Source organism: Schistocerca cancellata, chromosome 3, assembly GCF_023864275.1.
Source record: "Schistocerca cancellata isolate TAMUIC-IGC-003103 chromosome 3, iqSchCanc2.1, whole genome shotgun sequence".
Lineage (NCBI taxonomy): Eukaryota > Metazoa > Arthropoda > Insecta > Orthoptera > Acrididae > Schistocerca > Schistocerca cancellata.
In genome coordinates, this window is record NC_064628.1 from 829,271,667 (window position 1) to 829,343,755 (window position 72,089).

The 72,089-nt window shown below is 44.6% G+C and overlaps 2 pseudogenes; both read left to right on the top strand.

Annotated features, from left to right (window-relative positions):
• Positions 1 to 9,446: 9,446 nt before the first annotated feature.
• Positions 9,447 to 9,565, top strand: LOC126177402 (5S ribosomal RNA; annotated as a pseudogene).
• Positions 9,566 to 33,812: 24,247 nt separating this feature from the next.
• On the top strand, positions 33,813 to 33,930 carry LOC126177681 (5S ribosomal RNA; annotated as a pseudogene).
• Positions 33,931 to 72,089: the final 38,159 nt, after the last annotated feature.

Consider the following 72,089-nt stretch of genomic DNA (forward strand, 5'->3'; position numbering starts at 1 on the left):
GACCTCTGGGATGAAGAAGAATTTCCTAGCTCGACAATCTTAGATCTTGGTTTAATATTAGCTCTGAAGAACTGTTTCGCGTTGTAACTGATGAAGACAGAATGGTCATAGTGATCGCCAACGTCCGAAGCGGACAGGCACGCTAAGAGGAAGAAGAATTATGAATATATGTTTGCATGAAAATACGTGTTATTACTAACTGCACAATTACCTAATAGTTAATCCAATCGCCGCCATTATCGATTATAGCTTCGCGTCCTAGCCAACTTCTAAATACCATTTGATCCACTTCGCAACGAATGTCTTTGACTCTCTAAGAATTTTAGCAGCAATTCCATATGAAAGCTTTGGTGCCTTTGGATGATTCACAAGGAACACTGTCTCGTGATACTGCAGATATTTGGCACTCATTTTAAATTGCAGCCGGCCGGCATGGCCGAGCGGATCTAGGCGCTACAGTCTGGAACCGCGCGACCGCTACGTTCACAGGTTCGAATCCTGCCTCAGGCATGGATGTGTGCGATGTCCTTAGGTTAGTTAGGTCTAAGTAGTTCTAAGTTATAGATGACTGATGACCTCAGAAGTTATGTCCCATGGTGCTCAGAGCCATTTGAACCATTTTTTTTATTGCAACCGAGAAAACAAAACGTACAACTCTTACGCTGCTTATCTATACACTGTGCACAAGCGCACTGATTACAGATTCGAGACCACTGACAGAGACGTTGGTGCGGACGTTGCATTTAAGATTATGCCATGCACTTTCTTGTGCAACTGACTGTATATTAAAGGTTTCTCCCAACACAATCTAACATCTCACATCCCAATTAGACTCTTTTTTTATATATAATCTTGTCTCCTCTACATGCCAGGATCCGAAAATTGCCTGCAAATTCTACATTTATCCCCACTGTACTTAACGTTCCTGACGCTCTCTGACGCAGACGGCTATATTCGTCAACACCTCTCTATACTCATGGTCCCACTGCTTACTGATGTGGATAATCTGTCATGTCCCTAACCTCCACATATTTAGATTCTGCTAACAATTCCCTCACGATACCTTGCATTCAATCAAATTAAGCTCACTGAGTCTATGTTCATCTTCAGGGACAGTATACCTACAAATTCTTCCTCCAAGTGATTCCCCATCTCTGCATTTGCTTATTCACACATCTTTCCTGATTACTGGGCTATGTCCTCACATAGCCTCTTCTCTTGACTTGACTGTACTTACACACTTCATAAAGCCCGATTCCTCTGGTGTCTCACCCTCAACTACTTTCCTCAACATAGTATTTCCTTCAATCGTCATCATCACAACTTCATATCATCGTCGCTGTTCCAAACACCTTTTAACAAATCATCACCCAACCAAACTATTGAACTGTAAAATGACAAATCATCCCAAACAAGAGCCACCAGTAATTCCGAAACTGGAAATATCCATTGAATCGAAACTAAATTACTTATCAATCCTAATACTTCCCTGATAACATACACAATCACTGCTTCAAGCAATTCTTTTTATCTAAATCATCTCAGATTATCCAGTCAGTTTATTCAGCTAAATTTGCAAAATTTGCCTTGAGCTAGTGAATACTCCTCAGAGGTGTCTATCTATTGATTCATACAAATCTCAGTCATTCAATTTATGCCTTTATGTTCACCACATGGTGTATTCCATATGACTTTCCCGTCGTACTGGATTCCAGTTCCACAACATTTCTATGCACAATCCTTCTTTTATATAGCTGCCTGCTTTATGAACAAGAAAAGTTCTACCTCTACCTCTTTCACTTATTTGACAGTCTATGGATTCACACCAAAATCTTTTGACCAATTCAGTATTTTCTTGTGGTGGCTTTCTGATCTGCCCTTTCCTTCCATTTCCTCACTGCTTGTTTAATCTGACTAATTGCTAGCTCTTTGACAGATCTGCATTCATCCAAGTACCTTCTCCTGAATAACACACCTTTATTCATCAAATAATACGATTATTATGTTAAGAGGTGCTTGATTCTTCAGTACAGTCATCAGTGCTAAGGAAGTAGTACTATGAAGAATTTTGCTCATAGCCTGCTGAAAATTGCCTATAAAGATGTCCCATGGTGTGTGCTACTTTGCACAATTCAGTCGACACAAATTCCCTAACTCCCACGTAATTCTCTCTACTGGATTCGACTGTGGGTGGTATGCTGAAATAAATATTTGTCTAATTCGATTCTACTTGAGTATTGTCACTCAACGATCTGATCAAAACTGTGGTCCGCTATCAGATAACACTATCTCAAATGCCTTTGTTACAGTCCAACCTTTCGCTCTCCTCTGTGGTATAAGCACGATATATTTTCAGGGAGTACTGTCTGCTTGTTCAAGCGAGACAGCTGAGATCTGTAGTTGCCATATCTCGTAATTTTAATGGCACAACACGGAAAAGTGGTGGTCGATGTGATCTACTGGTGTGTTTCCTTTCGAAAATCCTGGCACACTGATAGCACCTAATGTGTTCATTGTTCCCTGTTGTTGAAGTGGCATGTGGTCCTCAACTTCAGTAAAGACTTCTTCGGTCCAAAGTCAACATAGCTCAAGTAAGTATACCACACAAGCTTGTTAAGCAAATCTTGTCAGATGCATAGCAACCACTGAGACTCATTCAAGTATCTTCTCCTGAATAACACACCTTTATTCATCAAATAATACGAGTATTATCTCATCTGAGCACAGTACCTATCCTTATATTCACTCTTTATTTCCCACAATGCAGAGTCCTTATCCAGTCTGCCATCTCTCAGACAAATAGATAGAAATGTTCTTCTGAAACATCACATTCTTGAGATAGTTTATATGTTGAAATGGTTTTCTCTAAATCCCATTAATTAGACCTAATGATGGTAGAGACAACGTATCCGACAGGTTTTTGTTGCTCCTAGCACATATGCGAAAAAAACTTATTCTCTTGGAGCAGAAGCACCCAACAAGCAAGTCGTCTACGAGCAAGCTTTGCTGTGGTCCTCAGAAATCCTAGTTTTACGACCAAAGAAGAAAAACCTAATATTCTGAAATACTGAAACTATAACTAATGCTTCCAGATATGTCATGAAACACTTCTTCTAATTTTTGTTCAGCACCCTGCTACGAAATGCAGTTGTCTTTGTCACTACATTTCATTCTCTTCAGTCTCTTCTAATAAAAGTATGTTCAAACCTGTCTTTGCGCTATATGTTGCCATGAAGAAATCTGCTGATAAGTCGGGATGAGCCCATATGGGTTCCAGTACCAATGCTGTTTTAACGCCTGAAACTCCTTTTCTGCATCTGTATCCCATATTCACTCCATGTTCCTTCCATTTACTTCACACAACCTAGGAGTTAACAAACTCTCAACCTTCTTAAATCGTTGATAAACATTCACAAGACTCAAATGTACAAGTCATTGCTTTTTTTTTTTTTGCATCTGAAATTGTTTTACCGCTTGCCTTCTGGATGGATCTAGCTTAGCGCCATGTTGTGTTATGATGTGTCCTAAAAATCTGATTTGTTGAATTCCAAATATGTGGTCAGATCATGACTTAACAATGCATAAAATAGTCTGTTCAGTACATCGTTGTGGTGCCCCCATGTACTCTACAATTAGGATACTGTCTATGTGTCGCACCACCCGATCCTCCAACGACTCCTCACGAGCACTGTGTAAGCCTCGAATCAACGATCCTGACAACATACCAATTTCCAAAGGTAGCCACCTGAACTGGTAACTACTCCCACATACTAAAAATGTTGACTATTTATGACAGAATGGTTCCAGCTCAGTCTGCCAATAGCATTACTGTAAGTCGACTGATGAGGAGACCTGCACACTGGAATTTTTATGTAGCAGCTCCTGCAGACTCCCAGTTCTGTCTGTCTCCATATCAATTATGGTGTTAATCTAGTGCGAGGCCATAGCTAGCCTAATCTTACTGTATCTCTTTGGAACAACCAATAATGGACTGTTACAAGGCAACACTTCTGGTTCAGTCATCCCTGGGTCAAACATCGCAATATCTCCTCAAATACCTTTCGTTTGTACGCTAGTGATATAGCATAAGGACAAGTGCAAAATTTCACATTATCCTTCACATTAAACTTATATTGAAACCCCTTTATTGACCTCAATGAAAGTAGAAAATAATCCTGAATTTTTCCTTAAACTCTTTACTGATCCTATCTTATATCTCACTTCAACATCTCATATTCCCTCAATTTTTTGTTTAATTTTGGTTTCTATTCCATTGTCACCTGGGAAATAAGACCCCATCTTTTCTCCTGCTTGTACCACTAATATTCTACGTCCTTCCACCGCTTTATCGTCGATTTATATGCAAAGTTTCAAACAGTTTGGCGAGATCTGGGCCCAACTGCTTGCTCTTCAAAGCACTTGCTCACTAGTATTCCTTTCATCAATATAAATTCTCCATATCCTAGGATTAAAAGTGCTGCATACTTCCACGTGAAACCCAGTAAAAACACGTTTACTGATAATTTCAGTACTACAAGAAAATGCCATTGTAGTGCATGCCCTTTTGAATCAAACTCTAGCTTCCTATCGAATCACATCTGTACTCTTCTCCACTATCGCTCCTGTAACCTTAGTCCTCCGTAATTTCAGCATGAGCCAGTCATGTTTCACGAAAAACCTCCCTAATTCTTCCTCTGTGATTGTTGAAACTTGACTGCCATTACATAAAATTGCCTCCAAACTGATTACCTTCGTCAAAATTATGATATCGAGATTCAAATTTTTGTTCCGTGACCCTCTTGCTCTTCTAACAACTCACCTGGAATGTAATCATAGCCAAGCCAATGCACATCGTCTGCATCACAAATATCCATGGGTTTGTCCTGATCTCTCATTCCCGGGGTATGCTCACGTCATCGTTGAGGCTAATTTTTAGGAAATTTGATCATGGTGAATATCGGGAGATCGAATTTGAATAATCTCTGCCCTTTGCTTATCTGCACCACATCTGTTATCTCTCACTTCCGCTATATTGCTTCTGTTGTCTCTAAAATGGCCCCACTGTCTTATGTTTGGTTGATTCATCAGATATGGTCCTCATCCATGAGAGAAATATCGTTTATTCCTCCTATCACTGTATGTTCTCTGTGGTGTCGAGACATACCATTCGTTTTCTCTCGACATGGTGCCTGTATTATCTCCCCTGTTAATATATTCTAATCCCTTTAGTAATTACTTAAATACTTCTTTGTTCTCTGTAAACCATTCTTTTGTGTTTTGCTGGCGTTCTAATTCTCTCTTGTCTTTTCTTTGCAGGGGTGTTTACTTGCTTTAACGGTCTCTTACCATGTTTTTGCTAATCAGTGTTTTCAGGTTGGCGTTGCATAAATTATCTTTGCTTTCATACTTATTTTTCTTGCTTGCCTTGTCTATTCTTGCATTTGTCTCTTCCAACATGCCGACTCCACCTATCCCATCCCCTGCTGATGCGCCACAGCTGCCAGCGTTAGATGCTATGCAGCTAATGCAGGTGTTTCAATTTCAGAGCCAGCATATATCCTCGCTGCTGAACACCGTACAGCAGCTCCTGAGGAACCAAAGTACTAATGCAGCACAAGCAACACCTAAAGCAGCTTCAAGTGCCAGCCTCATGAACAAGAAGAGGAATGGCTCGAGTGGTTGCAACAGTTTGAAATCCTTGTAATTGCTCACAACGTGCCAGGTACAGTGAAACTCCCCTATTTATTGTCCACAGTAGGCAGTGCAGTGTTCAGACTCCTTCAGAAGTTATTTCCTAACGCCAGTCCGAGTGAATTTCCGTATGACCATGTTGCAGATTCGCTAAATAGCTATTATGACCAATAAGTGAACGTGGTGGCAGCTAGGTATCAATTCTTTAATTGTAAAAAATGGTCAGAACAAACTTATCGCGAGTGGGTAACAGATTTGCAGTACATGCCGAGGAAATGCAAATTCAAATGTGCTTGTGGTGCTTTATATTCAGATGTTATGTTGCATGATGCAATTGTGTACAATGTAACTGATTTCAAACTCAGAGAACAGGTTTTGAAACAGTCGGATCCACCGTTTGAGCAAGTAGTGCAAATTCTAGATCAGTATGATTCAGGTGCCCTGTAAGACAATAAATCTGAGCAGCCAGCAGTTTGTCGGATTGAGTCCACTGTTTGCGACCGGCCCTTTTGGCAGCGTCAGCTTGTGCTAGTTAAGCTGGAACACATTCTACTACCATTTGCTGATAGTGCTGCGGCTATTTCTTGTAGAATGACCATATCAACTCCGATAGACTAAATAGAGTGTCCAAAAACTGACTAGTTCTCGAGATTTGCTCAAAATATGTTAATGGGCTGCATATTCCATACTTCACTAGCTTGCACCCCGTCATTATCTCTTCGTTAACTCTTACCTGCGCCTCTGCTGACCAATTGTTCAACAGTAATGCACCTCTAAACTCTCGGTATGATTTACAAATCGAAGCTGCCGACCCTATCTACGCCACTGGTCTCCTTTCTAGGTAGCTGTACACATACTCCAATTCAAGAATCTCCAGGTTACTGTACGATAAGAGCCACACATCAATTTTAGAACCTCAGTTGCGATTGGATAACATCTTTTCTCAGAAGTTAAAGGAGAAAATTATAATGAAATTTATTTTTGTTTAACACAAACACAATATTCATAGAAAACCCTAGGAAAACTTTATTTCTCTTTAGTACACTTAGTGAGAGGTATGAAATCTGTCTTTTTAATTCAAATTGTGGCTTAGTTTTTTTGATGAGTAAAATGCCTCATAAATGTTTGTCACTATGTTAACATCTTATTTCGATCTTGCAAATTTGAGCAAAGGAAATGTTTAGTGCCAATACAGGTAACAAATCACACACAAGCTTTCAGATCTTGGGTCATTTTTTTTCTGGAATAATTTTATAAAACTGAACATGGCTTCCTTTTTATAAATTTGTCCATCATGGCATCATCAGCTTTCAGGGCAATCATTTTCATCTCCAGTGTTGCCTGAATATCTTCCACTTCACAAGAAAAGGGCTTCTCAAAAGTTGGATCTTCCTAAAATAAGCATTTAAATCCGAGAAAGTGTAAGAAAATTCTTTCTTCGAATCACCAACAAATTCCTTTGCAAACCCTGCAGTGACTGGCAACTAGGAAAGTGTGAGAAAATTTCCTGTCTGACATTGTTTTCAAAAAGTACCAGTTTGTGTTTGAAGGCTTTAACACGTACAGTGGTTGGACGAAACTATGGAACCAACGCGGGAAGAGCATGTTCCAACATAAATGCAGAAGCTGGGCAAGCTTGCAAGTAGCGGTGTTCACTGTTGTATTTGATCACGAACAGCTCCTGTGCAAAGTCCTCAGTACGTTGCAAGTGTCAGATGTGGTGTCAGGACTGTGTTCTGTGTAGACGTGAGTGTATTGCTCCAGAGCTAAGTGAGTTGTACCATGGACAGATTCTCGGTGCTTTTACGGTAGGTACTTCTATAACCAATGGAGCCAAAGTGTTTGATGTTTCGAGAGGCACAGTATCTGAGATTTATATCGCATACAGGAAAAGCAGAAAAACATCATTCGATAAGTTACAACACAGACGAGAATGTGTGCTGAGTGGCCTTGGCAGTCGGTCACTGAAGAGGACTGTGCCGAAAAATAAGAGGATGACTGCTCCAAAAGTCACCGCAGGACTAAATGTCGCGCTCGTGAAATCTGCCAGGGCCCAAAACAACGAAGATGGAGTTCTATAAGTTGGAAATTGCATAGCGAGCTGAAATTACCAACCAATTTCCCGTAACAGGAAAGCGTCGTATAAAACCGGCATTGTGGAGCAATGGAAGAAATACACTCCTGGAAATTGAAATAAGAACACCGTGAATTCATTGTCCCAGGAAGGGAAAACTTTATTGACACATTCCTGAGGTCAGATACATCACATGATCACACTGACAGAACCACAGGCACATAGACACAGGCAACAGAGCATGCACAATGTCAGCACTAGTACAGGGTATATCCACCTTTCGCAGCAATGCAGGCTGCTATTCTCCCATGGAGACGATCGTAGAGATGCTGGATGTAGTCCTGTGGAACGGCTTGCCATGCCATTTCCACCTGGCGCCTCAGTTGGACCAGCGTTCGTGCTGGACGTGCAGACCGCGTGAGACGACGCTTCATCCAGTCCCAAACATGCTCAATGGGGGACAGATCCGGAGATCTTGCTGGCCAGGGTAGTTGACTTACACCTTCTAGAGCACGTTGGGTGGCACGGGATACATGCGGACGTGCATTGTCCTGTTGGAACAGCAAGTTCCCTTGCCGGTCTAGGAATGGTAGAACGATGGGTTCGATGACGGTTTGGATGTACCGTGCACTATTCAGTGTCCCCTCGACGATCACCAGTGGTGTACGGCCAGTGTAGGAGATCGCTCCCCACACCATGATGCCGGGTGTTGGCCCTGTGTGCCTCGGTCGTATGCAGTCCTGATTGTGGCGCTCACCTGCACGGCGCCAAACACGCATACGACCATCATTGGCACCAAGGCAGAAGCGACTCTCATCGCTGAAGACGACACGTCTCCATTCGCCCCTCCATTCACGCCTGTCGCGACACCACTGGAGGCGGGCTGCACGATGTTGGGGGCGTGAGCGGAAGACGGCCTAACGGTGTGCGGGACCGTAGCCCAGCTTCATGGAGACGGTTGCGAATGGTCCTCGCCGATACCCCAGGAGCAACAGTGTCCCTAATTTGCTGGGAAGTGGCGGTGCGGTCCCCTACGGCACTGCGTAGGATCCTACGGTCTTGGCGTGCATCCGTGCGTCGCTGCGGTCCGGTCCCAGGTCGACGGGCACGTGCACCTTCCGCCGACCACTGGCGACAACATCGATGTACTGTGGAGACCTCACGCCCCACGTGTTGAGCAATTCGGCGGTACGTCCACCCGGCCTCCCGCATGCCCACTATACGCCCTCGCTCAAAGTCCGTCAACTGCACATACGGTTCACGTCCACGCTGTCGCGGCATGCTACCAGTGTTAAAGACTGCGATGGAGCTCCGTATGCCACGGCAAACTGGCTGACACTGACGGCGGCGGTGCACAAATGCTGCGCAGCTAGCGCCATTCGACGGCCAACACCGCGGTTCCTGGTGTGTCCGCTGTGCCGTGCGTGTGATCATTGCTTGTACAGCCCTCTCGCAGTGTCCGGAGCAAGTATGGTGGGTCTGACACACCGGTGTCAATGTGTTCTTTTTTCCATTTCCAGGAGTGTACATTTAGTGAGATGAATACTGTATCACACAGTTTCCAACTTCTGGCCAATGTTTGGTGCACGCCGTCCCAAGCCTACAAAGCAGGCTGCTTGCTGCCAAGAGTGAAACGTGGCAAGGGCTCGGTGATTATTTGGGCTGCTATATCCTGGTATCAGCCAACGGCCTCGCCGCAGTGGTAACACCGGTTCCCGTCAGATAACCGAAGTTAAGAGCTGTCGGGCTTGGGTAGCACTTGGGTGGGTCACCGTCAAGGTTTGCCAAGTGCTGTTGGCAAGCGGGATGCACTCAGCCCTTTTGACGCCAATTGAGGAGCCTCTTGATTTAGAAGTGGCGGCATTTGTCACGGAAACTGACAACGGCCGGCAGAATAGTGCGCTAACCACAGGCCTGTCCGCATCCGCATCCGACGACGCGTAAGAGCTGAGTGTGGCACGGTGGCCGGTCGGTACCGTTGGTCCTAAAAGGCCTGTTCAATCAGTGTTTGTTTTTAGATCCTGGTATTCAATGGACCCCGTCGTTATTCTGCAAGGTCGTATTACTCCAAAGGATTTTTATTTTGGTTGATCCGGTCCATCCCGTGGTCCAAATGGCTGTGAGCACTATGGGACTTAACTTCTGAGGTCATCAGTCCCCTAGAACTTAGAACCACTTAAACCTAACTAACCTAAGAACATCACACACATCCATGCCCGAGGCAGGATTCGAACCTGCGACCGCGGTGGTCCTGTGGTTCCAGACTGAAGCGCCGAGAACCGCTCGGCCACTCCGGCCGGCCATCCCGTGGTACAATGTTTGTTCCCAAATAGTGACGCTGATTTCCAAGACTGCTTTCATCGTCCAGGGCTGGTTTTGTGAGCACAAGGATGAATTATCACATCTCCTGTGCTGACTACAATCAGGGTATCTCAACATTATTGAACCTCTGTGATCTGCTTTGGAGAGAAAGGTTCATGATGGCTATCCTCCTCCATCATTATTATCTTCTCCACTTGCTACTATTTTGAAGGAAGGTTGGTATAAGATTCCCTTTAAAACGATTTATGACCTGTATTTATCCATTCTAAGCTGACAGGACTCTGTTTTGATGGCCAGTGCCTTTCATACAAAGTATAAGTCATGACAATGTATTGTGTTTTTGGTGTTTACATAGTTTTGTCCCCTCCCCCCGCCTAATAATATTGTCCTTACCTCGAAGTTTTTATTCATTTCATTCAAATGGAGGGTAGCATCAACCATGGAAGCTACTTTTCATACCCATTTTTCGTCCAACAAGAGTTTTGAAGCGTTCTTTATCTGCTTCAGAAACCTTTCAATCTCTGTTCTCAAGAATTGTGCACTGCTTTAAAAAACTTTCTCTCAAGCATGGGCCATACTTACCTCCTTCACAGTCTGGATATGGCCCGTGGCCTATATTTTGGAGACCTTTGTTCTATTTGATTGCATACTGTTCATGTCGGAGATACAAGTAAAATCGACATGTCCAGCCCAAGCCTTTGGGCGCAAATTACTGCTATTTTCTGTAAATACTTGAAACTTCTGAACTGTCAGGAAGTGCTTGTAGTTGAACAATTCATCCTCAGATGACTTCTTTACACAGCTTATCATGGATTTCAAGTGATACATGGTCAGCCCGGTGCACGCATGTGTTCTATTCTCCGAGTGGCCAGCGAGCGAGCCAGCTCTGCTCTTACCTTATAGTCAACAAGCGAGTGCACACTGCATTACAGCTGAGCCACCATTTCCTAACACTTGTTGGACATTACCCTTGGAATTTCGTAACTTCTCTGTTATTATTTCCTCTTGTTGTTTTTTCCTTTGATTGAAACTCTAGTGCCGTTCATCAAAACTTAATACGCCAGCCGGCCGTGGTGGCGTGCGGTTCTAGGCGCTTCAGTCTGGAACCGAGCGACCGCTACGGTCACAGGTTCGAATCCTACCTCGGGCATGGGTGTGTGTGATGTCCTTAGGCTAGTTAGGTTTAAGTAGTTCTAAGTTCTAGGGGACTGATGACCTCAGATGTTAAGTCCCATAGTGCTCAGAGCCATTTCTAATACGCCATTTCCAAGACTGGAATTGGACATGTACAATCTGGTCCCTCATTTAAATTTCTTATAGCTTCTGTCTCAGCCTCATGGTTGCAGTTTCCGTTCGATTTCACCTGATATCTTTGTACAACTTCTTCTACCTCTTCGTCTTTTCAGCTTGTACCATGTGGCTGCTTTGCTCGTCTTGCAATCGCTCTACTTCCCAGGACTGTCGCTGCATGACCGAAAACTGCTCCAATTGAAGCCCAGTTTCCAGCAACCTGGTCTCCCGTCTGTCTAAAATCACATTGGTCTCTTTATTACACGCTTCCTGGATCTCTTAGTACACCCTCTTCTCTTTATCATGCGCATCCTGGCTCTCTAATACTACCACCGTCTCTTTATTACGCACTTCCTGCTCGTTCCTTTGCCTCCTTCTCCGCTTCTCAGGACTTCCTTTAGATACCTCATCGTCTGTAGCAAGAGTCTGCATGGGGGCTTAATTAAATATTAATGAAAGTATTTTTTTAGTAGCTGTCTGTCCGACTACGCAAGTCTCGTAAACGGCTGGCCCTGACTAGTATTAGTACGCAATCTGACTGCATAGAACAACAACAAAGAATGAAATGAAAATTTCAGTTAATACAATTAATTAATTAAGTCCCAAGCAACTATAAAACCTACGAAACCAACAAAGCACAAGTGTAGCCGTTCTGTATGTGGTAGTATGACTCAACGCACATCTGGCACGGTTCTTCTTCAACAAGACAGAATTTTTAAATACCAATTATACTGACGTGATAAAAGAAAATTAGAAATACTATAATTGTGCAAGAAAACCAAAATTACACTCTAATACAAGAACACAAGCCAGATGCTTTGTTGACTGAACCTGTAATGATGCATTATTTAGGTCACTGAAATAATGAGAGTGAAAAATAAAAGTAGTTTGTTACCTTAATTTATATTGACGAAATGCACTCTGATCATTACAATGTCTCCATTAGAATAACATCTGCTATCTCTCCCATCAAATAGCTGCATAAAACATGGAACAAACACTCACTACTACCCCATCTCACTCCAACTTCAGCGACAAGCAGTGTCTACCACAACTTCTCGGCAAGAACTGCTTGCCGCTACGTCTCAATAATCACTGCCAGTGGAGGCGGCGGAACAATACTCTCTGGCGCGATCTTTGGCGCTGTGGCTCAGTGCAGCCACCTTTCAAGTCTTAGTACATCATCGTTCGTATTCTCTTCCCTAACGATAGGTGTAGCTCACATACTTGACTGTCTCACTTGAACTTTATCACCTGACACATTATCTATCATCTTGTTTTCCGAATTACACATAGATTCCCACACTATATTCTCTGCTTCACTCATGTAGCTTCTGCACCCTCATTATTTTCTTTCCTCATCGTTGCTGTCTGAATCTGCTTGTTCCTTTCCTCGGCATTTTCTCCCATTTCGTTTCTTCCACCGAAGAACCGTTCTATTTCTCCAACAAATACCAGATTCTCTGCTCTGTCCTCCGCCTGTGCGTGCACTACCACTGTGACATATTCCATCTTTGCTCTAGTATCACTTTGACTTCATATTCTGTAAATTTCCCTTACTAATTTTGTCCGTGATTCCTCATCGAACCTGCTTACTGCCCTATGATGTACAGTGAGTGAATCACTAACGCCTTTATATACACAATCAATGCAAGAAAAAAAGAGTGTACCAAGCCTGCAAAGCTGAAATAAAAACAGAAATTAATAGATGTGCCACGACTTACCGTTAATTATCAAACAAACTTTTCCCCTTCACAATTCCTTTAAAAACCATTGTATTTGATGTTATACTGCTCATCCAAACCTTCTACCATATTCATCAATATTTTCCTCAGATATCTAATATAAATAATTTCTGACTACTAACCAGAAGAAACTACGGTCCTAATTAAAATAATCGTTACAGGGACAAGCCTATTTCTATGCAAGCACCCCTAGGCTGACAAAAAAATTTGTACTATTCCCTGACAGTCTGCGCCTAGTGTTGCAGAAAGTCCCAATAACCGTAGTAGTAACAAAAGTGCCGCACATGAGGAAACTATACATACAATGAATAATTAAGGAGATCAGTGCAACAACTAAGTTATAATGGTGGGTTCACTAGCGGAGTTAAAGTGGCCACAGTATCTACTAAATGAAAATCAGTGTTCCAGCAGTATTCATTTATTTATAAAAACACCAGAAAAACAGGGTCGCGACAAGCAACAAACGCTTGGAAATAATTAATTGTGTTGAACCCTATAATGCAAGAAATGACAGCGTTAATAACAAACAACATTTACTTTGATAAATAATACAGACAGTTTTAAATATTGTTTTACTTCCGCGCGCCAGGATTGAATTTTCGTTCGTGATCAAAGGCCTGTGAGGAAAATTGTCCGATAGTGTCTTTGACATACATAAACAGAGCAGTGTTACAAAGCTAACGTATTTGATGTGTCTCGAAGTTATGCCGGGTGGTTATAATTAGACTTTCCCCGTTTAACACGTTATAACACGCAAAATAATTACTGTACGAGTACCAAACTTGGTACCATTAATGTCAAGGACATGGGGAAGAGAAATAATGCAGCATCAATTCAATTGAAATACTACTGATGTGCTGCATTGGTACATCATACCATTACATACCGGTACCATTACTGCTACAAAAGGGGCTCAATATGGCGCCCATCAGTGTCCAGAAGAGTCTGAAAGCAAAGGATTGCATTTTGCATAGCAGTACGAAGCATGTCCATAGGCATGCTGGCTACTTCCCTTCATATGCTGCGCTTCAGATCATCACCTATCTGACTGTTCCCTGGTAAACCCTGCCCTTCAAGTAACTCCACAACCAAAAATCACAAGGTGTGAGATCAGGTGATCGTGCCGTCTAAGCATTTGGATAATGCTCTCGTTTCCAAATGTGTTTCACCGAGCGAGGTGGCGCAGTGGTTAGACACTGGACTCGCATTCGGGAGGACGACGGTTCAATCCCGCGTCCGGCCATCCTGATTTAGGTTTTCCGTTATTTCCCTAAATCGCTCCAGGCAAATACCGGGATGGTTCCTTTCAAAGGGCACGACCGACTTCCTTTCCCGTCCTTCCCTAATCCGATGAGACCGACGACCTCGCTGTCTGGTCTCCTTCCCCGAAACAACCAACCAACCATCCAAATGTGTTTCGGAGACGCAGTGAACTTCACGACGGATGTACAGTGGAGCCCCACCTTGCATGAAAACTGTTGAGTTCTATGCGTCTCTTTCCTGTAGGGAGGGTATGACATGCTGACGAAGCATGTCGCAGTAATGCTGGCCAATCACACTGCACGTCTTTGGTCCTTGAGCGCCCACCTGTTCAAAAAATAATGGGCCAATGATGAACGTAACGATGAAGCCACATCATACGGTGTGCACAGGAGGCTGGAGGTGAAGATGCTCATACTCAGCAGTTCTGTGTGTTCACCTCACCCGTCACAGAAAAATGAGCTTCGTCTGTCCATAGGATGGTCCAGGGCCAGCCCTCGTCGAATTCAATCCTTGCGAGAAAGTGGAGAGAGAAGTCAACATGTTATTTTGCGTCCTGTGGTGCAAGCTGCTATACGACATGGATCTCGTACGGATACCATTTGAGAATGGTTCGAATCACCGTCTGTACAGTGGACCACGGGATGTTCAGCTGACATAACACGCGCATTGCCTGACGATCGGGAATTGCGAGCAGCGTTGTCTTCCATACCAACAGCGACATCATCAACCATCTGTGGTGCCAACGGTCGTCGGCATCTAACCGGAGCGACGCCTAGTTCTCTAATCGATTCGAACTTCTACGTCATGCTCTGCACAGCAGGTGAAGAAAGAGAACCCTTCCGTAATCCTTTCAGCCGGTGATATTCTCAAAGTGCAGCTGCACCATTACTGTTGTTTTAATAATAGAGCTTCACCAATAAATAATTCCTTTTGTTGTAGCTCATGTTGACATGCCAATAAGTGCATTGCAACTGGTCAGGTGTGTGAGACTGAATCTCGATGACTCGTTACGGCACCTGGTGGCCATGGTTGGATCTTAACGGTGGCGCTGTGACGCATGGAAAATCATGCACCCCATATTATGGTTATTACAGCTACCAAGTTTGGTACTCGTACGGTAATTTGTTTCCATGTTATAATGTGTTAAATAGGAAAGGTTTAATTATAACCACTCTGTACTCATGTTTTACGAAAACATGCAGTTTAAATGATACGATGCATTAAAGATCTCACCAAGTGCCTGGGTGGATAAAAATTATATAGAAATTGCTATTATTTAGTAGTTTATTCTCGAGACACGGTCTGTACAGTTTTTTGGAGATCCTTGACACTATATTTCCAATCAGTAAATATCACAGTCTTCCTCGAAAGTTCGTTTTTGTACACCAGTGGAACATAACCACAGTTAGCTCTAAGATCAAAGGTAATAAAAGAAACTATATTAGCCAGTCACTAACATTAATTATATTTTTCTGTTGTAGAATATGATACATCGTATCCCCCTACTGCCCCAAGTCCCCTTAACTGGCACTTGGACAGATGGTGAAACTTCATTTTTCTGTCACCGGTAATAGCCTTATTTAGGCCTAAGAGAAACTGTCAGCTATTAATGCATTGCCTGCTTTGCATGTTATTTTAGACCATGTGTTCTGTACTACTGTATACCAATAACATAGACAATTTAGATGCAAAAGTAGCATTCGACCACTTAATTTTAGAGTCCATAGTCGTGTTTTAGGAATTAGTTGTACGTTAAGATGCAAGTTATATGGAATACACATATACAGACAGCTTCCGGTGATAGAATATTATGTTTTCTGAATACATATTTCTTTGTTTGGACCTATCAACTACTACTTCTTTGCCTGCTTGGGTTATTATTTTATCCAACGTGTGTTTTGTACAGTTACAGAACAATAATACTGGGTGCCTACTTGTTTTTAGCTGTCAATTATTACTTTCCTGCATGCTTAGAATATTAGTTTAGCTAACACGTGTTTTGTATAGTTCAAGAACAATAATAGAGACAGCCTATTTGTTTGGAACTGTCAACTATCACTTACTTGTCAGATTAGCGTAATATTTTAGCCAACACTTATGTAAAAGAATAGAAACAATTTACATATTAAAATATTTAATTTGGGTTTCTATTGTGCCTTACACCATGTGCAGCATAACCTTAGATGTGAAAATAACATTATGACATATGAGATATATATTGTGTGTGCATTCTTGATAGAGATTATGTATTTATGGTAAATAATACAGACTTTTAGATGTGGAAATGCTGTAAGTTGCACAAGGTCTATATACTGTGGCTATACATGTATTGACTGGAATGTCGTTTCAATGTCTGGTAAAATTAAATTTATCTACGATGCAAAATTGTTGCTTACCAAATCTCGTCAAGTTGCTTCTGACAAAGCATCTCGCCGCTCTCCTGCCCCTATATGTAGGCAACCCGTTCGTGTGGCATAATGGGTACGGTACTGAGTACGGTACGTATCAAATGTGACCCAGAAGGCCTACATCTGTTGTTTCCATTAATATTTTTCTGACATTAATAACTGAATAACTGAAACCTATGCCTTTCAGCACTGCACGTGACCACAATTTATTCCTTTGCAAAGATCGTGCTTCTGAATCAAAAGAAACAATTACTCTCTTGTAATTGTAACAGATAACGAGAATGGCATACTTCTGAAGTAGTCCAAAACTGTCAGTTGATTCTTCCTCAGCCGCTGTTTTCTTGGTGTTTGCAATCTCATAACAGTTTATAATGATGAACCAAAACATTATGACCACTGGCCTCCACAAGATTGAATGCCGCCTGATGTGGCTGCGAGCACGGGATGTGGTAAGGAAAGTGCATATGCGGAGCTGAGACGAATGGGGAATTTTTCTATCGACGATATGTCCGCAAATGGGGAAATTCACTGACATAAGAAACTTTGACAAAGGGAAAATTGTTACTGCCCTGCACCTGGGATAGAAACTCGGAAATGGGGAATGTAGTCGGCTTTTCACAAGCTACTGCCCGGAGCAACAACGGAAAGTGGCTGAAGGAGGGTGAAATTGCGATCAAACGACAAGTTGCTGGACGGCTACGTCTCATCACAGAATTTTGAGGTCGAAGACTCGTCCGCTCTGTACAGTAGGATAGGCAACGATCCACAGCACATCTGGCAAAAGAGTGCAGTACTAGTGCAGCCACAAGTGTTTCAAAGCACGCCATTTAGAGCACGTTGTTGAATGTTGGACTCCGGAACAGATGACCACTACGTGTTCCCATGTTGACCCAACGACATCGTCAATTACGATTGCAGTGGGAAGTGGTAATCGAGATTGGATCGTGTATCAACGGAAACATATCGTCTGGTTGAATGAAACACGTTTCTTGTTACACTAGGGCGACAATCGTGTCCACAAATCACGTCATCTAGCCAACAACTGCGCAAAACATGCACCGTACCATGGATACACGACGGTAAAGACAGTACGTGTTATGGTGGATATTCGCCTACGCTCTCGTGAGATCAGTGGTAGTAATCGAAGACACCATGGCAGCGATGGACTACGCGAAAATTACTGACCCACCAGCAGCTCATGCTTGATGTCTTCCCCGATGGCGATGACATCTTCTGGCAGGATAAGTGCCCCATCACAGGACCAGAATCGTTCTACAGTGTTTCAGTGTTTTGAGGAGCGTGCTAGTGAACTCACATTGATTCCTTTGCCACCAAATGTGCTTGATCAGAACCTGATGGAAGAAATGTGAGAAGCTATCGGCTACCAGCTCTGCGCCCACAAATCGCCATCGCGTAATATACGGGAACTGTTTGACTGTGCCTAGACATCTAATGCCACATACTTCCAGAAAACTATTAAGGAACTGTCCAATATATGCTGTGCACAGTCGCTGCTGTATTGCGTTCCAGAGGAGGATCAACACACTGTTCAGCAGGTGGCCATAAAATTTTGTCTGATGAGTGTTGTACTTTCCTTTCCCTATCATTGCAACAGCGTTTCGACATACTTTCCAAAATGTTGCAGTCCTCTTCACAGCCTAATCAACAAGGAATAAGAGCTCACCTTTCTCGTTTTCTTTTTCGAAGACTCCGTCGCCACTCACTCCACAACCATGGCTGTGTAGCACATTTTTCTTCCTTCGTTTCATTTACGTGTAGTGCATGCACCACTCGCTCCACAGCATGCAGTTTGAAATGAAACCGAACTGAATAAACACCAAAAACTAAATAAATTATAAACAAGATCTGTGAGACGACAGCACTAATTACCCACAAAAGATTCATTATTACGCTTCAAACACTATCGTACTTACTTGGCATCGCGTGCTACCTGATCAATCGCCGTCCGTCATTGGCTGGTTTCCCTTCGGTTGCTAGGCAACGAATCGACGCTATTGAGCTGTCAGTATCACAGAGGCGTCTTCCGAACTCACAGACACACTTATTATTTATATGACAGTTAAAGACAAAACGTGAGTGTACACTGAACAGCCAGAACATTATCTACATCTACATATGTACTCCGCTAGCCACCAAGCGGTGTACGGCGGAGGGCAGAATTCGCGCCAAAGTCATATTCCCCCCCCCCCCCCTCTCTTGTTCCACTTGTGGATCGCGCGAGGGAAAAACGACTGTCTGAACGCCTCAGTACGAGCTCTTGTTTCCCTTATCTTTCAATGGTGATCATTGAGCGATTTGAAAGTTGGCGGTAATAATACAAGCTTTACATCCTCGGTGAAGATCGGATTTCGGAATTTAGTGAGCAGCCCCTTCTGTTTAGCGCGCCGTCTATCTGCAAGTGTGTCCCACTTCAAACTTTCAATGAGGTTTGTAACGCTCTCGCGATGGCTAAATGTACCAGTCACGAATCTTGCGGCTTTTCTTTGGACCTTCTCAATCCCTTAAACCAGACCCAACTGATAAGGGTCCCATACAGATGAACAATAAGACTGGACGAACTAACGTATTGTAAGCTATTTCCTTTGTTGAAGTACTGCATCGCTTCAGGATTCTACCAATAAACCGCAATCTAGAGTTCGACTTACCCGTTACTTGTGTAATCTGATCATTCCGTTTGAGATCATTTCGAATGGTGTTACCGCTTCCAAAGACTTCTCATTTATTTTGTACTCATACATGAATGGGGATTTTCGCCTTGTTATACGCAGTAGGTTACACTTACTAATATTGAGAGATAGCTGCCAGTCATTACACCACGCGTTTATTTTCTGCAAATCCTCATTGATTTGTTCACATCTTTCGTGTGATACTACTTTCCTGTAGACTACAGGATCATCGGCAAACAGTCTCAGGCCGCTGTCAATACCATCAACCAGATCGTTTATGAAAATCGTAAAAAGCAGCGGACCTATTACGCTGCCCTAGGGCACACCTGAAGTTACTCTTGTTTCTGTTGAAGTTACCCCGTTCAGGACGACATACTACTCCCTGTCTGTTAGAAAACTTTCTATCCAACCGCATATGTTATTGGACAGACCGTAAGCACGCACTTTTTGTAGCAAGCGACAGTGCGGAACTGAGTCGAAAGCCTTTCAAAAGTCGAGAAATATGGCATCAACCTGGGAGCCGGTATCTAGAGCCTGTTGTATATCGTGCACAAAGAGGGCCAGCTGTGTCTCGCATGACAGCTGTTTCCTGAAACAGCCGGTACCTTTGGCATGGATAACAGCGATGGCGCTTCGTATCATGGAAGAAATGAGGCCTTCGTAGGTCGCTGGAGGGCGTTGGCATCACATCTGTACACACAAGTCACATAATTCCCGTAAATTCCGGGCAGGGGGCAATGAGCTCTGACGTCATGTTCAAGCACATTCCAGATGTGTTCGATCGGGTTCAGATCTGATAAGCTGTGGGTCCAGCACATCAATTATTGCTCGCGGTTGTGTTCCTGGAACCATCCTATCACACTCCTGGCCTTATGACAAGGCATATTATCTTGCTGAAAAACGACACTGCCGTCGGGAAACGTGATCGTCACGAAGGGGCTGTACGTGGTCTGCAACCAGTGCACGATACTCCTTGGCCGTCATGGTGTCTTGCACTAGTTCCACTGAACCCACGGATGCCCACTTGAATGTTCCCCACAGCGTAATGGAGCTTCCACCAGCTTGTCTCCGTCCTGCAGCGCAGGTGTCAAGGAGCTGTTCCTCCGGAAGACTACGGATTCCCACCCTCCGATCGGCATAATGAAGAAGGTATCGGGATTCATCAGACCATACAACGCCCTGCCACTGTGCCAAAGTCTAGTGCCGTTGGTCACGGGCCCATTTCAGCCGTAGTTGCCGATGCCGCGGCGTTAACATTGGCGCACCCATGGGTCGTCGGCTGCGGAGACCTATCCTTAGGAGTGTTCGGTGCACTGTGTGTTCAGACACTTCTGTACTCTGCCCAGCTTTAAAGTCTGATGTTCATTCCGCCACAGTTCGCCTCCTCTCCTGTTTTATCAGTCCGCCCAGCCTATGACGTACGACACCTGTAGTGAAGGGTGGCAGCCCAACCCCACAGCTATGGACGTGGTTTCACCTTGATTTCGCCACGTGTCGCAGACACTCGCCACAGCACTCTGCAAGATCCCCTCGCTTCTACACTGAGACTGTTATTACTCAGCTTAGCCGCGAGTCTGTAGAGGGTGGTATATGTGACGTGCAGTATAACTGGTGAGCATTTCCACCCGGAATTTGCGAGTGTAAGTCGGACCTTCCTTGCTCCGCCTTTGTGGGTCGTGTCGTCGGATTTCCTCCTACCTGTGCGCGGTGCAGCTCTCGTAAATGTCGTCTCGTGCAGATTCTTCATTGGCGCACTGGATGTCTCTGTCGGTGGAAGCTAATTATCTGAAATTGCTGTCGATCAACTTTGGGGTATCTATTTACTCGAAATTAACATTCAGAATGCCGTAATATCACTTTTATTCCTATTAGATCAATAATGAAACACTTATGTCACGAACTCCTCGTAACCGAGAGCATGGCTACCATCGAACAAGACAGGAAGAGCTCTTAACGCCGACTGCCGACTTCGGCGCGCAGTCCGTATCTCTTACTAGTTTCGTCACAGTTCGTGGATTTGCGATCAAGTTCGTACTTACTAAGAATGCATTTGTTAATGAACGGGTGTGAGTTTTAACGAGGCAAAATTATGATAAATAGTTTTAAACATCCAGAGGCTCCTCCTAGTATTCATGTTCTCATAAATGACTTTAATTATTAAATATAAATAAACAAAATCGGTGACTTTAGCGCCACTATGGCGGTACTTCCCGTCATGTATATTTTCCAGCCTCACGCTTGTTGCTACGGTCCAGCGCCGAGCCAAACCCCACTACGCGCGACATATGGTCACTTCATCACCTAGCCAGCCAGCGTGGGAAATGCTCTCCGACTCATGGCCGGCTAAGGACTACACCACTTCCTAACTATCGTGAATACATCAATAAGAGACAATAATTTATTAAAACTGGTAAAAATGTCTTCCTCACGTAAGAGGCACCTTACAACTCCTCGAACACCCGACAAGTCGTCCAGTTTCCGAAATGTTCGTGTCGAGCCTCCAAGAGATCACAATCTGCGCCTTCCACATTCTATACACGGACAGCACTCTCTCTGATTCCACATGCACCATGCGTGTGTTTGACTAGCAGTCATTCCTCGCCATGTGAAGCTGCTAAATGGGTTTATATCGAAAGTAGGTCGTAGGTCATAATGTTCTGGTTGATCAGTGTATATCAATGATTTACTTGCGACAATTACCTTCTTTATTTAGTAATGACTGTAATAAATTAAAAATTAAAAGGAGAGGAAGAAAAATGAGAGTTGGAGATAAGAAGTAAAAACAAACGGAGGAAATGAGTTAAAACGTGTCTTGAGACAGAGAGTAACAATATTTAGACTATAGCTTTTGATACGCAAGGCCTTAGTGAGAAGAAATGGAGAACTGCACTAACTCAAGAGATAAGTTGTTTCTTTTTTTAAATGTGTAACTTCTCTTGTGGTGTTAGGCTGGTTGTTCCATACTTACGTGCTTATAACAGAGAAGTACGCGCCTTAAACACTTATAGAATATGAAGAAGGTTTCAAAGTGATTTATAGTTTAAGGATCTGATGCCTTACAAATATTTTTGATGTAGGGATGTTATCACTTAAGAAAATTGACTCTTGTCTTTATGATTAAGAGAGAGTGACTTACAGAAACGAAGCAAGCAGTAGTTGCGCCTTCTGAATGCACATAAAAGGGATACTCTCCAGCAGAAGGAATAATGTGATCATACGATGATGTGTTGGTTATGTATCCTGTACAAAAATCGAAGATGAAGTCGAGGCACGAGGAGTTTCATTATACAGAACTCGTTATAAGACGATACATTAATCGAATTTACTGTCGAGTGGCCTGTAAAAAGACGATGCACGTCTTTTTACAGTATGACGTGGCGCACATGAGGTTCGGCACAGAGTAAGATATTTTCGTTCCAGTTTAAGTGATCGTCCAGATTTATGCTAAGATATTTAACTGAGTATCTGTTAAGCATTTCCACATTATTTAGAATGAGTTGCGGATTAGATTTGGGCAGATGTTGACCGATAAGTTGTGAAAAACATGTTTATGGCTTACTACGTTTTCGTTGTACATGCAACAAAAATGTAGCATTAGGAAAGACGTTTTAATTTATTATTTCTTTACTACTAACCTTACACTGATGAGCCAAAACATTATGGCAACCTGCTTAATGACTTATTTGTCCGTCTGCGGACTGAAATATATCACTGATTCTGCGCATCAGAGATCCAACAGTTTGTTGGCAGGTTGTGGAGGTATGCGACATTAGGTGTCCACGCACATATCATGTAGTTCGCGAAAATAACAGGCCGCTGGTTTGCTTACGCAGCGATGGCACCCGATAGCGACATGATTTACACTGGGCGAATTTGGACGGAGAGACATTAAAGGGAGTTCACTACAAAGCTCCTCAAACCGGCTCCGAGAGACGGGCAGTTATACTGCTAAAAGATGACATCGTCGTCGGGGAAGATATCAAGCATGGAGGGATGTTGGTAGCTGTCAGCATGTCTTCGATTATTACTAGACAGCGGATTTTAGGTGAAAACCTATTTTGTTCCTGTGTTCCTATTTGCATAAAAATTTGTACTTATGCGTTTCATGACTATTTACACTTAATAGCGTTAATTCTATAGGACCTAAAAAAGCGTATTTCAACGTTAGTGCCTATTATTGCCTATTTCGGCTTTAATATCCTAAAAAGTGCCTATTTCATCATATAAGACAGTGGCTCCAAGTTTTTCACACTATACGACAGATGGAAAAAAATATTTTCTGCCCAGCGTGCAGCAAGGTGGCTAGTTTATATGCGCTCATGCTTCGTATTTGCTTAACACTTCGGTCTTTTTTTATTTTTTTATATCGCTATCCCTGTTAATACCAAATACTGTTTATAGGTGTTTTGTTATTCATATGTAAAAAATAGATTACGTATCTTTAGGTTAAAACCTATTTTTTTTCCTAAGCTCCAATTTGCATATAAGTTGGTACTTTTGCGTTCCATGACTAACTAAACTGAGTACCGTTAGTTCCATAGGACCTAAAATTGCGTATTTCGACGTTGACGCCTAATTTTGCCTATTTTGGCATCAAAATCCTGAAACGTACGTACCAATTTCGTTAATCTGACATAGAGTTCTTGTGTTTTCAATGATTAGAAAAAGGAAGTAAACTTAGGGCTTTACGTCTCGTCGAAGGCGAAGTCCGTTAGAGACTGTTTACAATTCCTTTGCTTGCCTTACTACCAACAGCAATCGGCACGGTTGAATGGTCATCCATCCAAGTATGCGCCGAGCGCGACAGTGCTTAACTTCGGTCAGCGAATGGGAACCCGTCAAAGATTTGAGTTACACATTAGAATGGAACGTGGGACTACTAAATGTTATATCTGAAAACATTTCGTTCGTAGGATTCTGACCAGCTGTGTATTTTCGCAAAGAAACGGTTTCATAGGCCTTAAGCTGAGCACGGATTAAAAAATCACAATGTTAATCGTAGACGCCCTCTATAGCTAAATTACTGCCCTTCGCGCATTTTCTCGCTGCTGTCTACAGGCAGTTCTATCAGACTACTCTGTTTAGTGAAAGGTATTATTCGTGAATTTTCCGGTTCGAAAAATAATTTGCCAGTAATGAGATGTTTTCATCTGAAGCACCGGTAGATTCCATTCGCTTGTTCAGAAGGGGCGGCCATCTTCAGGTGCCATATGTCCAGCAACGAGTACGGTACTTCCCCTACCGCTGCCATGCACCGCAGTTAAAAAAAAATCGTTCACTTTTTCCCAGCGAAAACAAATCAGTACATTGTGTAGCGACCGACGTGTTAAGTGTTACTGACGTTCTAAGTGCAAAATAAATTCTAGTTTCTGTGTGAGAATACTACGCCATGCCGAAAGCAGCTAGTTCAAAGTCTACTCAAATAAGGCAGTGGCTGCAAGATTTTCCGCATAATACAACAGATGGGAAAATTATTTTCTGCCAAGCATGCAAAAAGGAGGTTAGTTGATATTTTTCTTAGACTTCTTATTTTCCTGTCACTTAGGATTCTTTTTTATCGCTATCCTTTAGTAATACGAAGTACTCTTTATATGCGATTCTAAACTGCATTTCCCTTTTCTCTCGTATTAGGTTTCGAGTGTTAAGAAATCTCACTTAACTCAGCATGCAGATGGAATCGCACATAAAGCTAATGTTGAACCAAAGTCAAAATTGAAGCAAACTCTTTTAACCAATAAATCTGGTGAATCCTCCGAAAAAAACAAGTTCTGCAGTGATTTGTGTCATGCACTTGTGGCAGCAAACATCCCCTTTCGGAAACTAGAAAACCTATTTTCAGAGGTTTTCTTGAGAAGTACTGCCATCAGTGTGTTCCTGCAGAGTCAACTTTACGTAAGAATTATGTGGATTCAGCTTGCAATGCTGCATTGCACAGAATCCGAGAAGATGTTGGAGAATCTTGTATGTGGATTTCTGTGGATGAAACTACTGACAGTCTTGGCCGTTACATTGCAAACCTGATTATTGGCAAGGTAGATCCAGATGCTCCATCCAGGGCTCATTTGATTTACTCAAAACAGCTTGCAAAAACGAACCCACAAAGAATAAGACAGTTTGTGAACAATGGGCTTAAGGTGCTATACCCAAACGGAGTGGATGAGAATAAGGAGCTTCTGGCCGTCACTGATGCTGCTGCATATATGATAGCAGCGTTTCAACTATTAAAAGTATTGTACCCATTGATGCTGCACGTAATTTGTGTAGTGCATGGGATCAACCGCATAGCAGAGCAAGTAAGGCTACAATTTCCTAAGGTAAATAAAGTAATATCTATGGTGAAGAAAATTTTTGTTAAGGCACCACAAGAATACAGGCATTCAAAGAAGAGCTTCCAGATGTCCCATTGCCGCCAGAGCCTGCTGTCACCCGCTGGGGCACGTGGCTGACAGCAACGGAATACTATAGTACGCATCTCTCAGCTGTCCAGAAGGTGGTTGAAAATATACCGGAGGTAACAGCAGCAATGGAGTTACTCAAAGATTCTTCTTTAAAACGGGACTTATCTTACATTAGGGCCCACTACACATTTATGGCAAGAATAATTTCACAATTAGAAGGCTCAGGGAGACCTATCTACGACAATATTTCTTTGCTTGAAGAAGTCAAAATGAAAATTAATGAAGCGTCAGGTGAAGTAGGGGAAAAAGTACGGGCAAAAATGCGAACGGTTTTGCAGAAGAACTCTGGCCTGAAGAAGTTGTGTGCAGCTGACGACATACTTAGTGGAAAATCCCGCACTCCTGACTGCAGCATTCCTGACCAACATGTGCCGTAAATGAAGTACGCCCCTGTCACATCTGTTGATGTAGAACGTTCTTTTTCAGCGTATAAATTGATTCTGACTGACAAGCGCCACAGTTTTTCACTAGAAAACCCAGAAAAGATTTTGGTTATTTATTGTGAAGCCAACTATGGTCAGAATATGTGAAACTACGAATGTATTAATTAAACCATTGCCACATCTTTTTTTACGGAGATCTTTATCTTGCAGGAACTCAAAAATATTTGGAGTTATGTTCAACACTAATGTTGTAGATTGCTGTGCTCTGTAACTGTGTAAATATCCATTCTCCTTGTTTTAATGACTAATAAGATGTTCATATTGTCAACACTGTGTATTTTAATTTATTTTTATTTTCTCTGCATCATTTTTATTAGAGCCTATTTTAGGTTTTATATAGCCTAAATGAACTACTGAAGGAGCCTATTTTAGGTGCCTAAAACACAATTTTTTACGACCTAAAAATCCGTCGTCTAATTATTACCACAGGTCCCATGCAAACGCTGGAGAATGTCTCCCATAGCATAATACTGTTCCCAACAGCCTGCGTCCGTGTCGCGCTGTACGTTTCGAGTCGCCGTTCACCTCGACGACGGAGTTTGTGGAGACGACTAGCGACCTAGTGTAGCATGTGTGTCACCCGAAGAGCCGACACGTTTCCATTGATAGACGGTCGAAATCCGGTGGTTTCGTGCCCACTGCAATCGTAACTACCGATGTCGCTAGGTCAACTTGTAAACACGTACCGGGGAATTGCTGCGGAGCTCCGTATTCATCAATGTACTATGAACGTCGTGGTCCGAAACACTTGCGCGTGCACCAACATTGGGCTTTTCTGGCAGAGATGCCACAGATCACCATCTGTAATACTTTACAGAACAGACAAGCCTCCGAACCCCACGTTCTGTGAAGGGTCGTGTATGTCCAACCATTTAGTTAGTGCCTAACGGTAGTTTCACTGTCCTTCTACCTCGTTCCGTAGATGCTCACGACAGCAGTTCGTGAACATTCGACCAGCTTCGCGGTTTTCGAGTTACTAGCTTCACAAGCGCTGCGTAATAATAATCTACCCTTTGTCAAAATCGCTTATCTCTACGGAATTCCCCATTTGCAGTCCCTATCTCCACTCGGGTGATCCCTGTCAGTGTCTGCTCCGCTTACACGCTTTTGGTACCACGTCAGGTGCCCACAACGCCACCAGGCGGCATCCAAAGTCTCAGTGGGCAGAGGTCATACATTTTTAGCTTATCAGTGTATTTGCAATACATTTCCACACGCTATCCACATGCAGGATGGGCCATTGATAGTGACTGGGCCAAATATCTCACGAAATAAGCATCAAACGAAAAAACTACAAAGAACGAAACTCGTCTAGCATGAAGGGGGAAACTGGATGGCGCTATGGTTGGCCCGCTAGATTGCGCTGCCATAGGTCAGACGGATCTCGACTGAGTTTTTTTTTTTTTTTTAATAGGAATCCCCATTTTTATTATATATTCGTGTGGTACGTTAAGAAATATGAATGTTTTAGTTGGACCACTTTTTTCGATTTGTGAAATATGGCGCTGTAATAGTCGCAAACGTATAAGTTGTAAGTAGGCAGTTTAGGTTTTTATATTGGTAACGCCACGTAGCGCTCTATATGAAAATCACTGACTGTGCTGTGTGAAGGCTGCGGTTGGTTTGCATTGTTGGAGTGATATTCGCCATTGTAGTGTTAGGCGGTTGGCTGTTAACAGCGCGTAGCGTTGCGCAGTTGGAGGTGAGCCGCCAGCAGTGGTGGATGTGGGGAGAGAAATGGCGGAGTTGTGAAATTTGTAAGACTGGATGTCATGAACTGCTATATACACTCCTGGAAATGGAAAAAAGAACACATTGACACCGGTGTGTCAGACCCACCATACTTGCTCCGGACACTGCGAGAGGGCTGTACAAGCAATGATCACACGCACGGCACAGCGGACACACCAGGAACCGCGGTGTTGGCCGTCGAATGGCGCTAGCTGCGCAGCATTTGTGCACCGCCGCCGTCAGTGTCAGCCAGTTTGCCGTGGCATACGGAGCTCCATCGCAGTCTTTAACACTGGTAGCATGCCGCGACAGCGTGGACGTGAACCGTATGTGCAGCTGACGGACTTTGAGCGAGGGCGTATAGTGGGCATGCGGGAGGCCGGGTGGACGTACCGCCGAATTGCTCAACACGTGGGGCGTGAGGTCTCCACAGTACATCGATGTTGTCGCCAGTGGTCGGCGGAAGGTGCACGTGCCCGTCGACCTGGGACCGGACCGCAGCGACGCACAGATGCACGCCAAGACCGTAGGATCCTACGCAGTGCCGTAGGGGACCGCACCGCCACTTCCCAGCAAATTAGGGACACTGTTGCTCCTGGGGTATCGGCGAGGACCATTCGCAACCGTCTCCATGAAGCTGAGCTACGGTCCCGCACACCGTTAGGCCGTCTTCCGCTCGCGCCCCAACATCGTGCAGCCCGCCTCCAGTGGTGTCGCGACAGGCGTGAATGGAGGGACGAATGGAGACGTGTCGTCTTCAGCGATGAGAGTCGCTTCTGCCTTGGTGCTAATGATGGTCGTATGCGTGTTTGGCGCCGTGCAGGTGAGCGCCACAATCAGGACTGAATACGACCGAGGCACACAGGGCCAACACCCGGCATCATGGTGTGGGGAGCGATCTCCTACACTGGCCGTACACCACTGGTGATCGTCGAGGGGACACTGAATAGTGCACGGTACATCCAAACCGTCATCGAACCCATCGTTCTACCATTCCTAGACCGGCAAGGGAACTTGCTGTTCCAACAGGACAATGCACGTCCGCATGTATCCCGTGCCACCCAACGTGCTCTAGAAGGTGTAAGTCAACTACCCTGGCCAGCAAGATCTCCGGATCTGTCCCCCATTGAGCATGTTTGGGACTGGATGAAGCGTCGTCTCACGCGGTCTGCACGTCCAGCACGAACGCTGGTCCAACTGAGGTGCCAGGTGGAAATGGCATGGCAAGCCGTTCCACAGGACTACATCCAGCATCTCTACGATCGTCTCCATGGGAGAATAGCAACCTGCATTGCTGCGAAAGGTGGATATACACTGTACTAGTGCCGACATTGTGCATGCTCTGTTGCCTGTGTCTATGTGCCTGTGGTTCTGTCAGTGTGATCATGTGATGTATCTGACCCCAGGAATGTGTCAATAAAGTTTCCCCTTCCTGGGACAATGAATTCACGGTGTTCTTATTTCAATTTCCAGGAGTGTATATTATGACTTTTGAACACTATTACGGTAAATACATTGTTTGTTCTCTATCAAAATCTTTCATTTGCTAACTATGCCTATCAGTAGTTAGTGCCTTCAGTAGTTTGAATCTTTTATTTAGCTGGCAGTAGTGGCGCGTAGTTCGAGTAACGAAGATTTTTTTGAGGTAAGTGATTTGTGAAACGTATAGGTTAATTTAGTCAGGGCCATTCTCTTGTAGGGATTATTGAAAGTCAAATTGCGTTGCGCTGAAAAATATTGTGTGTCAGTTTAAGCACAGACTTGTACATTTTTTCTAAGGGGACGTTTCATAAAGTGCGTGGTATCACGTAACATTACGGCAGTGCGGACGGTATTTTCTTCGTGATACATTACCCTTGTTAAAATGGACCGTTTACCAATTGCCGAAAATGTCGATATCGTGTTGATGTATGCCTATTGTGATCAAAATGCCCAACGGGCGTTTGCTATGTATGCTGCTCGGTATCCTGGACGACATCATCCAAGTGTCCGGACCGTTCGCCGGATAATTACGTTATTTAAGGAAACAGGAATTGTTCAGCCACATGTGAAACGTCAACCACGACCTCCAGCAAATGATGATGCCCAAGTAGGTGTTTTAGATGCTCTCGCGGCTAATCCGCACATCAGTAGCAGACAAATTGCGCGAGAATCGGGAATCTCAAAAACGTCAATGTTGAGAACGCTACATCAACATCGATTGCACCCGTACCTTATTTATATGCACCATAAATTGCATGAAGACTACTTTGAACGTCGTGTACACTTCTGCCACTGTCCACAAGAGAAATTACGGGACGATGACAGATTTTTTGCACGCGTTCTATTTAGCGACGAAGCGTCATTCACCAACACCGGTAACGTAGACCGGCATAACATGCACTAGTGGGCAACGGAAAATCCACGATGGCTGCGACAAGTGGAACATCAGCGACCTTGGCGGGTTAATGTATGGTGCGGCATTATGGGAGGAAGGACAATTGGCCCCCATTTTATCGATGACAATCTAAATGGTGCAATGTATGCTGATTTTCTACGTAATGTTCTACCGATGTTACTACAAGATGTTTCACTGCATGATAGAATGGCGATGTACTTCCAACATGATGGATGTCCGGCACATAGCTCGCGTGTGGTTCAAGCAGTACTGAATAGCATATTTCATGACATTTGGATTGGTCGCCGAAGCACCATACCATGGTCCGCAGGTTCGCTGATCTGACGTCGCCAGATTTCATTCAGTGGGGAAAGTTGAAGGATATTTGCTATCGTGATCCACCGACAACGTCTGACAACATGCGTCAGCCCATTGTTCAACAAGTGGTTCAAATGGCTGTGAGCGCTGTGGGACTTAACATCTGAGGTCATCAGTCCCCTAAAACTTATAACTAGTTAAACCTAACTAATCTAAGGACATCACACACATCCATGCCTGAGGCAGGATTCGAACCTGCGACCATAGCGGTCCAGCGGTTCCAGACTGAATCGCCTAGAACCGCTCGACCACACCGGCTGGCGTCAGCGCATTGTCAATGCATGTGCGAACATTACGGAAGGCGAACTACTCGCTGTTGAGAGAAATGTCGTTACACGTATTACCAAATACATTGAGGTTGACGGGCATCATTTTAAGCATTGATTGCATTAATGTGGTAATTAGAGGTAATCACACTGTAACAGCATGCGTTCTCGGAAATGATAAGTTCACAAAGGTACATGTATCATATTGGAACAACAGAAATAAAATGTTCAAACGTACCTACGTTCTGTATTTTAATTTAAAAAACCTACATGTTAACAACTGTCCGTCTAAAATTCTGAGCCATATGTTTGTGACTATTACAGCGCCATCTATCACAAAGGGAAATAAGTGGTCCAACTAAAACATTCATATTTCTTTACGTACCACACGAATATGTAATAAAAATGGGTAAAAATGGGGGTTCCTATTTAAAAAAAAAACCGCACTTGATATCCGTTTGAGCTATAGCAGCTCCATCTAGCGGGTCAACAGTAGCGCCATCTGGTTTCCCCTTCAAGCTAGACAAGTTTCGTTCTTTGTAGTTTTTTCGTTTGACGCTTATTTCGTGAGATATTTGGCCCGATCACGATCAATGGACCACCCTGTATACCACTGAATGTACCTGCAAAAGTATATCATTGTACTACATGTGGTTCAGGATTCAGGAAATATGACGTCATAAACATTGAGTTGTGTGAAAAACTAGTTTTCTTATTACGGACCTATTGAATTTGTTTTACACATGGAAATACGATTCTTTAAAGAAGCGGGGTTGGAGGAAATTAACTGGTTTGATTCTAACTGGCGATGTTTAGACTGAAACATCCACAAAGAAAAACCTTCTTGGTGGTGTGCCACTTAAAGCACCGAGCGAGGTGACGCAGGGGCTAGCCCACTTGACTCGCATTCTGGAGGACAATGGTTCAAACACGCATCCGGCCATCCTGATTTGGGTTTTCTGGAGATTTCTTTAAATTGCTTTAGGCAAATGTTGGGATGGTTCCTTTAAAAGGGCACGGTCTATTTCCTTCCCCATCCTTGTCTAATCCGAGATTCTACTCCATCTCTAATGACCTCGTTGCCGACGGGACAGCAAACATTAATCTCCTCCTGCTCCTCCTCCACTTGGCGTACTGGCGGAATTCATATCGTTCATACACTTGAGTACATTACATGATACTGTGGGGAAATGGGAGAGGGCTGGTTCGAGAGGCAAGAGGCAATAAGGATGGTGGGCGATAAGGGAGAATGTGAACTGCAACAGCAAACGAATGAAAATAGCAGCAGTACCTCTAATCTGCCAACACCTGCGTTTTAACTCTCGCTTTAGCTTCTTGTAATAGCCCGTGTTACGCAGATGTACACCGCTGGGAAATTAATCCCTCCTGTCAGACGTCGTACACTTTCTTTTGCCCTCGTCTACCTCCGACGCCTCTCCCCCAGCCCCCCTGTACATTCGCGCATAGCTCAGGAAATGTTGGCGATCTCGTCTCAGTGCGTGCGTGCGTGTTCGCCGGTTTCCTTTGGCTAGGATGCCAAGACGAGGCCGAGAAGCAGCCGCCGAACGATGTAGGCGTGCATGGCCCGCCATTTAACATAGCGGTCTGAGCGGCCGACGTTTTTACTGCGACGGCGAGTTTGTTTTCAGTTTTAACGACGTCGCCGCTTCTCAGCTGTCTGTGACGTCCCCCTCCTCTCGCCGAGCGCTCCCCCTTCTCCCTTTTTTTCGCTTTCTGAAGAACGCTAAATGTTATGTTTAGCTTTAACAGATGCTTCCGTCGTTTTACACATATGCCACGGCTAAATATTACATGTTAAATGACTTTAAGCGCCGAGGTGTCGGGGAAGCGGGCGCCTGCGCTCTCTGTTTTTCCTTTTTTTTTCCTACTCTTTGGACGCCTGCAGGGCATTTCTCGCTGCCTCTAGGCAATTCACGGCGAGGACACTACCTTACCTTTCTTTTTTGTTCCTTTTCTCATTTTATCAGCTTCCTAGCAGCGCGAGACAACGCCAATTTAATGGCGGACCGGAGCGTTAATGGGCACTGTATTTTATCGGCAGCTCCTTAACGGCTGGGTCGCCTGCGGGCCAATTTAAATCTTGTTAACCTTTCGGCCGTTCGACGTTTTCGGCCCGGTTTCGTTTGATGCGCGCTGTGTTCGCTCGCCACCTCCGGCGCTTTGAACTGCTGCGATGTCGGGGAAACACGACCGTATTGTTTTCGTCGGACAGAGGGGCCTGGAATGTTTCGCTAAACAACGAGTCGTTTGGCTCCTCTCGACAGCTTCTTTACACTTAACTTCGAGGTGGGGTTTGAGCCAAGTGAGAATAAAATGGCTACTGCAGGAGTCCACCGGTAAGAGAAGTGTAAAGTTATTCTTAGAACCAGACATCTCACGAGAAAACTAAGCTGCTACCATATCTCTCTGCTCTGGTTGGTTTTTTTCTTTCTCCTTTCATTATTGTGATGATACCTTTAGATCAGTGGTTCTTAACCTTTCTGACACCATTAACCCTGAGTGCAGTCTGACATTAGCTATTTAGCTCCGCCCACACCTCATTAGCATTAGCGCCTAGGCAAACTTTAGAGTGAAAAAGAACACTCTTGATCACTCATTTTTAACATCACGAAAGATATACGATGTTTATATTTTGTAAAATACCTACGGTTTCATAAGGACTACGGCGTTGCCGCAGTGAATACACCGGTTCCCGACAGATCACCGAAGTTAAGCATTGTCGGGCGTGGCCGGCACTTGGATGGGTCACCATCCGGGCTTCCATGTGCTGTTGCCATTTTTCGGGGTGCACTCAGCCTCGTGATGCCGATTGAGCAGCTATTCGAGCGAACAGTAGCGGCTCCGGTCACCGTAACGACCGGCAGAGCGGTGTTCTGACCACACGCCCCTCCTATCCGCATCCTCAATGAGGATGACACGACGGTCGGATGGCCTGATGGGCCACTTGTGGCCTGCAGACGGAGTGCCTATGGTTTCATTAGACCACGAACTGACGAGTCAGTGGCACTACTGGTACGGCTTATTTCTAACATTTTTTTATAGAATGATGATACATTTCTCAGTGAATCGCGACTGCTACCTGCAACTCCTCCTCAGAAAGCTAACTGTCCGGTATGGAGAGTCTCTACAAAACACGCTGCACCACTACTCTCGCTAGCGACACTTGCAGTCCCATTTGAAATCAGCCAAATTAAAATATGTACAATACACTTAGGTCCACTGTTTGTTTATCACTTCATTGCTGGACTCCTTACTTCCTAACTGACAGAAATCTAAAGACTCCAGGCTGCCACTACCTTGTGTCTGACCACTGCTAGTAAATAATAATAATAATAATAATAATAATACACTACTGGCCATTAAAATTGCTGCACCAAGAAGAAATGCAGATGATAAACGGGTATTCATTGGACAAGTATATTATACTAGAACTAACATGTGATTACATTTTCACGCAATTTGGGTGCATAGATCCTGAGAGATCAGTACCCAGAACAACCACCTATGGCCGTAACGACGGCCTTGATACGCCTACGCATTGAGTCAAACAGATCTTGGATGGCGTGTACAGGTACAGCTGCCCATGCAGCTTCAACACGATACCACAGTTCATCAAGAGTAGTGACTGGCGTATTGTGACGAGCCAGTTGCTCGGCCACCATCGACCAGACGTTTTCAATTGGTGAGGGATTTGCAGAATGTGCTGGCCAGGGCAGCAGTAGAACATTTTCTGTATCCAGAAAGGCCCGTACAGGACCTGCAACATGCGGTCGTCCAGTATCCTGCTGAAATGTAGGGTTTCGCAGGGATCGAATGAGGGGTAGAGCCACGGGTCGTAACACATCTGAAATGTAGCGTCCAGTGCTCAAAGTGCCGTCAATGCGAACAAGAGGTGACCGAGACGTGTAACCAAATGGCACCCCATACCATCACGCCGGGTGATACTCCAGTATGGCGATGACGAATACACGCTTCCAATGTGCGTTCACCGCGATGACGCCAAACATGGACGCGACCATCATGATGCTTTAAACAGAACCTGTATTCATCCGAAAAAATGACGTATTGCCATTCGTGCACCCAGGTTCGTCGTTCAGTACACCACCGCAGGCGCTCCTGTCTGTGATGCAGCGTCAATGGTAACCGCAGTCATGGTCTCCGAGCTGATAGTCCATGCTGCTGTGAACGTCGTCGAACTGTTCGTGCAGATGGTTGTTGTCTTGCAAACGTCCTCATCTGTTGACTAAGGGATCGAGACATGGCTGCACGATCAGTTACGGCCATACGGATAAGATGCCTGTGATCTCAACTGCTAGTGATACGAGGCCGTTGGGATCCAGTACGGCGTTCCGTATTACCCTCCTGAACCGACCGATTCAATATTCTGCTAACAGTCATTGGATCTTGACCAACGCGAGCAGCAATGTCGCGATACGATAAACCGCAGTCGCGATAGGTGTAGTGTAACGACGTATAGGTTTTGTTTAGGAATGACTTTCGTTTATCATATGACAATCTGCAGACTTCGTCACCTACGTCAGTTACAACCCACTTCAAAATGATTTATATTCTTTTTAAATTGTCACAGAAGGGTTCTTGAACGAAACTGTAAAACATCAGTTGAGTCGTAAGCAAAGAATTTCGTCACTTGGGACAATTGGTTTGCGTCAACTTTTTCAATTTAAATTTCGTTTGTTTCTCCTCAGAACTTATATTGACACACTTTATCTTGACTTAATCGATATCAGAATCACACATTGACTAAACCTTTTAGATTCAAAGTTGCGATGACCACTGTCAAAATTCAATAATCTTGTCAAATATACTATTAATCAGTTCACATAATTCTCCATAAATAAATCCTCAGAACACGTGTTTCAACTTTAGTAGTATCCACTATTGTATTAACTTCCTACATACAGACGTTCTGAACCTGAGGCTTAACAGAATAGGACTGACTTTTCAACAAGATTAAGCTCTATATGACGTCATTGTTGTACAAAAAGAGTATACAAATTCATTTTTAATTTTTAGAAGCACGACGCAACAACTCGGTTCCAGGATCTTCTGTTGCTCCTCGGCTGTCGACCCGCGACGTATAGCGGCCAACAATTTCCTCTCTGTTCGCGGCAACGAAGATGCTGTCTCCGTTCGTTGCGCCGCCCTCTCCGTACATGAAACACATAAAAAAATACAAAACTTTTAGATAATTCACATCTATTACCAATAATAAGAAAAATATATAAACAAACTAAATTAAACTTATAGTCACCTGCAAACTGGGCTGCCACTGGTGGATGGGTGACGCTTCAATTTCGCGTCCCACTACATAGGCTACAATCCTACCTTTATCAAAGTCGGAAACGTGATGGTACGCATTTCTCCTCCTTACACGAGGCATCACAACAACGTTACACCAGGCAACGCCGGTCAATTGCTGTTTGTGTGTGAGAAATCGGTTGGAAACTTTCCTCATGTCAGCACGTTGTAAGTGTCGCCACCGGCGCCAACGTTGTGTGAATGCTCTGAAAAGCTAATCATTTGCATATCACAGCATCTTCTTCCTGTCGGTTAAATTTTGCGTCTGTAGCACGTCATCTTCGTGGTGTAGCAATTTTAATGGCCAGTAGTGTAATAATAATAATAATAATAATAATAATAATAATGCAGTGAAGGCCCTACCGCAGTGTACTAATTATTACGAAGTGAAAAATGAAGCATTTCTTGTTTATTGTGACAGCAACCTGCTACCCTGCAGAAGGCATCTTCATGAATACTTAAGCGTATGTGAAGTACATGTCGTAGATGCATGGTACTACGTGCAGAATATGTGTGTAGTGGTAGGATAATGTGAGGAAGATGTTGTTGATACGTTCGTTTCACGAGTATTAACCTCTATCACACGTGTCACGCGTTAATGCTAGTATTTGGTAGCTTATGTGATCAGTATGACAGTGTTTCATGAAATAGTGATAAAATTTGTTCCAGCGTAACGACTAGCGCCGGCACGAAGATCAAGAACGAAAAGGCTGTGAGATGACGTCAGCCAATAGAACGCTGACTAGGATCGTAGCACGCCAGGAGCGGCCTCTACAAGAAGTGAATACATGCGCCGCCCCTGCCAGGCTCGGCCGGACAGTAGAAGACGCGCTCTAAGTAGACCCGGACTAGAACAGAGCGCTAGAAGAGCCATCACCCTAACAGTTATACCGAGACTTGTGCCTTGTATTAATTGCTTGTATGGACGTTGTATATAGCGACGGACATTGATTACTGGCATGTCGCCATTTCCTTGCGACCCAAAGTTAACTATTGTCAGTCTATTTTACTGTAATAAAAACCATTAAAGTGATTTGCTTGAATTGTTGTTTAGATGTCCGAGAAAGCAGCATCCTTTAGGCACCCAATAAGAGACGAGTGGGCAGGACACAACAAAATTATTTTTGGAAAACCATCGCCATTGTTTGGTAACCGGAACACGATTGAACTCTTTTTTTTTTTTTTTTTTTTTTTTTTTTACCGCTCAAAAAATTGCATTTTATCCCTCAGGGGTAATTACCCACGGGTTTGGAACGACTGCTTTAGATTCTTCTCTCTGCAGTGTCACAAACTGGAGGTATGTTTACACATACAAACATACTTGTTTTCTGTAAACAATGTTTCTCTGTTTCTCTTTGGAACTACCAAAAACTGCTGTAATGCATCATCTTCAAGTCACCCTCCCAGGTGACGTCATTCTGCTTATAGTAAGTCAGATAGGCACTATATGAAGCACACAGTCAATCTCACCCTGTCGATAGAGCAAATCTTGGAAAGATTATGTTTCTATTCAAAAATAAAATGATTTTAAAGCTGCGAGAATTTTGCACAGTAGTCACTTGGTTTTGAAGCTATTTCCGAAGCGTCAATGGTTTCCTAATGGCTACATTAAAACAGAGGCTCTATGATAAAATATTGTTGAAAAGGTACTTAACTCGATTAAGCGCTGTTGCAACAAGCCATATTAAACGTGTGATGCTTGGAGCCTCGACTCTGAAAGAAATTTGCTGCTGAACCGAGGAATTACTTCATACGCTCGGAAACCAGCTTAAGGCGCGAGATTCACGTTGACGTGAAGATTTATTGCCACGATGGTTTATGAAAGAACGTTTTCTTTCACACGGCGTACGCTGTTGTAAGTCTGTGATTTACTCGAAGGCTTTAACGTCCTGTCGACACCTGGGTCTCGGCAGACGGGACATTATCGCGGTTCTGACTGGGAACGAGGGGGAAATCGCTCGTGGCCTTCTTTAAGAAACCACGAGAAAGCCATAACAGGATTTGAAACACGACTCTTTTGAATTCGAGCTCGTAAACCTTTGCGTCCACCGTGCTATTTATTTCGGATCGTACAATTCGTATTTGAGGTTGTCACTGTCCTTCTTGCAAACTCAAAAGCAATTACGTTTCTAAAAAATGGAAACATTAAAAATTTTATTGATACGAGACGTGAATCGAAACTAAAATTAGTTGTCTAGAATAAACGCAACGAAGATTTTTTTTATGAGAAATACAAATATTTGATATCTTTTAATTTATATACATAGCCACTATTATTATCTACGCGTGTTTGGTTCCAGGCTTTAAAAAACCTCTTCTTCTGCAAACGGAGATTTCCGCATATCCAGAAATGAACTCGTCTGTGCTCCACTAGCTTTAAAATATTGAAGAGCATGTAATTTACTGAAAAATCGTAGAGGCGTGACATTAGGATTACAGTAATATTTGACGATCTTCCAGTTAAAGTTTCGAACCGTGTCGACACTACTTAGTTTCATAAAGCCCACCAGGTTAGCCGATCGGTCTAACGCACGGCTTTCCGGAGTGGGAAGGAGCCCCTGGTCCCCGGCACGAATCCGCCCGGCTGATTTGTGTCGTGGTCCGGTGAGCCGGTTAGTCTGTGGATGGTTTTTAGGCGGCTTTCCATCTACCTCGGCGAATGTCGGCTGGTTCCCCTTATTCCGCCTCAGCTACACTATGTCGGCGATTGCTGCGCAAACAAGTTCTCCACGTACGCGTACACCACCATTACTCTACCACGCAAACATAGGGGTTACACTCGTCTGGTGTGAGACGTTCCGTGGGGGGGTCTTACGGGGTCGAACCGCACAGTAACCCTGGGTTCGGTGATGGGCGGCGGAGGGTTGAAGTAGACTGCGGTAGTCGTCGTGGGGTTGTGGGCCACTGTGGTTGCGGCGGGGACGGAGTGTCTCTGTCATTTCTGGGTCCCCGGTTAACATACATACATACTTAGTTTCATAAAGTTCAATTTTTTGGAAAAAAAAGCCGGTGTATTGCAGTCACGGAAATTCTATATTCGTATGCTTAACTACAAACGACTAGTTTCCAGTATTTTTCGCTCTATACTCTTCAGAAGGTAACCTGTCCCAGCACTAGGTTTACTAATTCTCTCCTCAACTGTGCGGCTTTCCTTCAGTTCATGACAGCGTTATCTACCTTCATTTTCCAGGCTTAATGCTGAAGGTCTACATACATCACGAAACAAACGGTGAATGCAGGCACTGTTTGTAGTGGCCAGGCGAAACTATTTTCGCCCTGCCACAACTGTGGATTCTTTGATTGTTCTGAGAGAAGACTCATCACACTAGAACACATGAAATCTTAATTCACTTCCTTACATAAATGAATAAAAGATTTACTTAACTTTGACATACTTCTCTGCCACGACAGCATCGGACATCAAAGCCGATAATGGTATAAACGATATGAAGAGGGTGTACTGCTCGGACGATATTCGTGTCTGCAGTGAACCGCATGCACGTGCGTGCACAAGTGGTCGGAGTAGTTACTCTTACTGTTGTTCTCTGGGCTATTAAAGCATAACTTGAAGCACAGATTAACAAACCGTTCTCTTTCAGTACATTTAAATAAAAAAGTCCATCAGAAAATTTAACTATAACTTTGGTCCTATACTATGACGCCGACTCCTTCAAATGAGGTCATGAACTGTGGCGAAGTCTTGCATGCTCGACAGTATATTGACCTCAGCTTGAGGGCGCTGCTGATGCTAAGAAGGAGACATGGTCTTCAGGAGCGACTTCCAGATGTCGTTGTGGATTGAAGCGAGCTCTCGCTAATCTTTGTGGTGTCGATTCGCTTTGCCGACTTCGCTGTGGCACCGCGATCTCTGCATGATAACACACTGTTATTCCATTGTTCAGCGAGAAATTTTCGACCATATCAAACACATAGGGATTGTATGCTTTCGATATAAACTTGTTGTCACGAGAACAGAGAACAACAGTAAGAGTAACTACTCCGACCATTTGTGCACACACGTGCATGCGGATCGCTGCAGACAGGCATATCGTCCGAGCAGTACACCCTTTTCATATCGCTTATACCATTCCCGGCTTTGATGTCCACTAAGCCATAGTGCAACTGATGCCTTACCTCAATAAACTGTGACTGTTGTGTCTTAAGGGTAGTTACATCACGCAGTTGAATGTGAAGAGCAGCTGTAGGCTGTAGTTTCGTGGTTCATCGACTAACTCTGCCCAATTTTATGACCCAATGCCACGAAGCCTTCGCTACATCTATCGTTCCCTGCGGAAATATTGTGCGAATTTTAGTCACTAACGCCAAATCCTTGGACACCCAGTAGTTATTTTCGTATATTTAACATTCCCTGCATGAATTCTCTACCGGTTCATCAGATCCTCTTCCCCACCTCCACCAATACAAATTGAGCATCGCATATACCAACACATCTCGCCGAACCTCAACAATGCACGAAACATCTTCTCCCAACGCAACTGCAGCTGACTCCAAACACTAGACTATTAAATTCGCTTCTTATCAGCTGTATTCGCCATTCCTCTTCCTCAGCCACAGTAGACCCCCTCTTTATCTTCCCCATCTTCTTCACAACCATGGCCCATTTTCCGTTCTTCCACATACCTCAACTGGTCCGTCTTACTGAAAATCCTGATCCATTTCAAAGCAGGGAGTGTTCAGTTTAATGGTCAACAGATGGGGGAAGCAATTATACAAAGAAAACACTTTAGCGTCCACAGAAACGAATTCATTCATTTTGCAATAACTTCCTTCAATTTGCTTTTAGCCTAACTCAGAGCTTCCACCAATAATGAACATACACTTAAGCCAAATTAGCACACTCCCTAGTTGGACACTCCCACTGGTTCTGTCCCAACTACTATATACTAACTCGTCTCAAGACCTCTACTCACAATTTCTGCATCCGAAGTCCAGGACCACAGATGTCATATGAAACGTCCTTAGGCATAGGTCAACCCAGAAACTGGGTACTATAAGAGAGCTGTATCATTCTCAGAAAGCTATCTATACGTACCTGTGGGAAAATTACCCCGCCCATTGAGATAATCCGATAAGGGAGATAAAACGATGCATCTTGTATGGAAATTTGACATATTCCTGAATTTTGTCTTAAAGTCAAATCGATTATGTACATCATGCTGCTATCTTTCCTATCATTTTAATATACAGGGTGGTCCATTGATCGTGACCGCGCCAAATATCTCACGAAATAAGCGTCAAACGAAAAAACTACAAAGAACGAAACTTGTCTAGCTTGAAGGGGGAAACCAGATGGAGTTATGGTTGGCCCGCTAGATGGCGCTGCCATAGGTCAAGCGGAAATCAACTACTTTTTTTTATATAGGAACCACCATTTTTTATTACATATTCGTGTAGTAGGCAAAGAAATATCAATGTTTTAGTTGGACCACTTATTTCGCTTTGTGATAGATGGCGCTGTAATAGTCACAAACATATGGATCACAATTTTAGACGAACAGTTGGTAACAGTTAGGTTTTTTAAATTAAAACACAGAACGTAGGTACGTTTGAACATTTTATTTCGGTTGTTCCAATGTGATACATGTACCTTTGTGAACTTAACATTTCTGAGAACGTATGCTTTTATAGCGTGATCACCTGTAAATACCACATTAATACAATAAATGCTCAAAATGATATCCGTTAAATTCAATGCATTTGGCAATACGTGTAACAACATTCCTCTAAACAGCAAGTAGTTCGCCTTCCGTAATGTTCGCACATGCATTGACAATGCGCTGACGCTTGTTGTCAGGCGTTGTCGGTGGATCACGATAGCAAATATCCTTCAACTTCCCCCACAGAAAGAAATCCGGGGACGTCAGATTCGGTGAACGTGCGGGACGTGGTATGGTGCTTCAATGACCAAGCCACCTGTCATGAAATATGGTATTCAATACCGCTTCAACCGCACGCGAGGTATGTGCCGGACATCCACCATGTTGGAAGTACATCGCCATTCTGTCACACAGTGAAACATCTTGTAGTAACAGCAGTAGAACATTACGTAGGAAATCAGCACACATTGCACCATTTAGATTGCCATCGATAAAATTGGAGGCCAATTATCCTTCCTCCCATAATGCCGGGCCATACATTAACCCGCCAAGGTCGCTGATGTTTCACTTGTCGCAGCCAAGTTGCAGCCGTTGCCCAATAGTGCATATTATTACGTTACCGCTGTTGGTGAATATCGCAACGTCGCTAAATAGAACGCGTGCAAAAAATCTGTCATCGTCCCGTAATTTCTCTTGTGCCCAGTGCCAGAACTGTGCACGACGTTAAAAGTCGTCGCCATGCAATTCCTGGTGCATAGAAATATGGTACCGGTGCAATCGATGTTGTGTAGCATTCTCAATTCCGACGTTTTTGAGATTCCCGATTCTCGCGCAATTTGTATGCTACTGATATGCGGATTAGTCGCCACAGCAGCTAAAACACCTACTTGGGCGTCATCATTTGTTGCAGGTCGTGGTTGACTTTTCACATGTGGCTGAACACTTCCTGTTTCTCCTTAAATAACGTAACTATTCTGCGAACGGTCCGGACACTTGGGTGATGTCGTCCAGGATACCGAGCAGCATACATAGCACACGCCCGTTGGGCATTTTGATCACAATAGCCATACATCAACACGATATCGACCTTTTCGGCAATTGGTAAACGGTCCATTTTAACACGGGTAATGTATCACGAAGCAAATACCGTCCGCACTGGCGGAATGTTACGCGATACCAGGTATTTACATGTTTGTGACTATTACAGCGCCATCTGTCACAAAGCGAAAAAAGTGGTCCAACTAAAACATTCATATTTCTTTACGTAATACACGAATGTGTAATAAAAAGTGGGGGTTCCTATTTTAAAAAAAAAAACGCAGTTGATATCCGTTTGACCTATGGCAGCGCCATCTAGCGGGCCATCCATAGCGCCATCTGGTTTCCCTCTTCAAGCTAGACGAGTTTCGTTCTTTGTAGCTTTTTCGTTTGATGCTTATTTCGTGAGATATTTGGCCCGGTCACTATCAATGGACCACCCTGTATGTAAAAAGCCCTCCATGAATTAACTCCGCCATCATACATTGTCTACGACAAAGGACTGTTCCTATAAACTCGGGAGTTATATAACAAGCTCACTTCTGTCGAACTGCACCAGTGGGGCTGGCGAAATGACAGCCTCTTCGGTCAGACGGATCACCATGAACTTTACGCTGCTTCGTCCTTTTCTTGGCTGGTTAGTTATTTACATTTCGATAGATGATTTGCACAATTTTGTTTCGAAATCATGTGAAGCGAATCAGTTCACACTGAGGTGACAAAAGTCATGGGATACTTCCCAATATCATGTCGGATCTCCTTTTGTCCGGCGTAGTGCAGTAATTGTACGTGGCATGGACTCAACAAGTCACTGGAAGTCTTCTGCAGACATATTGATCCATGCTGTCTCTATTGCCGCCCATAATTGCGAAAGCGTTGCCGGTGCAGGATTTTCTGCACGAACTGACGTCTCGATTATGTCCTACAAATTTTCGATAGGATTCATGTCGGGCGATCTGGGTGGCCAAATCATTCGCTCCAATTATCCGCCGGCCGCGGCGGCCGTGCGGTTCTGGCGCTGCAGTCCGGAACCGCGGGACTTCTACGGTCGCAGGTTCGAATCCTGCCTCGGGCATGGGTGTGTGTGATGTCCTTAGGTTAGTTAGGTTTAAGTAGTTCTACGTTCTAGGGGACTTATGACCTAAGATGTTGAGTCCCATAGTGCTCAGAGCCATTTTTTCCAATTGTCCTGAATGTTCTTCAAAACCAACTGCGAAGAACTGAAGCCCTGTGACATAGCGCATAGTCACCCGTTAAAATTACGTCGTTGTTTGGGAACATGAAGTCCATGAGTAGCTACAAACTGTCTCCAAGTACACTCCTGGAAATTGAAATAAGAACACCGTGAATTCATTGTCCCAGGAAGGGGAAACTTTATTGACACATTCCTGGGGTCAGATACATCAAATGATCACACTGACAGAACCACAGGCACATAGACACAGGCAACAGAGCATGCACAATGTCGGCACTAGTACAGTGTATATCCACCTTTCGCAGCAATGCAGGCTGCTATTCTCCCATGGAGACGATCGTAGAGATGCTGGATGTAGTCCTGTGGAACGGCTTCCCATGCCATTTCCACCTGGCGCCTCAGTTGGACCAGCGTTCGTGCTGGACGTGCAGACCGCGTGAGACGACGCTTCATCCAGCTCCAAACATGCTCAATGGGGGACAGATCCGGAGATCTTGCTGGCCAGGGTAGTTGACTTACACCTTCTAGAGCACGTTGGGTGGCACGGGATACATGCGGACGTGCATTGTCCTGTTGGAACAGCAAGTTCCCTTGCCGGTCTAGGAATGGTAGAACGATGGGTTCGATGACGGTTTGGATGTACCGTGCACTATTCAGTGTCCCCTCGACGATCACCAGTGGTGTACGGCCAGTGTAGGAGATCGCTTCCCCCACCATCATGCCGGGTGTTGGCCCTGTGTGCCTCGGTCGTATGCAGTCCTGATTGTGGCGCTCACCTGCACGGCGCCAAACACGCATACGACCATCATTGGCACCAAGGCAGAAGCGACTCTCATCGCTGCAGACGACACGTCTCCATTCGTCCCTCCATTCACGCCTGTCGCGACACCACTGGAGGCGGGCTGCACGATGTTGGGGCGTGAGCGGAAGACGGCCTAACGGTGTGCGGGACCGTAGCCCAGCTTCATGGAGACGGTTGCGAATGGTCCTCACCGATACCCCAGGAGCAACAGTGTCCCTAATTTGCTGGGAAGTGGCGGTGCGGTCCCCTACGGCACTGCGTAGGATCCTACGGTCTTGGCGTGCATCCGTGCGTCGCTGCGGTCCGGTCCCAGGTCGACGGGCACGTGCACCTTCCGCCGACCGCTGGCGACAACATCGATGTACTGTGGAGACCTCACGCCCCACGTGTTGAGCAATTCGGCGGTACGTCCACCCGGCCTCCCGCATGCCCACTATACGCCCTCGCTCAAAGTCCGTCAACTGCACATACGGTTCACGTCCACGCTGTCGCGGCATGCTACCAGTGTTAAAGACTGCGATGGAGCTCCGTATGCCACGGCAAACTGGCTGACACTGACGGCGGCGGTGCACAAATGCTGCGCAGCTAGCGCCATTCGACGGCCAACACCGCGGTTCCTGGTGTGTCCGCTGTGCCGTGCGTGTGATCATTGCTTGTACAGCCCTCTCGCAGTGTCCGGAGCAAGTATGGTGGGTCTGACACATCGGTGTCAATGTGTTCTTTTTTCCATTTCCAGGAGTGTAGTTCAGTTAGTTGGACTAGAGGACCCAGTCCATTCCATGCAAACACAACCCACACCATAATGGAGCCAACACCAGCTTGCACTGTGCCCTGTTGTCAACTTACGTCCATGGCTTCATGGGGTCCACGCCACGCTCGAACCCAACCATCAGCTCTTACCAACTGAAATCGGGCTTTACAGTCGTCTGGGGTCCAACCGATATGGTCACGAACCCAGGAGGGGGGCTGCAGGCGATGTCGTGTTGTTGGCAAAGGCACTCGCGTCTGTCATCTCCTGGCACAGGCCATTAACACCAAATTTTACCCTCTCCGTCCTGAAGAATACGTTCGTCGCACATCTCGCATTGATTTCTGCGGTTATTTCAAGCAATGTTGCTTGTCTGTTTACACTGACAACTCTACGCAAACACCGAAGCTCTCGGTCGTGAAGTGAAGGCCGTCGGCCACTGCTTTGTGCGTGGTGAGGGGTAATGCCTGAAATTTGGTATTCTCGGCACACTCTTGACTCTATGGACCTCGGAATATTGAATTCTGTAAAGATTTCCGAATTGAAATATTCCATGCGTCTAATTCCAACTACCATCCCGCGTTTAAAATCTGTTAATTCCCGTCGTGCGGCCACAATCGCTTCCGATACCTTTCCACATGACTCACCTGAGTACAAATGATAGCTCTGCTAATCCATTGCCCTTTTATACCTTGTGCACGCGATACTGTCGCCATCTGTATACGGGCATATCGCTATCCCATGACTTTCATCATCTCAGCGTAAAAGTATCTGCACTTATATGCCTTACAGCCAGTATACATACATGTCTCTGTGTGTTTATGTTCTGGGACTTCTGGAGCAACTTCAACTCGAGATTTATGTACGAGTGACACGATAACAGTAACCGTGGAGTAAGACGCCACTTGCACCCTTATCTGTGGGATGGGGAAGTTGTGATATGTAAGTGTAGATACGGAATGTCTGGAGAAATTTCATCCGAAACCAATACTCGTGTGGTTTACTAGCTACGAAGAAATTATGAGGGGTTGCAAACAATAGGAGTGAAGGTGGGAAGAAATTAGCATGCAAAAATAGTAAAGAACATCTGATAGTATCGGTGAATAAAAGATTTCGGTTTTGTTAGGCTGACTGGTGACGCTTGAAACGAAATTCCACACCTAGAAGTATGTGTAGTGTTGGAAAGGGAGTGGCATGTGAATATATAGAGATATATTGAAAATAACCGAGATTAGTCTCAAATACACAGGTTTCGGAGTTTCTAGGCTGACTTAACGATCCTGATGCTAAGGAAAGCAGGAAGATTAGGATTTAACGTCTCGTCGACGTCGAGGTCATTGGAGCCGAAGTTCCGATTCCAGCTCAGTCGTTAGGATGAGTACGCTTGTGGTAAGGGTAGTAACGCGCAAAATATAGTTACATTCAAATCTGGTATGCATATCAGTTTCTGTCTTGAAAAACAATAGGAATGTGACCTGTTTAGAGCTCTTTCGTGTTCCGATGTTTATGGGAAGTTGGTGACGTGAGAAAACTGCCGATATTATTGTTATATCCCAATGCTTTTGGTCGTTTACTGTTCGGCGACAGTTCCGATGATATTTCACACCTACACTATAACCATATTTTTATGTAAACCCCCGCGGTGTTTGTAACGTATAGTGTGCGTGTGCATGATTGCCTAATGTCACCTCTAACGTGATTCTCATGCCTACAGATGATTAAAACGACCGTGCCACGGACACTTAACACCTAGAAATTTCCATAAAATGAAATATCCTGTTGTGGTTTTGCTTCACTTCGGTGTAGCAAATCAAAGTAATTATGTCAATCACAACTAGAATAGCGTAAATGATAAATTCTCAAAAAACTTGCCGAGTGCAAAAACATTGTATAAGTTAAATATGAAGTACATAATGTCAGATTGTACCCTAAATGTAATTTTGACATCGGCAGAACATATATTTGACTTTCTTCAGACCTCACCCCACCTTATTACATGGACACAATGTTGGTTGATACCGATTAGCGGTGAGAAAGAGAGAAGACCTACATTCTGACTGGAACTTCCAGAAAAAGCTCAGTGGACAATCACATGTAAATCAATAGATTTACAGTGAGTCTTTCCCTATCCCGCAAGCCGAAGTGCGTGCATCACAAATTGTTCAAATGGCTCTGAGCACTATGGGACTTAACTGCTGTGGTCATCAGTCCCCTAGAACTTAGAACTACTTAAACCTAACTAACCTAAGGACATCACACACATCCATGCCCGAGGCAGGATTCGAACCTGCGACCGTAGCAGTCGCGCGGTTCCGGATTGAGCGTCTAGAACCGCTAGACCACCGCGGCCGGCCGCGTGCATCACCTACTGAAGTATGGACAGTAGTTATACTACACCAGTGATCTGCTGGTTGTGGCGTTGGCCGCCGTGCAGTCAATGAACATGGTGTACCTTAATTCTCTGCATACACATTGGACGCAATATGCCCTCCACAAACTCGTAGAGATGAAATTACCTCGGTACAAGACAGAACACGAGTCAAGGTTCCCGTTTTCTCCCGAACCAGAAACAGAAATTCGACTCGAGTATTCTTACGTAAAGAAGCACTTCAGTGTTTGTCGGACTGCACAGGGAGGTGAAGAATCGTCACTCGAGGAAACAGAATAACAACTCTTTTCACAGAGAAACGACTTCAAGCACTTCTTGTGGCGAAACCAACACTTCTCAAAATCCAACCGCCGGTTTCTCTACTACGGTTATTGCCAGCAAAGTCTCTAGGACGATCCCCAGAGGGATGTGTCTTCGCTCTATCACAACAGACTCCATGCCATAAGACGGCTACCTACCGGACACGCGGAGTCTATATATCTGCTCAGGTGACGAATCCCAGTGACCGTTACAAAAATATTACCTTGCACTACGTAGACCACGAGTCTGCCAGCCAGTCGCCTGAACCTGATACTCCTTTCAGATTTTCTGGAAGTTTTCATTTCCCTTCCTGCATCGTTAGCACTCTGACAATCAAATACGCATCTTTGATTTTCAGCTGGAAGCATGTACCGGCGCTTCCCATGAGGAGATTTCTCAGAGGTCAGCTCGCGACAATCATTTATTACCCTGCGCATCCCTTCATGCTACAAAAGGATGTCTTTCGCATCATTGAGCCTCCGGTTCTAGATGTACCCTTGACCGATTAGTGGCTGACGCTACAGATCTTTATTTATGGAAATATACAGTACAATCACCAACAAATTTTACATATTCACATACACCTTTGCCTTTTATCCAAATAAATACCGGTCAAGGGTACATCTAGAACCGGAGGCTCAATGATGCAACAGTTTTGTTATGTAAACACACTTATCGCTTGGCGTTGCGGCGCGCCAGCGGGGACGCGTACGCGTGCTGCTAGTACGTCTACAGCACGCGTCCGGGATAACGTTCCGCTGGCCACTGCAAAAACTCTAAGTCCCTTATCAAGGGTCAAAGTTTTCGCATGCTATATAAGCGAGCGCGCTCTCGCGCTACGCTCAGTCTGTGTCTAGCTTGTAGCGGGACTTCGAATTTCGCCGCGCTACACTCGTTCCCTCAGATAAAAAATATCCCTTCGCAGCGGTATGAGCGCTCGACGGCAGAGAAACTACTAAAATTGTAACTCTTTTTTTGTTTTCGATTCGTTTCTTAATTGTCTCTTGATAGCCGGAGCTTAAGGCAGACGTGATCTGATGAAGACGTTAAAAAAACTTATTAGCTAGTCTTCATCTGATTTTATTGTGTAGACATGTTGTGGAAGTTGTTAAGAAATTCGGAGGATGGAAGTAGCGAAGTAAATTAAATTGCATACAGTATCAAGATGATTTTAATTGGTATAAATTAGTGATTCCTGGACTATTGCAAGATTTCGGAGCAGACTTTTCACGCAGAAATGAAGGAGATTTTTGAAGACCTGGACGCCGCCCTAAAGAAGACAAGTTAACCTGGTAAAGGATGATCTCTCATCTACGCCACTTCCCCCTGTCAGTTACATTCTGTTATCCTCTGTTTCTTTTCAGTAAGTTTTGTAGTGGAAATTGGTTTAACTTTTGCTCAAAAACGCCACAAGGACCACCCCAACTATAGCTTTTCTGTAATACGAAGTCCGATTTGCATTTCATTCTTTCCTTTTTTCACGGTCAAATGGTTCAAATGGCTCTGAGCACTATGGGACTCAACTGCTGTGGTCATAAGTCCCCTAGAACTTAGAACAACTTAAACCTAACTAACCTAAGGACAGCACACAACACCCAGCCATCACGAGGCAGAGAAAATCCCTGACCCCGCCGGGAATCGAACCCGGGAACCCGGGCGCGGGAAGCGAGAACGCTACCGCACGACCACGAGATGCGGGCCTTTCACGGTCATTTACGATTTTAAAACCCCCTTTTTATTCACCATTTCTTCCCACATTTTCAACCTGTTTTCTTTTTCTTTTATTGTCTCTTTTCTTTTTTTATTAACCACTACAAGCTGCTGCACAGGCAACTGCATTGAACGCCGCCAACATGCCCTACAGGAGATATCGACCTCGTCGTCGCATAACAGTGTACAAAACTACAGAAAATATAGAACTAACAACAACAACAGGCGACAAGAAGAATCGCATCCCAGTGAAGAGTGTCGCCGCCGCCGTTCTCGTTGATGGACCATGTGTGTTTCTTGGATGTACCCTTAATTTTAGTTTGGACATAAACGATACCTTCTCACATGGTAATGGATGGTTGACAGTTGGTCCACCAGAGTGCAGCCTCCTGCCCGCACTAGCCACACTAGGGGGCTCTGCTGCCTCCAGCATTGTAAACCACCGTCTACTCTCTCTGTTCACTCACAGGGAAGCAAACGTTCGCCCCGCTACACACAACAACTCTCCTCCCAGCCCTCTTTCAGCTGATAGCGACTTTGAGGAATGCATTACTCATGTCGTTCTTTCTGTCAGCTCTCAGCTCTCTTTAACTCCTGGAATGCAGTACTACAGGAACTGTTAGTACATGGCGCTAGTCAGTATCAACCAATGAAATGATAAATAATCTGATTGTGCATCGTAAACAGTGACCTAATACAGATATAAATCGAAAAGGATTTACAGAATATGAAATGTATGTTGGCAAACTGTCGCTGCCTTACAATATTTCATCCCTTTTTCTATATACAGCATAATTGTAAAATCCATGAAACATTGCAAAAATCGCAACAGTTGACGGCCAAGAAAAATGAAACAAATGATACAGTATGTAAAAGACAAGCTCTCAAGTTATTTTAAAACGCTTATAAATCATCTATGTGTCCACCCTTCATCACACATCTAATCGTTAGTCCAGTTCTGTGCATATCCGGCCCCAGAACAGTAAGAAGAGCTGTTGCGATGCAGTGTCACATGTCTTCGATGTTCTGTTGTAGAGGTGGAAATAAATGCTATCTTTCATGTAATCCCACAATAAAAAAAATCACATGACCTCAAGACTAACGACTGTAGTGGCAGTCAACAGCTGCAACACAGCCTATCCAGCGATGTGGCAACTGCTCATCCAGGTAATTTTGTATACAGATAATTTGTACACAGGTAATTTTGTAGATGTGTGTGGATTACTGTTGAAAGATGACAGCCCTGCTATCAGTTTCACGTTGCGCCATGTAACACAACTCCGGCGTGTTGAAATAACCCTCGCGAACAGGCTACGAAGGTCCAAAGGTACCGACCGGCTGCCGTGTCATCCTCAGACCACAGGCGTCACTGGATGCGGACATACAGGGTGTTGCAAAATGGTACGGCCAAACTTTCAGGAAACATTCCTCACACACAAATAAAGAAAAGATGTTATGTGGACGTGTGTCCGGAAACGCTTAATTTCCATGTTAGAGCTCATTTTAGTTTTGTCAGTACGTACTGTACTTCCTCGATTCACCGCCATGATTTCATACGGGATAACCTACCTGTGCTGCTAGAACATGTGCCTTTACAAGTACGACACAACACGTGGTTCATGCACGATGGAGCTCCTGCACATTTCAGTCGAAGTGTTCGTACGCTTCTCAACAACAAATTCGGTGACCGATGGATTGGTAGAGGCGGACCAATTCCATGGTCTCCACGCTATCCTGACCTCAACCCTCTTGACTTTCATTTATGAGGGCATTTGAAAGCTCTTGTGTACGCAACCCCGGTACCAAATGTAGAGACTCTTCGTGCTCGTATTGTGGACGGCTGTGATACAATACGCCATTCTCCAGGGCTGCATCAGCGCATTAGGAATTCCATGCGACGGAGGGTGGATGCATGTATCCTCGCTAACGGAGGACATTTTGAACATTTCCTGTAACAAAGTGCTTGAAGTCACGCTAGTAGGTTCTTTTGCTGTGTGTTTCCATTCGATTAACTCGATTTGAAGAGAAGTAATAAAATGAGCTCTAACATGGAAAGTAAGCGTTTCCGGACACATGTCCACATAACATATTTTCTTTCTTTGTGTGTAAGGAATGTTTCCTGAAAGTTTGGCCGTGCCTTTTTGTAACACCCTGTAGAGGGTCATGTGGTCAGCTCACCGCTCTCACGGCCGTATGTCAGTTTCCGAGACCGGAGCCGCTACTTCTCAGCCAAGTAGCTCCTCAGTTTGCCTCACAGGGTATGAGTGCACCTAGTTTGCCAACAGCGATCGGCAGATCGGATGGTCACCCATCCAAGTACTAGCCCAGCCCGACAGCGCTTAACTGCGGTGGTCTGACGGGAACCGGTGTTACCAGTGCGGCAAGGCAGTTGGCATATTGAAATAGGTGACAGATATCTTTGGCAATTATCTCAGCAAAAAAAGGAGGGCCCACAGACTTAGTCAGACATGACACAGAACTAGTTAATTTTCTGGGGAATCCTGGACGTGTTGGAAAGTTGTCCGTAGGTTCTCTATTCCCCATATGCGTGTGATGTGTCTGTTGACCTTATGGAAATGATGAAAAGCGCCTTCGTAATTTGTAATTTGCTTTCGAAGTCATTTTCAAGATATTTCTGGATATCAGTGCAGAACTGCAGACAGCACTTTTTGTGGCTTGCAGGAGGCCCAATTTGTGTGACTTCACTGTTAATCGGTTATGTAGAATTCTCCTTACTGCTGGCTCAATAGGCAGAATCTGCGGGACTTTGCAACACCACGTTCCTCACGCCGAACACTGTTCTCAAAAGTCCGGTCGACCCTGGCGTTCCGCATCACACATAGAATCAGCCTCCTCCAATTTGTTGTACCTGAGCCGTGGTAAAATTTGCAGTTTTGAAGAGCCCGCGGTAGCGCGTATTGTAAAGCAGTCGCCCTCCGTTTCTGGCGGCGGCGCCGCTGTGGCAATCACAGCTTTGGTGTCTCCCTCTGGTGTGAAAGGGGGAAAGGTAGCCTGGTCACGTGCATTTAAAGGGAGCGATGAGCTCGCTAGGGGCGAACGTCTTCACTGTTGTGTCCCCCCTACCCTCCATCTCTACACCCTACATCTCCTTTCCCAAGGTGGCTTCCATCAACTCCCCCTCCCGGATGATGCCCTCTCTCCCTCCATTTATCCCTCCTATCAACTCTGATCCTCACTCCCCCTCCTTTCTTCTGTCCTTTTACCGGGCTCCCTCTCCCCCCCCTTCCATCCTCTTTCTTCCCCACCTCCCCTCTCTTTGCCCCCTTCTCTCCCCCGAGTCCTTTTACATTTCCCTCCTCTGCCTCCTCTCATTCCCTCTCACGTCTGCCCTTCTCCCCCTTTATTAGTCCTCTCCCTCCTTGGTTCCCCCCCCCCTTTTCGTTTTTTCCTCTCCTCCCTCCTTGTTTTTCTCCTTCCTCCAGGTCCCCCCCCCCCCCCCCCCCCCATTTGCCTTTGGCTCGAGAGTGCCATATTTGTGCCGCCATTTTCGTGCAGTGTTTTACAGTTTGTGTTTTTCCAGTGAGTGTTCCGTGTTGTTGTCTTTTGGGAAGTGTAGCGAACAGCCCTCATACTGTCGCTAGGTGTGATTTTTTATCTCTTGCGAACAGAAACTGGACTGTCGCCCTGTTTTTTAATTGTGTGTCTACTGTGTATTTTATCACCACTGCCAACCCCTTTTGCTTTCTGTTTTAACTTTCCGCATTTTTACGCCATTTTACACTTTAAGTCACCATTTTTATCGCCTGTTTTTCCTTGTTTCTTTCTTCTTCCTTTTTTTAAAAAAAGTCTGTAGGCTGTAGAGCAGCGTACTAAGCTGCTGCCAGCCCGCCCCCTTCGGGGGGAATTGAAAATCAATAAAGACAAAAAAAAACTCGCTAGGGGCGAGTTTGGTCAGTTGGTCAGTTGGCTCAGTGTGAGGCAGTCAGTGTCTGTCTGTCGTCCGGAGTGCTAGTATGTGTTAGGCCGCCAGTCTGCTCGAGTTTGTTCAGGCAATGGTCATTGGCGGTTGGATCGGTCGGTTGGTCGGTCGCGCACTGAACACAAGATGACTTGTCCATCTTGAGCGTCGGCGCATGTGAGGTCGGCACGTCAGTCCAGGGGGCCGCGCCGTATAGCGAGGGGTAAGGCCGGTTCCCACTAGGGCTGCCGCGCGTCAAAACCGCGCGTCAGCGGCGTGGTTGCCATGGAAACGCCGTCAGCGGCAAGGCGCGGCGGGCTCTGCGTCGCGGTTTGCCCATGTCGAACCGCTTCCGCTGCCGCGTGACGCGCTCCAGGTGCGCGCCGCCAATCACAGAACGCGCTGAGCGTGACGTCAGGTACGGCACCCCGGGCCTCACGAACTTCCGCCGAAGCGCTGGCGCGGACGCGGCGGCAGCTATGAAAAACATATCATCCGATTCCAAGGAAACTATTCGGTAGAAAAATTTGATTCTTGGCCGTGTTATAGCCTGATATCTTCTCTCGATAAAGGACCGAATTTCTTTTCGTTATTCGTCGTGGTTACTTGCTGTATCGCATTTACGTAAACCTTTACACGAAATTTTAATGAGTGTGCAGAAGTGAAAACGCATTGCGTGGACTTTGCGTACAGTTCATTTTAGGTTATACATTATTGCGTATGAAATTTAGTCAACATATCGAAATTGTTTTTAAAGCTGAGAGCAGATCGATAGCTATCACCGTTCTCGAGATATTGAGTGATATGTCGGCGGACGGGCTGTGCCGTGACCGCAGGCAGCTCGCTCGCGACGCGACCAGTACTTCGTCCTGCTCGTCGTAAACCATGTGGTTGTATCAACCGCAAATTTCGTAAACGTTTCAAGAAATCGAAACGTGTTTTTTTGCAAACGATAACTTGTGAAAAGTCATGTATTTCGTCGCATGATAAATATCCTAAATCTGTTTATCTACCGAGATATGAAAGTAACTACAGTTTTTCAGAAGGGATAGATGAATTTTTTTAGACGGCATTAATAGCATGTCGAATGAGAAGTTAAACCGAAACTAATTTGCTGGTATGTCATAAGATGGAATTTACTAAATATGTAGAGCTATTGATTATTTCCTTTCTTTTTTCTTTATCCAGTGTACTTTACTGATTCAAGATGCGTTTCGCCTTTTACTTTAAGGCATCTTCGGTGGAATCTAGAATGATTCAGTTTTGTTTTGATATGTGATACTTGCAGATTATAAAACAGTTCACATCTTTTTTTACGTGAATGACTGACTACTTACAGTGAATCGAGTTTTTGGCGGACATATACGTTTCCCCTCACCTGGTCACATGCTGGAGGTTGAACTAAAACTTAGATTATGGAACATAAGCACATTTTCATGTTCGCTCTTATTTCTTCTGTCACTCTAGCAGTAGACGTTTTACTGAAAACTCTGATTTGAAGTCGTAACTACAGTGTGTTCGCCTCATGTCCCTTCCTGTATGGTTTGTTTATGTACATGTTGCCAAACTGCAGAATTATATGCTGAAAACTAATGTTTGTTTATTTTTGTTCTCCTTATATCTGTATGTGTGTGTGGCTAGCCGGTGATAGTTATAGAAAGTTGAAAGTGAATCCAGTAGTTGTCAGACAGTGGTTGAAAGATTTGGTGTTTAGCTGATTTCAGTTTCGGTTTAAATGTTTTGTGGAGGAGTGCATGGAAGAGTAAATTCACTGCTTACATTAATAGATAAAATAGTAGAATAGTATTTCAACAGATGATTATTATCAGAATAGTATCACCCAACCCCTTTGTCCTCACTCTTTGACGCCCCATAATACGTCCTGTCAACTAACCCCTATTGTGGTCAAAGTTGTGCCGTAATTTCCTCTTCCTCCTCTATTTAATTCCGTACCTCTTCTTTAGTCACACGATCCTCGTATCTAATGTTCAGCATTCTTATGAATCACCACGTTTTGAAAGTGTCTATTGTCTTTTTGACAGAACTGTTCATCATCCACGTTTCACTTACATACAAGGCTGCACTCCACACAAATACCTTTGTAAAATAGTATCCAACCATTAGAATTTATATTCGGCGTGAACAAATTTTCTTATTCATCACGCTTTTCTTGCTATTGACAGTCTTCAGTCAGGTTTGCGTCTGCACCAGGAAATGCCTTACAATTTAAAATCTGGTTTCGAAAACTGTTCCAAATATATATTATTCTTTCGTGATTCTTAAGCAAGGTGCTGGCGATGATTAAATTATGCTCTGTGCGAAATTCTATCAGGTGGCTTCCACTTTCATCCCTTCCACCTAGCCTTTGTGTTCTTACTGTTTCATGTACCTGCTACCGTATCACATTTTAAATTTTTGTCTCGCTTAACTGTCTGAATAATTTCTTTTGTCGTACATTGTTTCAATGTGTTAGGAGATAGTGAACAATCGTGAACGGTAGTCATGAAATCTGTTCATGGTGAAATGAGAAAACATGAATAATGAAATATGTGAAAGAGTACATTGTACAGAAAATGAAAAATTGGTATGTCTTCACCCAACTTCGTCTTTCCTTGATGTAGATGTAAGATATAGTTAATCAAACGCAGCGCGCGTTTCAGTGGGTCCTGCCCCGTACCTCAGTGGCTGTCCGTCATTGGCTACCGCTAACGCCTGCCGCTTCCAGATGGGAACGCCAATTTCGCGAGCCGCCGCGTCAACGCGGAAAACGCTTACCGCTGCCGTTGCCGCACGCCGCGCTGCCGCGCTCTAGTGGGAACCGGCCTGTAGTGGCTTCGCGGCCGACACGAGAGCAACAGGAGCCAACACAGGACATCGGTCTGGCCGGCGCGACCTGCGACGCCGTGAGATGGAAGATCGGCGCGCCTTCCTGCGTCCGTTGAAGCGGCTGGCAGCAGACGGCTCGGGAGAGCGTTTTGGGCGTGCTGCGCCGGGTCTTCGCCAGACATCGCAGTTTATTAAAGGTTAAGTGATTCGTGCTATGTTGTTTCATTTACTTGTTAAATTCTACTTGTGTTCTTGGTCAGTCTTTCGTTCCCAGGTTGCTCGTCTCTCTCTCGTCCGCATTTGTTAGGCAGTCTGCCGTACGTTAATAGCTGCCTCTGTCATGTTTGTGGGATTCGGTGTTAACGAATTTATTGCTTAAGGTGTAGAGACCGAATTTCTGAAATATGTTTTTACCTTGTCTATCATCTTGAGAGGCGGTATGTGTATAATGTAGAACATGTTTGTACATTTTATGTAAGACTGCATTTCATGCGTTTTTATTTAAATGGTCATTTTATTATATAAAGTTGCCACCCTTCCACCGTAAGAGTTTTCTTTCAAAAACAAGTTGCACTTTCGGTGGAAAGTAATAATTTAATGTGAGTGTTTTGTACCATTTCCATGCCTGCTGTGGAGTGCATAGTTAATGTGTTTGTGTCAGTTCTTTAAAATTTTAGTTTAAAGTAATCTGGTGTGTTGCAGATTTGCACCAGTGTGGTCTTTCAGAGGTTGTTGTGAGCGGTCGTCACTACGGCCGTGTTAAAAGGGAGCGGCAAGGTTCTCAGCCGGAAAGCTCATACTGTCAAAAAAAAAAAAAAAAAATTGTTATTTCTGCCTCTGAATAAATTGTAACTTGATATTTAGAGGTTGCTTTCTGATTGTAAATTTTAAATGTTTTTTTGTTTTTAAAGAAAGTGTTTTAGGAATCATCAGTTACCCACTGGCAACTATTTCCACGCTCACATAGTGCGATTAAATGTGTTAATGTTCTTCATGAATCGTTAGTAAATAAAGTAAATTCTTAAGAAAAAGTTTTGGAAGGTAAATTCACGGTTCAGTGCCACATTAACATGCTGTTGTAAACCGGTGGTGTCTTGTGAAACTTGTCGCGGAAAGCCCTGAGCACACTCGCTACCGATTGGTTTCAGCAAAAGTCCAGTACACAAAACGATTTCTGTGCACTGTTTGCAGCCTTTCTTCAGCAGCTACGGACGGTGGTGCCCCCGTCGGCGCTTTTACGAACTAACTTGCCGGTACCACGTTCAGAAAAACCTTTGAGAGTATGACTATCACGACTACATCGTTTGTTACGTTATATATCGATTCTTTAAAATGTTTCATGGATTTTATAATTACTCTGTAGTAGAGTGGCGTTCAATAATTGGTACAACACACATTTTTTCTGAAAGCAAATTGGTTTTATTCAGGACTCCAATAATCATATTATTTCCCTCTATTTTGGCTACAAAACCCTGTTTTTCAGCATAATCTCCGTTCAATGAGATGGCCACCTTAGTGGGAGGGTCTGTACGCCCGCATGGTACCACTCTACTGGTCGACGTCAGAGGAAACGTATTGCGGCATCAATAACCTTCCCAAAATCCACATACTGCGTATCTTTCATTAGGCCAACAGAAGGAAATCAGAAAGTGCGAGACCGGGACTGTAATGTGAGGAAGACCAGTCCAATGAAGTTTTGTGAGCACCTCTCGGGTGCGCAGACTTGTTTGAGGCCGTGCATTGTCATGGAGAAGGATAAATTCGTTTGCATTTTGAGAGTGTTTGCACGTTTTAACATTGCAGGAGTCAGAGTTGTTTGTGGCCTGTCGACACGCGGGATATCCGACAGGTCTGCGCAATCTTGTTGTGATGAGACGAGAGACTCTCGCTCAATGTGTCACCATGCTTTTGTTTACTGCCAGGTCTCCGTAGAAATATTGCAAACTTCTATAAATATATGCGATTCTCTGCTTTTCCGACAAAAGAAACTCAATGACAGTTCTCTGCTTGGAACACACCTCCGTTACAGACGCCATTTTGAAGGCTGCGTTTAGCGCCGCCACCTACCAGAACTTCATAATACACTACTGGCCATTATAATTGTTACATCAAGAAGAAATGCAGATGATAAGCGGGTGTTCATTGGACAAATATATTATACTAGAACTGACATATGATTACATTTTCACGCAATTTTCGTGCATACATCCTGAGAAATCAGTACCCAGAACAACCACTTCTGGCCGTAATAACGGCCTTGATACGCCTGGTCACTGAGTCAAACAGAGCTTGGATGGCGTGTACAGGTACAGCTGCCCATGCAGCTTCAACAGGATGCCACAGTTCATCAAGAGTTGTGACTGGCGTATTGTGACGAGCCAGTTGCTCGGCCACCATTGACCACACGTTTTCAGTTGGTGAGAGATCTGGAGAATGTGCTGGCCAGGGCAGCAGTCGAACATTTACTGTATCCAGAAAGGCCCGTACAGGACCTGCAACATGCGGTCGTGCATTATCTTGCTGAAGTGTACGGTTTCGCAGGGATCGAATGGAGGGTAGAGCCACGGGTCGTAACACATCTGAAATGTAATGTCCACTGTTCAAAGTGCCGTCAGTGCGAACAAGAGGTGACCGAAACGTGTAACCAATGGCACCCCATACCATCACGCCGGGTGACACGCCAGTATGGCGATGACGAATACACGCTTCCAGTGTGCGCCAAACACGGATGCGACCATCATGATGCTGTAAACAGAACCTGGATTCATCCGAAAAAATGACGTTTTGCCATTCGTGCTCCCAGATTCGTCGTTCAGTACACCATCGCAGGCGCTCCTGTCTGTGATGCAGCGTCAACGGTAACCGCAGCCATGGTCTCAGTCTGATAGTCCGTGCTGCTGCAAACGTCGTCGAACTGTTCGTGCAGATGGTTGTTGTCTTGCAAACGTCCCTTTCTGTTGACTCAGGGATGGAGACGTGGCTGTACGATCCGTTACAGCCATGCGGATAAGATGCCTGTCATCTCGACGGCTAGTGATACGAGGCCGTTGGGATCCAGCTTGGCGTTCCGTATTACCCTCCTGAACCCACTGATTGAATATTCTGCTAACAGTCATTGGATCTCGACCAACGCGACACGATAAACCGCAATCGCGATTGGCTAAAATCCGACCTTTATCAAAGTCGGAAACGTGATGGTACCCATTTCTCCTCCGTACATGAGGCATCACAACGACGATTCACCAGGCAACGCCGGTCAACTGCTATTTGTGTATGAGAAATCGGTTGGAAACTTTCCTCACGTCAGCACGTTGTAGGTGTCGCCACCGGCGCCAACCTCGTGTGAATGCTCTGAAAAGATAATCATTTGCATATTACAGCATATTCTTCCTGTCGGTTAAATTTGGCATCTGTAGCACATCATCTTCGTGGTGTAGCAACTTTAATGGCCAGTAGTGTACAATAGGGGCTGAAGCGGGAATATTTCAGGATGTCTCACAACAAATTTCGTATTTTTTCAACCGAAACTGGACGAGAAAAAAAGTGTTGAATTACTTATTGAACGCCCCTCGTATAAGGTTGAGATAAATGCTTAAGCGTGCAACGCTGTGTAATCGGTTAACGATAAGTATAACAACACTAACATAGTAGTGCATGCGAATGTAACGCAACCCCTCTGCAGCGAGGCGAAAATGGTACGTCGTACGTGAAGAGCGAGCATCTGTCCGTGTGTGTGTGTGCGGAGGGGTTGGCGTCGTTTAGTGTTTATTATCACATGAATGGAGATCGGGCGTCATTAAAATACGAGTGAGCCGCTTTAACGACGCCGTAAAGGGACACGCCGGCGGGGTGGAAGCCCTGCAGGGCGCTGTGTTTGTCTTGGTGAGACCCCCCCACCGACCCCCATCGCACATCGCTCGCGATCCTCTTTTGTGGCCCAGATCTGTGCTCGCGAAACAGCGCTTCCCCCTGAGGACGGTAATAACTCGCCCATCACGTTTTCTACCTTCATTAATTCCTCATTGAAATTTAATTAAGTTTAAGGTTATACGGAACTTTATAGGTTGTTCGGGGCACAGGATATTAAAAGAGGCGCCCGCGCGCCGGCCCTGATTTGCATTGTAGGGGGGCTTGGCGGCCGGCGGTTGCCGGCGAGAAATGGCGCGACTAATCTGCCCCGGCGCCCGTAAGTAGACGTGTTCTCCCGGGGCGGTGCGGTGGTGCATTTTTAATGACCGCCGCCGTCGCCCGAAGCACCAACTTACTGCTAGTCGACTAGGTGAACTTTCGGACCATGACGTTTCCAACCCTACTGTAGGTGCCACAGGCATGGTGATACTTCCGACCAACCGGTTTTGCGGCGTAGTAGTTTTGACCCCCATTTACACATACGCCGGTCGTTCAGATTCAGCGGATATGCTGTCACTGCCAGTCAGTGTCCTCGCCGAGCTGTCGGAGTGGCCGAGCGGTTCTAGGCGCTACAGTCTGGAGCCGCACGACCGCTACGGACGCAGGTTCGAATCCTGCCTCGGGCATGGATATGTGTGATGTTCTTAGGTTAGTTAGGTTTAAATAGTTCTAAGTTCTAGGGGACTGATGGCCTCAGAAGTTAAGTCCCATAGTGCTCAGACCCATTTGAACCATTTTGTCCTCGCCGACAGCCTTCGTTTCCGTGCAATTTCGACCGCTAACTTCTTGATCAGACTCTCGGTATCAAGTGTTTTCCAAGTCCTCCTAAAAGTGACGTCAAATAAGGTGTCATTTGAGTTTATGATAAAATTGTTGACACGGAGCTGAATGTGATCAACTTCCTCTGCGACAGGAAATTAGTGGTACAACCGTTTAGACGAATGCACGTAACCACGTTATGGTTAATATTGCATTTCCTCCACTTTAGCTAGTCTCATTCTGTTCTCACAAGTTTCGTAAACAGGCTATTGGTCAGACCAGGAACTTCTTCCATTTTTCACGCCATGTCCATCAGTGTTTATATTCTCTCTATTTTTCAGTGTCAAATGGTTCAAATGGCTCTGAGCACTGACCTTCAGAGGTCATCAGTACCCTAGAACTACTTAAACCTAACTAAACTAAGGACATCACACACATCCATGCCCGAGGCAGGATTCGAACCTGCGACCGTAGCGGTCGCGCGGTTCCAGACTGTAGCGCCAAGAACCGCTCGTCCACACCGGCCGGCTTTTCAGTTAAGTTCTTCCATGATCTGTGCATTTTCATAACCCTCTCCTAGTAGTTGTGCTTTCACACTCCACTGCTATAACTTGTTGCGTGCTGTCACTTCCTACATTCGTTACTCTTTCAATTCGTTCGAATTTGAGAGTACGTCAGTGTTCAAGTGTTACTTGTCTAGATGTAAGCGTGTTCTCCATTTCTCGTTTCCCTTTCTTCTTAACCATTTCCAGAAACTCCACTCCTTCTCTCTATTATCCTTATTATTCTCCTTTTCACTTCAAACTCATTATCGGCTTTGTCTACATAGTCAGTTACATTTTCGGTTTTTGCAACTGTGTCTCTTCTCGTTCAACGGTTCACATTGGGCCGAAAATTTTTGGCTCTTTCTGCATTCTGTTTTCCTTTAGGTCGACGTTTTCACTTCTAAGGAAGATGTCAGGTAATTTTATAATTCGTTTGATCAAAAATATCGGGTTCAATATTTTTCTTCGTGGGCAGTCTTTCATCATCTTCTATTCTCAACCTGACATTTATCACGTATGAAATTACTCTACGGTTCCAGAATGAGATTTTCACTCTGCAGCGGAGTGTGCGCTGATACGAAACTTCCTGGCAGATTAAAACTGTGCGCCCGACAGAGACTCGAACTCGGGACCTTTGCCTTTCACGGGCAAGTGCTCTACCAACTGAGCTACCGAAGCACGACTCACGTCCGGTCCTCACAGCTTTACTTCTGCCAGTATCTCGTCTCCTACCCTCCAAACTTTGCCCGCGAAAGGCAAAGGTCCCGAGTTCACGTCTCGGTCGGGCACACAGTTTTAATCTGCCAGGAAGTTTCATATCAGCGCACACTCCGCTGCAGAGTGAAAATCTCATTCTGGAAACATCCCCCAGGCTGTGGCTAAGCCATGTCTCCGCAGTATCCTTTCTTTCAGGAGTGCTAGTTCTGCAAGGTTCGCAGGAGAGCTTCTGTAAAGTTTGGAAGGTAGGAGACGAGATACTGGCAGAAGTAAAGCTGTGAGACCGTGCGTGAGTCGTGCTTCGGTAGCTCAGATGGTAGAGCACTTGCCCGCGAAAGGCGAAGGTCCCGAGTTCGAGTTTCGGTCGGGCACACAGTTTTAATCTGCCAGGAAGTTTCATATCAGCGCACACCTCCGCTGCAGAGTGAAAATCTCATTCTGGAAACATCCTCCAGGTTGTGGCTAAGCCATGTCTCCGCAGTATCCTTTCTTTCGAGAGTGCTAGTTCTGCAAGGTTCGCAGGAGAGCTTCTGTAAGGTTTGGAAGGTAGGAGACGAGATACTGGCAGAAGTAAGGCTGGAGGACGGGGCGTGAGTCGTGCTTCGGTAGCTCAGTTGGTAGAGCACTTGCCCGCGAAAGGCAAAGGTCCCGAGGTCGAGTCGGTCGGACACACAGTTTTAATCTGCCAGGAAGTTTCATACTCTATGGTTTTCTATGGTGCTGGTTAGCAGGATATTCAATAGTTAAAATCTATATTCTGTTTTCACTTCTTATTAATAAACTCTAGTGCGGTACTGCCTCAAACGTTTTTCGGAAGTCAAGAAATACTGTACAGCGTCCACTTGACTGCCATGGTCGATGGCTTTCACAATGCCAAAAACGCAAGTATCGATGTTTACGAAATCGATGCTGGTTTTAAGGAGATAGAATAGACATTTTGTGGTTCACTTCTGCTACCTATTTTTTAGACGGATGTGACCCGTGATTCTTTCTAATCATTGGGCACACTTTTTTGTTTAAGAGTTTTTATATTGGTTAATATGACAGATACACTACTGGCCATCAAAATTGCTACACCAAGGAGAAATGCAGATGATAAACGGGTATTCATTGGACAAATATACTATACTAGAACTAACATGTGATTACGTTTTCACGCAATTTGGGTGTATAGCTCCTGAGAAATCAGTACCCAGAACAACCACCTCTGGCCGTAATAACACCTTGATACGCCTGGTCATTGAGTCAAACAGAGCTTGGGTGGCGTGTACAGGTACAGCTGCCCATGCAGCTTCAACACGATACCACAGGTCATCAAGAATAGTGACTGGCGTATTGTGACGAGCCAGTTGCTCGGCCACCATTGACCAGACGTTTTCAGTTGGTGGGAGATCTGGAGAATGTGCTGGTCAGGACAGCAGTCAAACATTTTATGTATCCAGAAAGGCCCGTGCAGGACCTGCAACATACGGTCGTGCATTATCCTGCTGAAATGTAGGGTTTCGCAGGGATCGAATGAAGGTTAGATCCACGGGTCGTAACACATCTCAAATGTAACGTCCACTGTTCAAAGTGTCATCAATGCGAACAAGAGGTGACCGAGACGTGTAACCAATGGCACCCCATACCATCACGCCGGGTGATACGCCAGTATGGCGACGACGAATACACGCTTCCAATGTGCGTTCACCGCGATGACGCCAAACATGGACGCGACCATCATGATGCTGTAAACATAACCTGGATTCCTCCGAAAAAATGACGTTCTGCCTTTCGTGCACCCAGGTTCGTCGTTGAGTACACCATCCCAGGCGCTCCTGTCTGTGATGCAGCGTCAAGAGTAGCCGCAGCCATGGTCTCCGAGCCGATAGTCCATGCTGCTGCAAACGTCGTCGAACTGTTCGTGCAGATGGTTGTTGTCTTGCAAACGTCCCCATCTGTTGACTCAGGAATCGAGACGTGGCTGCACGATCAGTTACAGCCATGCGGATAAGATGCCTGTGATCTCGACTGCTAGTGATACGAGGCCGTTGGGATCCAGCACGGCGTTCCGTATTACCCTCCTGAACCCACCGATTGCATATTCTGCTAACAGTCATTGGATCCCGACCAACGCGAGCAGCAAGGTCGCGATACGATAAACCGCAATCGCGATAGGCTACAATCCGACCTTTATGAAAGTCGGAAACGTTATGGTACGTATTTCTCCTCCTTACACGAGGCATCACAACAACGTTTCACCAGGCAACGCCGGTCAGCTGCTGTTTGTGTATGAGAAATCGGTTGGAAACTTTCGTCATATCAGCACGTTGTAGGTGTCGCCACCGGCGCCAACCATGTGTGAAAGCTCTGAAAAGTTAGTCATTTGCATACCACAGCATCTTCTTCCTGTCGGTTAAATTTCGCGTGTGTAGCACGTCATCTTCGTGGTGTAGCAATTTTAATGGCCAGTAGTGTACATCTACATCTACATCTACATCCATACTCCGCAAGCCACCTGACGGTGTGTGGCGGAGGGTACCTTCAGTACCTCTATCGGTTCTCCCCTCTATTCCAGTCTCGTATTGTTCGTGGAAAGGAGGATTGTCGGTATGCCTCTGTGTGGGCTCTAATCTCTCTGATTTTATCCTCATGGTCTCTTCGCGAGATATACGTAGGAGGGAGCAATATACTGCTTGACTCTTCGGTGAAGGTATGTTCTCGAAACTTTGACAAAAGCCCGTACCGAGCTACTGAGCGTCTCTCCTGCAGAGTCTTCCACTGGAGTTTATCTATCATCTCCGTAACGCTTTCGCGATTACTAAATGATCCTGTAACGAAGTGCGCTGCTCTCCGTTGGATCTTCTCTATGTCTTGTATCAACCCTATCTGGTACGGATCCCACACTGCTGAGCAGTATTCAAGCAGTGGGGGAACAAGCGTACTGTAACCTACTTCCTTTGTTTTCGGATTGCATTTCCTTAGGATTCTTCCAATGAATCTCAGTCTGGCATCTGCTTTACCGACAATCAACATTATATGATCATTCCATTTTAAATCACTCCTAATGCGTACTCCCAGATAATTTATGGTATTAACTGCTTCCAGTTGCTGATCTGCTATTTTGTAGCTAAATGATAAAGGATCTATCTTTCTGTGTATTCGCAGCACATTACACTTGTCTACATTGAGATTCAATTGCCATTCCCTGCACCATGCGTCAATTCGCTGCAGATCCTCCTGCATTTCAGTACAATTTTCCATTGTTACAACCTCTCGATACACCACAGCATCATCTGCAAAAAGCCTCAGTGAACTTCCGATGTCATCCACCAGGTCATCTATGTATATTGTGAATAGCAACGGTCCTATGACACTCCCCTGCGGCACACCTGAAATACTGCGTCCTGTTATCGAGGAACTCCTCAATCAAATCACACAATTGGTCTGATAGTCCATATGCTCTTACTTTGTTCATTAAACGACTGTGGGGAACTGTATCGAACGCCTTGCGGAAGTCAAGAAACACGGCATCTACCTGTGAACCCGTGTCAATGGCCCTCTGAGTCTCGTGGACGAATAGCGCGAGCTGGGTTTCACATGACCGTCTTTTTCGAAACCCATGCTGATTCCTACAGAGTAGATTTCTAGTCTCCAGAAAAGTCATTATACTCGAACACTATACGTGTGTATATCCTCTCTGTATTTTTCAGTGTCATCCATAAGTTCTTCCATGATCTGTGCATTTTCATAACCTTCCCCTAGTAGATGTGCTATCACACTCCTCTGTTATAACGTGTTGCGTGCTGTCACTTCCTGCATTCGTTACTCTTTCAACTCGTTCGAATTTGAAAGTACGTCAGTGTTCAAGTGTTACTTGTCTAGATATAAGCGTGCTGTCCATTTCTCATTTACCTTTTTCTCAACCATTTCCAGAAACTCCACTCCTTCTCTCTATTATATTCACCTTTTTATTTCAATCTCATTGTCGCCCTTGTCTATAAGGTCAGTTACATTTTCGGTGTTTGCAACTATGTCTCTTCTCGTTCAACTGCTCGCATTGGGCCAAAAGCTTTTGGCTCTTTCTGCGTCCTGCTTTCTTTTACGTGGACGTTTTCACTTCTAAGGAAGATTTCATCTAATTTTATAATCCGTTTGATCAAAAAATCGGGTTCAGTAGATTTCTTTGTGGGTAGTCTTTCATCATCTTCAATTCTCAACCCGACATTTATCACATATGAAGTTACTCTATGGTTTTCTATGACGCTAGTTAGCAGGATCCTCAATTGTTTAGAATATATATTCTGTTTTCACTTCTTATTAATAAACGCTAGTGTGGTACTGTCTCAAACGTTTTTCAGAAGTCAAGAAATACTGTACAGCGTCCACTTGACTGCCTTGGTCGATGGCTTTCACAAAGTCATGTAAACAAAAACCGCAAATTAGCTTTCGCACAATCGATGTTTTCTAAATCGATGCTGACTGGTGCGGAGGAAGACACACTGTTTGAGATAGCTTATTTTGTTTGAGCTCGGAATATACTCTCACAGATAGGTTTTAAGGAGATAGAACCGACATTTTGGGGTTCATTTCTGTTACCTGTCTTATAGATGGATGTGACCCGTGCTTCTTTCTAAACATAGGGCACACTTTTTTGTTCAATGGTTTGTACAGGGTGTTTATAAATGAATATCGGGGTTTTAACGCTTTATAATCTTTATCATATTAAACTTACAGTTATAAGCCCGCATCTCGTGGTCGTGCGGTAGCGTTCTCGCTTCCCACGCCCGGGTTCCCGGGTTCGATTCCCGGCGGGGTCGGGGAGTTTCTCGGCCTCGTGATGGCTGGGTGTTGTGTGATGTCCTTAGGTTAGTTAGGTTTAAGTAGTTCTAAGTTCTAGGGGACTGATGACCATAGATGTTAAGTCTCATAGTGCTCAGAGCCATTTGAACCATTTTACAGTTATAAATGATATGTCAAATGGGAGAGCAACTCAAACAGTTTTACCAAGAAGAATGATGTTCAATGTGAGCGTCATTTGTCACACGGCACACATCAAGTCTATAGCCGAGTTCTTCCCAAACGTTGATAAGTGTGTCTTCAGTGATTGTAGCAACAGCTCCTTCAATCCGGTTTCTTATTTCAGGGAGGTCTGCTGGTATCGGAGGCACGTACACACAATTCTTGATGAAGCCCCAAAGGAAAAAATCGCATGGCGTTAGGTCGGGTGAACGTGGAAACCACGCAAAGCAAGCCCTGTCATTGTGCCCCTTACGGCCTATCCTGCGCTTGGCTGTAGACTTGATGTGTGCAGCGTGACAAATGGTGCTCACATTGAACATTTATAAGGTTCTTGGTAAAACTGTTTGAGTTGCTCTTGCATTTGACCTATCATTTATAACTATAAGTTTAAAGTAATAAATATTATAAAGCGTTAAAACCCCGATATTCATTTATAAACACCATGTATTTTAGTTAATATGACACATAACTCAGTAGCAAATCTGTGTAGAATCTGCCAGGGATTCATCGATCCCCGGAGCCTTGTTTGATTTTAACAATTTTTCTCAACGCCATTGACGCCCAAGTCTAAATCACTCTCATCTTTGCAGTGGTGCGAGAAGTAAATTGGGGCAGTATCCCTGTTAATTTTCTTAGTAAAGGAAGTTTAGAGAACGGAGTTCAGCATTTCTGTTTTCGCTTTGCTACCCTAAATTTCAGTTCTTGTGTCATCTGGACATTACAGCCTTTACATATTTCCAGAATTTCTTTGAGGTTTGTGACAGATCTTTCGATAACATTCTGCCTCGGTTGTTGTTGAAGGCTTGTGCCTTCTAACAGGTAAATGCATTTCATTTAGCATGTTTGTATGCTTTGTTTTACACCTGTTATGCAGTAGTTGCTGATCTTTGGAAGGTCTTTTACAGTGACTGTATAATGTAGAGGGTCCTTCCCATCATGAACCGTTCTACTAGGTACAAATCTAGCCAGTGTTTGCTTACCTATTCTCCGAGTCTTGAGGCACAGTTCTGTTGCATGCTCCTGTCCATAGGTAAATGTTTTGAGATTCCTTTAAGATTCGACAGTACTGCCTCATTATCTAACTTGTTACTTGTTTTAGCTGCCCTTTGTCCTCCATTAATCATTGTTGCTACAAGGACCTTGCGGTCACTGAGTCCATCCCCTAGGTTTGGTGAATGGGGAAGCTCATACTTTTTTGCTCGCGATAGAACTATTGGTTGATTGGTTGACGTCTTATTACTCACACTCCAGTCGACGGCTGGAATTCCACCGGCGTTAACTGTGCGCTTGGCGTAGGGCTGGACCGGCCGACCTTGGCACAGAGAGCGACTGCCCGCCTGAACGACCTTACTCTCAGCGTAAACACGCCTGTACCTCTCTCCGTAATACATAGTAGCGCGATATTTTCAAACAAGTGGTCCAGCAGTTTTCTTCCACAGTACAGTTTTCCCTTTCAGAGGGTACTGTCACTCTTACCCTCGTGTGAAGCAGCAGTAATTGTACCGAGCAGGTATCTTCCTCTGAATCGAACAAATTGGTGGATATACAGGGTGATTTCGCTAAATGAGGATAAACTGCAAGAAACGGTCATTGAGAGGATAAGGAGCAAAACAGGTCATACAGGACACTATATGAAAAAAAGTAACTTAATTACAAACTACGGCGCACACACACTTTATTCAGCATGTAAACGTAGCTACAGATTTAGGTTATGACATGTTTGGCGATGATGTGGTGAAAGGTGGCTACACTGAGCCACAGCGCCAGAAATCGCGCCAGAGAGTATTGTTCCGCCGCCTCCACTGGCAGTGCTTATTGAGACGTAGCGGCAAGCAGTTCTTACCGAGAAGTTGTGGTGGACACTGCTTGTCGTGAAGACAGAGTGAGATGTGGTAGTGGAGAGTGTTGTTCCATGTTTTATGCAGTGGTTTGATGGGAGAGATAGCAGATGTTGTTCTAATGGAGATATTGTAATGGTCAGAGTGCATTTCGTCAATATATATGGAGGTATTTTCTTTTATTCTTTTATTCTTTCAGTGACCTGAATATTGTGTCATTACAGGTTCAGTCAACAAAGCATCTGGCGTGTGTTCTTGTATTAGAGTGTAATTTTGGTTTTCTTGCACAATTATAGTATTTCTAATTTTCTTTTATCACGTCAGTATAATTGGTATCTAAAAATTCTTGTCTTGTTGAAGAATAACCGTGCCAGATGTGCGTTGAGTCATACTACCACATACAGAACAGCTACACTTGTGCTTTGTTGGTTTCGTAGGTTTTATAGTTGCTGGGGACTTAATTAATTAATTGTGCTAACAGAAATTTTCTTACATTCTTTGTTGTCATTCTAAGCAGTCAGATTGCGTACTAAAACTAGTCAGGGCCAGCCGTTTACGAAACAGCGTAATCGGACATACAGCGACAGAAAATTAAAAAGTATTTGCATTGCATTCTTATATCTTTATTATAAATAAGCCCCCATGCAGTGGCACAGACGAATAGCGAAATTCTGCATGAACTGCTGAAGTGTCGAAACATCGATGCTGTCGATGACATCCTAAATGGCTGTTTTCAGCTCGGCAATGATTTTGGGCTTATTGCTGTACATCCTGTCTTTAATATAGCCCCACAATAAGGAGTCGCATGTGTTCAGATCCGGAGAATATAGCGGCCAATCGAGGTCCATTCCAGAGCCAGAATGCGGCCTCCAGGACGTCAAACACTCTCCTTCTTCGCTGGCGTCGAACTCCGTCTTGCATGAACCACATCTTGTCTAAATCGGGGTCACATTGGTAATGGGGATGTATTCATCTTCAGAACCTTCGCGTACCGTTCGGTCGTCACCGTGCCATCAAGGAATATCGCACCGATTATCCAATCATTAGACATTGCACACCGCACGGGTCACCCATTGAGGATGAGCAGACTACTCGATTGCAAAATACGGGTTCTCAGTCCCCTAAATGTGCCAATTTTGCTTGCTGACGAACTCATCCAAATGAAAGTTCGGTTCGTCGCTAAACCACACCATACTAATTCCCATCATACCCCGCGGCCAAGCGCGCATTTTGAATGTTCTAACGCAAACCGTTCATATGTTATGACGATTTTATTTCATATAGTTCAATAATTGTCACACTGTTTGTGTTGTATTGGTGCGTAATATCGTAGCGTTTTCGTTTTGCATGTCGGTATTCCGGTTGCTATGGGGTTATTTATCGACTGTCATTTTTTATTTGTTGTTCACTGTTGCTATTAGAGTTTACATATTGTCATTTCGTTATCTGGAGATAGTGGAGCTGTCGACTGAAACTGGAGTTCCAAATGGAGGAATGGGAACGTTTCCGGCATGTTATTCTGTTTGAGTTCAATAGAGGAGTGACAGCATCGGAGGCAGCCAGAAACATTTGCGCCATGCAGGGAGATAATGCCATTGGACAGATCAGGGAAAGATAATGGCTTTATCGTTTTAAGGAGGATCGTTTCGAGATTAGTGACTCTACACGTTTAGGAAGACCTTCAGTGTTTGATGACTATCGCCTAAACTCATTAATCCACAAGTGGGTCATTGTACTCGAGAAATGGCAAGTATGATGAACTGTGATCATTCCACCATCCTGAGATATTTGCCTGGAATGGAGAAAGTTCAAAAATCGAGTGTATGGGTACCCCATTCTCTAAGCCAAAATCACAAAAATGAGTGGGTTGCCATATGTGCATCTCTGCTTCTTCGTCAATTGGCTCGTGAAGAACACCGACCATTCCTGTTCTATATCGTTACTGATGAGGAGATATGGTGTCTTTATGCTAACATAAGGGCAAAAAAAAAAAAGGAATGGTTGAGCCCAAAGAAAGCAGCAACTCCTCTTATGAAGACCTGCGCGGAACCACGAAAGATAATGCTATAGATCCAAGGGAACAGCGGCGGCGTGGTATACCACGAATTGCTTCCCCGAGGTGTAATCATCACTTCTGACGTTTACTGTCAACAGCTGAGATGTCTTCCAGATGCAGTTCAAGAACAACGCCTTCGTGAAATTATGCTGCTCCACAACAACGACCGCCACCATTCTGATAGACTGAAAAAAAAAGGTTCAAATGGCTCTGAACGCTATGGGACTTAACATCTGATGTCATCAG